Source organism: Medicago sativa, chromosome 4 (assembly GCF_051527215.1).
Source record: "Medicago sativa cultivar Bolivia chromosome 4, Bolivia_mono, whole genome shotgun sequence".
Taxonomy (NCBI): domain Eukaryota; kingdom Viridiplantae; phylum Streptophyta; class Magnoliopsida; order Fabales; family Fabaceae; genus Medicago; species Medicago sativa.
This window is the reverse complement of record NC_140752.1, coordinates 34,487,045-34,545,110: the sequence shown is the minus strand read 5'-3', so window position 1 is coordinate 34,545,110 and position 58,066 is coordinate 34,487,045. Positions and strand designations below refer to the sequence as shown.

Genomic DNA, 58,066 nt, shown 5'->3' with positions numbered 1-58,066 from the left:
TCTGTCAATCTATTATCAAGATATAGTTCTTCATCTACACGAAGACATTGGAACAGAGTCAAGCATGTACTTCGTTACCTTCGAGGTACAATGGATATGGGTTTGTTTTATCCTAAAGTACTCAAACTAGAATTAATTGGTTACGCAGATGCAGGTTATTTGTCAGATTCTCATCATTGTAGATCACAAATAGGTTACTTGTTCACAAGTGGAGAAACAACCATTTCATAGAGATCTGTGAAACATACCATAACAGCAACATCATCAAATCATGCAAAACTTTTTGCACTACATGAGGAAAGTAGAGAATGTGTTTGGTTAAGGTCCTTGATTCAACTCATACAAAAGAATTGTGGTTTATCCTCCGGAAGAATGGATGCAACAATCATTTATGAAGATAATATGACATGCATTGCTCAGTTGAAAGAAGGATACATCAAAGGAGACCGAACAAAACAAATTTCTCCAAAATTCTATTTTACTCATGATCTTCAGAAGAGTTGTGATATAAGCATTCAACAAATTCGTTCGTGTGATAATCTTGCAGACATTTTTACAAAGTCACTCCCAAGTATAGTTTTTGAGAAACTTGTACGAAGGATTGGTCTTCGTCGTCTGAGAGATATTCGTCTTCATGAGGGGGAGAAATAAATGTGTTATGCCCTCTTTTTCTCTTCACCATGGTTTTATCCCATTGGGTTTTCTTGTTAAGGTTTTTAATGAGGCAATTTACACTCAAAAGAATATTGCACTCTTTTTCTTTCACTAGAATTGTTTTCCATTGGATTAAGTTCAAAAGAATGTATTGGAATGCATTCCTTTACGTTCATACTCATCTTATATGAGGGAATTCGATGTGAGAATTTATATAGTTGATTTTTATAATACATATGTTGTTCTCTTCAATCTTTTGACTTTTCAAAGGGCGTTGCAAATCACTACGCTAAGTATAAGACACTTCAATACCAACATTTTGAGTAAACTTTCAATAATTTAATTTTAACCCAACATCATTATGATACCACATATATTTAAGGAGAATGTAATATAATGTAGATGAAATTAAAACTAAATAAAATTGTGTATTTTTTAATTGATTTTGTGTACTTGTGTCACTTTATTCAAATTTATTTATTCGATACGCAATTTTTATTCGAATTCACGCTGGGTTTAATTAGTCTTTATTCAGATTTATTTATTCACTTTAATCAAATTTATTTATTCAATATGCAATTTTTATTCGAATTCACGCTGGGTTTAATTAGTCTTTATTCGATTTATTTATTCAATACACAATTTTTATTCGAATTCACGCTAGGTTTAATTAGTATTTATTCCAATTTATTTATTCACTTTATTTGAATTTATTTATTCAATACACAATTTTTATTCATTTATTTATTTAATACGCAACTTTTATTCAAATTGACTTTATTCAAATTTATTTATTCAATACGCAATAATAAAATAAATTCAAATATAAAAAAAAATAAAGGAACAAAAATAATAGACATAAAATCTTATTTTATTAATATAATTGATACATTTACAATGGAGTAAAACTAAATCTGGGGTAAAAAGAAAACCACAAGAAAACCAACCTTCTTGGGGTAAAACTAAATATGCAGATTTAGTTGGGGACATATATTGCCAGTTCCTTATTGTACTATAATCAATTTCAATGTGTTTTGTCCTCTCATGAAAACAAGGTTAGCTGCAATATGTATTGCGCTTTGATTGTCATAATATAAAACTGGAAACTGAACACAATGGATATTAAGATCTCTGAGAAGATAGAGGAGCCATTGAAGTTCATAAGTGGCAGAGGCCATAGCTCTGTATTCAGCTTCAGAGGAAGATCTGGACACAGTGTGTTGTTTCTTAGTTCTCCATGAAATGAGTGATTTCCCCAAAAAGAAACAATGACCTGAAATAGAGCGTTTGGTGTCTTTACACCCTGCCCAGTCAGCATCTGTGTAGCCTTGCAGATGTAAACCTGAGCCTCTAGGAAAGAAAATGCCACAACCTGGTGAACCTTAAAGATACTTGAGCACTCTTATTGCAGCATTGTAATGAGTTTGTGTAGGCTTGCTCAAGAATTGACTGAGCTGTTGTGTGACGAAAGTGATGTCTGGTTTGGTGGTATTCAAGTAAATCAGTCTTCCTATCAACCTTCTATAAGTAGAAACATCAGTGAAAGCAGCTGAACTATCACTATGTAACTTAATGGATGGATCAGAAGGAGTGGAAACTGGTTTGGAACCAAGAAGACCTGAATCATTCAACAAATCCAGGCAATATTTTCTTTGGCATAAAGAAATTCCACTTTGAGAATGAGCAACTTCAAGACCTAAGAAGTATTTGAGAGTGCCAAGATCTTTGATTTTAAAAGCCTGATGCAGCACATTTTTGATGAAAGATATCTCAGAGAGTGAATCACCAGTGAGGATGATGTCATCAGCATAAACTAGCAACACAGTAAAACTGTCAGAAGCTTGCTTAGTGAACATGCAAGCATCTGAAGCTGCATGTTGATAGCCATTTGTGATGAGGAGGCCAGTGAGCTTATCATACCATTTCCTACTGGTCTGCTTGAGCCCATAGAGAGACTTAGATAGCTTGCAAACTTGGTTTGGTTTGGAAGTAGAAACTCCTGGAGGAATTGTCATGTAAACATCTTCATGAAGATCTCCATGAAGAAAATCATTGTTTACATCCAATTGATGTATAAACCAATGATGTATAGATGCAAGAGCTATGACTAATCTGACTGTGGTGACCTTGGCAACTGGTGAAAATGTGTCAAAGTAATCCAAACCTTCAATTTGGTTGTAACATTTTGCAACCAAACGAGCTTTGTACCTCTCAATTGGGCCATCAGCATTATGCTTAACCTTATAAACCCATCTGCACCCTATAGGTTTGATTGATGGCGGGAGATCCACTATTTTCCAAGTGCCAGTTTGATCAAGAGCAATAAGTTCATTTTGCATCGCTTGTTTCCAGCAGTCATGTTTGATAGCCTCAGCATATGATTTTGGTGCAGTGTAGGACAGCAGAGACATAGCAAAAATGGAATGAGGGTTAGACAAATGTGTATGAGAAAGAAAATTAGAAATAGGATATTGAACATGACTTTTATTAACATGTGAATTGGCGGAAATATTGCAAATATAATCTTGCAAATAAGGAGGAGGAACTTTATTTCTAGTAGAAACTCTGAGAGCTGGTGAAGGGTCAGTAGGTGGAGATGTAGGTGGAGATGATAAAGGTTATGCAGATGATGGAGATGGTGGTGATGATGGGGGGGTATGAGTGGGTTGAATGACTGATGTTGGTGAAGATAGTGAAAAAGGTTCTAGGTTGTCAAAAACAGATGAATGAAGAGTGGGAGAAGATGGAAAATATTCCCAGTTTGGAGTGGATGAAGTAGAAGGTGAAGAATAGGGAAGAATTAATTCATGGAAAACAACATTTCTGGAGACAAATATTTCTCTAGAATCAAGGTCAAATAGAACTGAACCTTTGAATCCTAAGAAAATGCACTTTCTGGCTCTAGGTTGTAATTTGGCTCTATGTGCCAAAAGTGTGGAAGCATAACACAGACAACCAAACACCTTAAAAAGAGTGATATTAGGTAAAAAGTCATAGAGGACTTGATATGGAGATTTGTGTTTGAGAAGTGGAGTTGATACTCTATTGATAAGGAATACAGAATGTAAAACAGCAAAAGACCAAAAAATGGAAGGAAATTTAGATTGAAATAGTAAAGCCCTAGCAACATTAAGAATATGTTGATGCTTTCTTTCCACTCTACCATTTTGTTCAGGGGTTTCAACACAAGTCCTTTGATGAATGATACCTTTTGAAGCATAAAAATCAGGTAGTATAAACTCAGGGCCATTATCAGATCTGATGAATTTAGGTGTTATATGATGGTGATTTTCAATCAAATGGATGAAGTTTTTGACATGAGAAGCAACTTCAGACTTGGTTTTGAGTAAAATAACCCACAAAAATCTACTAAAATCATCAACAATAGTGAGAAAGTATTTATGGCCATGAATAGAGGTTTTGGCTATTGGACCCCAAATATCAAAATGCAGTAATTCAAATTTTGAACTGGCAACAGAATGACTAGAAGTAAAGGGTAATTTTCTTTGTCTAGCTAGCAAAATGACAAACATCACATGTAGCTTTATTATCAACAGAAATTTGAGAGTACAATTAATGTATTTTGGACAATCTTTGATTAGACAAATGTCTTAATCTAAAGTGCCAAATTGCAGTTGAAGGAATAAAAGAAATGGCTATATTGGAACAAACTGAATTACAAGAATTCAAAGAAACATTGGAATGAAAACTGCCACCATGACTTCTGGGAGAAGGGACAGAAGACAACTGGGAACATGAATCAGGATCCAGTCTATAAACACTACCCAAACCAATCATCTTCTTGGATTTCATATCATGTATGACATATTTACCAGGAAGAAAATTAACTTGATAAGACATAACATCAATGAGTTTAGAAACTGAAATGAGATTAACTCTAAAATGAGGTGAATAAAGAACATTTATGATGTGAAAAGATGGTGAGAAAACTGCAGTATCAGCATGTTGAACAATAACAGAAGTTCCATTAGGCAATATAACATTCATGGGTTTAATTCTATGAAAAGAATGAAGCAAAGACAGAGAGGAACAAATGTGTTCATTAGCTCCTGAATCAATAAGCCAATGGTCAATTTGAGCATTCAAAGAATAGGAAATAACAGTGTTTATACCTGAAAAGGAAGCAGAAGTTTGAGAAGAGACAATGTGATTGGTACTAGCAGGATTAGGGTTGTTGGATGCTGAAGGTACCAAAGATGAATGCTGAAGCTATGAAGCCCCGATACGGATACGGGTGCGGGTACGATACGGGTACGCGGATACGCGAATTTTTTAAAATTTAGGATACGATACAGTTAGGATACGTTAACAAAAATTTATAATAAAACTTATATGTATGTAAAATACTTGAAGAAAATTAACATTGATTACTCTTCATTATTGTATTATTATAAAAATTACAATTTTTTAAAAATAATACATGTGATCAAAATAATTTTTTTTGAAAGTTTTCTTATAAACCATATTACATTTTCATATGTTGGGATATTGAGAGAAACATCATTAAAAGAACTCAGCATAAATTTTATCTAATGTTGATTAACTGAATCACATCTCTCGCTACGTTCATCCACAAGAAGTATAATTTTAAGTGTTTCATTGAGAAACAATTTTATTGATGCATATCTAAAATTGAGTCATATACATCTATAATGAATTTTTACAACATTGTCTCACTTTTTTACTCTTCATCTTTTTCTAGGATACGTGTATGTGAAGTATCTTAGAAGTATCCTTGTGTATATGTGGAGTATCACATAAGTATCCGATAAAATATTTATTAAAAATTAAAATAATTAATTCCGATACTTCGTGGATACGTATCCGCAAGTATCCGTGGAGTATCGGTATCTGATACGTATCCGGTACGGGTACGTCTCTGTTTTGGAGTATCCAGGCTTCATAGCTCTTGAGTCAAACCAGTCTGAGAAACAGCAGAATTCCCTTCACCAATAGGTTGAGAATCAGAGGAACCCTCAGAAACAACAGCATTTGAAGCAGCATGAGACTTATTTGCATTGGGATAACCATGTTTCTGGTAACAAAAATCCACAGTATGATTATTCCTGTGGCAAAAGGTGCAATATCTGGAAGTGCCTTTGGATTGTGCAGATCCAGAAGGTGATTTACCACGTCCATAAGGTTTACGTGCATCTGAAGCATTCACAAGGATGCTGGTATCTTCCATAGGAACAGATGGAAGTGGAGTGTTATTACTTTCCTCTTGAACAACCATTGAATAGACTTTGTTAATGGAAGGAAGTGGATCCATAAGCAACACTTGAGTCTTAACAACAAAGAAAGTATCATTCAAACCAGTAAGAAATTGAATCACTTGATCCTCCATACGAAAATAACAGCACGAATGGATTCACAACGACATGGAAACGGACAAGTGCACATAGGCATGGGGTGATGTGAATTGAGCTCCTCCCAAAGAGATTTCATCTCTGTGAAATAATCAAGAACCGTCTTTGATCCTTGTTTGAGATTGTTAATAGAAGTGCGAAGAGAAGCAACACATGCTCTATCAACTTTGGAGAAGCGTTCCTGAAGCTCAATCCAAACATCAATGGCGTACTCATGAAATACAATAGTCTGAGCAATTTGTGGAGAAACAGAGTTCAGAATCCAAGAATGTATAAGATGATTACAACGCTCCCATGCGTTTCGATTCAAATCATCAAACGGAGGAATTGGAACAGATCCATCAATGAAAGCGAACTTGTTCTTAGCACCAAGAGCGTGTTTCATGGAACGACTCCATGCAAGATAATTGGAGCCGGTGAGAAGAGGTGTAACAACAACCGAATTAGGTCCTTCACTAGGATGAACGTAGTAAATCGAATCAGTATTGGCTTGTTGAATAATAATCGGATCTTGACGAGGAGGCATCGTGCAGAAAGAAGCACAAAAAAAAGGTAGAAAACTAAGAACAGGGGTACGAAGAAGATGAAGAAAGAAAATCACAGAAACGTGATTTGCAAGAAAAATTGAAATCTCAAAATGCAATTGAGATGAATAGAAGATGAAACGACGAAGAATCACAAAGGATTCAAAAAGAACCAAGGAGAAAAATCAGAAAACAGAAAGCTTGGAGAAGAAGCAACAATGGCGGAAGCATGAATGTGGATCGTAACAAACTCTCTCAAGAAGAGAGAGAAAAACCGATACCATATTAAGAATCTAATGGAAAAGAGAAAATGATTCATTAATTGTGAAAGAGTGTACAAGAGAGTATATATACTATCCCTTATTGTTACTTAGAAGGGTAGTACAATTCTCAAACTGAAGTACAATTACTTGAAGTACAAGAAAGCTTCTAGTTTTGTTTATTGCACTCTGAACTATCACTATGTAATAAAAAGCAAGAGATAGTGTATTATCTAGCAAGACTCTTGTTCTCTTTGTTTAAGCTTTAAAACCAACAATTAGCAATAGTCCCACATCGAGCGGATATAAGAAAGTGAGAGGAAGCTCTGGCTATAAAAGAAAAGGGCTGAGTGAACTTACGGGTAGTTACAGATTGCATTTGACATCCAATTGTCATAAGAATATTAGTGCAAATTTTTGTTTTATATTTTAAGTTCAGGTGGTTGCACACTAGATCGGGAATTAGATTTAAGTAGAATTTAACTTAAACTAACGTAACCTAACGAGCCGAGTTGAGTTACTTGTAAACTTTAAATGAATCGAACTCGAGTTAAAAAAGGTTCGTTTCGAACTCGAGTTTCGAGCTGAATCAATTCTAATCGAGTCGAGTTCAGATAAGTTCGATTCGACTCAACTCATTTTCAGACCTAATTATACAACCTTATATGATAGAAAGAATTACCATAGTGTCTATCAATTTAGAAATGTCTCTTAAATATGGCTAAGATGTATGAAAATTGCTCATCTCACATCATACATTGTTCTTTAACACCCAAAAATTACCTTAATGCTCCCAACAACTGTTAACTATCGTTCGCTTCCAACGGCAATTAACTGCAGCTCGCTAACAACAATTAACTCATTTTTTCAAAACAAAAGTGTTCATGAGCTTTTGCATTGAATTTTTATGTTTTGGTTTAGTAGATTGTTGAGAAATATATAAAACACGCTCAAATTCTTGTTGAGAAATATATCAAATACACTGGGATCCTCATTGCGACACAATATCCTAGTGAGTTTGTTACGACTCTGAGTCTTCTAGACGCAGCTCCTGCAATCTATCCATGCTTGAGAAGGTTTGAAGATGTAACGAATATGCTTGAGGATGATATACCATGTATGAAAACGGTAAATTATGATTCAGGATCTGATTCTTCACAACATCTTCCAAGAGAAGGCGTGAATATACTTTCTTCTCCAGATTCCAAATCAGTATTTCTTCAGTGCTTCTCTGACTTGGAAAAGATAGTTGTTATAGGAATAGAGTCATCACTTTGTTCAACTGCTTCTCTGATTTGAGCAAGAATAGGTGCCCACAAATTGTGTCATTTCCTTGTGCACCGCAAATATTTGTAATAGTACTCCAATTCCTCTTTGCAGTTTACAACTTCCAATTACTATTTTGAATGTAATGAAAGTTTCCACGTTGATGCCTTATTTAAAATAAAAATTACCAATCATCTTTTTTATTTTTATTTTTCCTTTAATAAGATTTATTGGTTTCTTTCTCAAACAATTTCACCACTTTTCTTCATATCACTACAAATTTTGCCACATATATTTTTGTTTCCTTAATGTGCTGGACTTGTATCTCAATAGTGAAAGGGTTTCTGCTTTAGATTTTGATCCAAAATTTTAAATCTAGCTATTTGTTTACTGCAACAAAGATGGACCCAAGAAAAGAACCTCCAAAATTGAAAAGTTTCAATGCAATAATCCTTCAGAGTCACACTATTACTATATCACAGGATTCAGAATCATTTAGTATTTATGCATTTTAAGGAATAAGTTAAACCAACAAATCCTACTGCCAAACCAAAACCAAAAATGAGCTAGACTTCAAGCACAAGCTATATTGTTGACAAACTCAGGTCATTTTGGAAAACAATGTATGTTTGGATGTGAATTTGGAAAAGGAAATTATAGTGATTTCACTTTGCTTGGATGGAAGTCCTGATGTCACATGATAAGCTCCTTCAATAGATACAACATTAGGACTCCTAACGAAGTCATGCATTATCCGAATCTGCATCGTCACACCCTCTAAATCATTTTCTCCCACCAATCCAACCTTGGGAATGGAATTGCATGCATACTTTTTCCCTTGTTACTTGTAACAATCACAAGTGAAATGACTCCATATTTTATTTTCCAAGTTCATCTCAGTCTTTCCTAAAATTACTTGAGCTTGAAGTCCATGACATTTTGGCTTTGCAAAAGGAGAAAATCTTGTGTGGTCCTGGTCCACACAAGTGGTCTTTGGTCACACAGAAAAAAAAGAGAAGAGAGAGAAGAGAGAAGAGAGAGAAAATGGAGAAGAGAGAAGAGAAGAGAGCGAAGGAAAAAACTTGTGTGTGTGACCAAACCAAAATTCTTGGTCCTGGTCCACACAAGTGTTTCTCTTGCAAAAGGCTTTGTTGGTTTATTATGATCCGTAAAATACATAATAATAACTGATTCTTAATCTTGTTATATAGTAATAACTTTTTCCTCTGAATGTTCTATTGGATTGAAAATTTTCATCTTTAAAAGTTCTTCTGGTTCTAACTACTCCATCCGTCTCAGTTTAACTGAGCCAATTGACCATTTTACACAGATTAAAAAAAATGTATAAATGAAAGAGAAAGAAAAATGGTTTTGTGTGTCTTTGTCAAGTATTGGTGCATTCTTCTTTATCATAAATGTAAAGTAGAATATATTGAATTGGGAGTGATGAAAGTAGTATTAATTAGAGTTATAATTGAAAAAAGTAATTTTTTTCGAGTTTTAGATCCGTCAAACAAAGAACCGTATTCTGAAATTATGCGGCAGAAAACCTTTTCACTGTATATAATGAAAAAAAGAAAAAGGGTTTTGACTAAAAAGGTCATTAATGAGACAACTGATAATCAACAAGATGGTGTGATGAGTAAAGATGGAAAGAAAAATTGTTTGAGGAAAAAAACACACCCAACCCATTATTGAAACAAAATAAATATAAAAAGGGCGATCGTTGATTTTGATTTTGAAGAAGACTTCAAGATAGAACTGACACTACTTACTACCCTACTATTTCAAAAAATTTCAATGCACACGAAGATCTAAAGAGATATATTTGCTTGGTCACAAGCCCAAATAAATACTCTCTCCGTCCATATATCTAAGCACCATTTTATTAGATGTAAAAGATGCTTACATACAGACGGATGAAGTATTATTTGGGGGCATACACAAAACTAAAAGAAAAATAAAAGAGAATACAATTGAATAATGTCAATCGATGTGACTAAATAATTTTTCTTTATTTTTTTTCATTTCATGTGTGAGTGCCTGAGTAATATTAATTTGTGGTTGTGTTCATGAAAGATTTTCTCAAATCAATATAGTCTTGGGTAGGCACAAACAAAAGAATATAGAGAAATTCTTTCTTGGTCACAAACATAAGAAAAAGGTGTTTTGGCACACACATAATTGAATAAAATTAAAGAAAAAAACAATTGAATGATATGATTACATTCTTTTTCATTTATTTTTCTCTACTTGTGTGAGTGTGCCCAAACCTTTTTTTATTTGTATTTGTGTTCAAGCAAGTCTTCCTCAAGAATATACCATTACTTCCATATTGTATAAAAACTACCCTAATAAAGTATTACAAATTTGCTTAAGTATATTGGAAGGAGAAAAAATCATCCTAAAACGGTCTAATTTCTTTATATATAGCATAGATAAACTTCCATATTTGTATTCATAATTGACAGTACTTAAAAATTTCAATGTACTTTGTTTGCATGTAGCAGTTAGGTTGTCCACTTTATGTCCATGGTGGGTTTTATACGCACATTTTTTTTGCAATTGTAGAGATTTAACATGTTTGCAATGGTTGGAAAAACTCTCCTCAAGAGATTTAACAACGGTTTTTTGTGCGTGAACCATTGTTAAATCTCCTAAGGAATGCAAAAATGTCAAATCTTTTGAGGACCATAATGGTTGGTAAAGCTCTCCTAAACATATTTAACATTTTTGCATTCCTACGGTTGAAATTTAACCCAATAACCCATCATTTTTGGTTAAGCTTGAAAAGAATCAAAAGATCCATTGTACTCTTGATTGACAACTCTATTCTTTTTTTTACTACTTTATTATCATTATTATTAGGGATAATTAAGTAAATGTTCCATATAAATAGTCATAATTTCATTTTTAGGCCTTACAAAATAAAATCACACTTTTTTAGTCTATATACAATTTTACGTCAACATTTTTAGTCCCTGTAAGAAAATTTATCATCATTTTTTTGTCTTTGTACAAAAATTTCGTCAACATTTTTGGTATCTAAAATATTGAAGGAATATGTCACAAGAACTAAAAAATATAATTTTATTTTGTAGGGACTATAAACAAAATTATGAATATTTATAGGAACCATTTACTTAATTAACCCTTATTATTATTAGTATTAATATTATTAATATTTTTTTAAGGAATATTATTAATATTATTATTAAAATTGATTATATACATACAAATATTATGTTAATAGTCAACAAAAGTTTGCTTAGTTAGTAAGGAATTGACTGACGCGTAATATTATTTTAATTTTAATTATTTATTTGTTTCTCAGTTTTATCCTTCATTAAACTCAGCATAGCTTTAATCAAATTTAATAGATAATAGTCAACAAAAGTTTGCTTAGTTGGTAAGGAATTGAACGCGTAAGATTGTGTGTGTTCAATTGCCACGATTGATTTGAAGACATAAGTCCTATGTTTGGAAGAATCGAGATTGAACAAATAATATTTAAACCCCAAGTTATCGTTGCTTTTTAGCTCCCCTCGCGGCCAACCCTAATTTCACAATTTCACTATCATTCTTCAGATTCAGTGACAGAGCCATCACTTCGATCATCTATCATTATTTCGTGGTGGGTTTGATGAATGAATTATGCTTTGTTTTCATCATTCGATTTGAGCTGTGATCGAAATTTCTAATGTTTTTGTTTTGAAATTTGCAGACTTTTTTTGCCGTTCCAATTTAATCATGTCCATGCCTTCCTACAAGACTCAATATCCTTTCGGTAAATGTTTTATATATAATATACAAATTCAATTTCTTGGTTTGGTGTTTATTGGGCATTGGAAGTTTTTGATTGTTTGAATTCGAAGTTTGTTCTTTTCTATTAAACAATTTTATTTTTGAAAGAAAAGATTATAATTTTATTTTATGACCGATTGAATGTAACCAGACACTACCTGATTGAATGTAACCACATTGGTCGGTGTTGTGTCCGACTCTAACATGTACTAACTTGTTTCGGACACTACACACCTCTTCAATTTGGTGTTGATGCTATTTAGGTGTTTTTTAACATGTGTACTATCTTATGAGTTTCAAAAACTTTTTGTTCTTTGGACTTGAATAACAGTTTGATATTTTGTACATGTCAGAAAGAAGGCAGGCTGAGTCTACTCGCATCAGAGAGACGTATTCAGATAGAGTACCTGTAAGATTATATATAGTATCTCTGTTTATTCTTTCTTAATGCACTCTTGCTGATATATGACATTTGTGTGCAGGTGATTGTGGAGAAAGCTGGAAGTAGCGACATTGCTGACATTGATAAGAAGAAGTAAGTGATTAGCTTATGTCATTATGTCTATTTTACTTAGTCCTAATGCCAGAGAATGTTATTTTGCTTCCTAATTTCTTTTTGGGTATTGAAAGCTTTTGTCAAGATTTTTGGAAGGTTCCAATTTTCTTTTGTTAGTAACATAAATAGAGTTGCTGGTGAAGGTAATTAAGTATGAAATAGAACCCATTTGTTGTTGGCCTAGTGGTTGACTTGAGATCTTGGAGTGTACTCCGCTCAAGGTCTCAGGTTCAATTCCCCCCTGCTACCAATTTCGGTGGGCAAGTCCATACAGAGCTATGCTATGGCTTTAAATGGGGCCCCCGCAAGTGGACGGTGGGATCCGTCCCCTTGGATTAGTCGGTTCTTGGATCGGATACCAAGTTTTTTTTTAAAAAAAAGTATTAAATAGAACATCTTGATACTTGGTGTTCATATAAAATGCTGGTATGAATGGAGATTATGTTCTTTGTAATGTTGGAAATACAATGTTGAAATGAAGTTTCTATATGCCACTCCATAACTTTATTAGGAATGGTATTTCTAAAAGATTAACAATCAAGACAAGAATGCAAAAATTATATTCTTGTTGCATATTCTATTTGACCAAAGTGTGGCGCAAGTGTATTAGGCAGAGTCTTAAATTTTTGGTCACTATATTGGCACATTTGGCCTCTGGCAGCACATCTCTGCTGCCATGTCTTATTCATGTGGCAATAGATTACTAATATAAAGCCAGGTATCTGGTTAGGATATTTCTGGTAATTTGGTTTGTGAAGTGCATGTTGCATATGCATGTGTAATGGCTTGAGTATGATTTGAATTTCTGGAATTTTTCATATTTGTCCATCTTGAGAGTAAAATGACTTCCAAATGATACTCTAGTTTAATATTATTCTGAGTATCTCTTGAACATTGAAGCATATGAGCTATAGAGATGTATATTGGAAATCAGAGGATCAAATTTGGTTTTTTTTAGTTTTTTTTCCATCTTTGAACTATAAAAAAATTTGTTATCTTGATCACCGCAAATTGTCACGCTTTGAAGGATTCTGAATTGGCCTATTCTTGTTGTGATGTTGTAGGTATCTCGTCCCAGCTGACCTGCCTGTTGCCAAATTTCTTTATCTTGTCCGCAAAAGAATTAGGCTCAGTGAAGAGAAGGATATTTTTGGTTTCGTCCATAACAATCAATCTCCTGTTCTTGCATCTGCTCTGATGTCTTCTCTTTATGAAGAACATAAAGATGAGGATGGCTTTCTTTACATGACATACAGTGAAGAGAAACCTTTGCATCACTAGGCATAATTTGCGATAACCTTAAAGGAAATAGCTCCCTTCTCAGCAGTCCATTGTCAAATACATGTGAAATTGCGTGTTCTGATTCTGCACTTTTGATTATTCCTGTAATCTTCAAGTTATGAATATCGTATTTCCAATTCTTGAATTTAGATTTGGTAACGAAAAAATTGTGTTTTCAAGAATTCCGCACATCGAATCAGTCTAAAACTCGGCGAAATGGACTTCCTCTCTTGGATTTAAGTATTTAATCCTTTTGGTATTAGAGTCCAGGCGGATCTATGCATATAGAAATGGGGGCAGTTGATCCCACATGGTTAATATATTTTGAGACCAATAATGAGTAATTTCATTCTTGTAGTGATTAATAATGCGTAATTTTCATACATTGACCCCTCATGAAATATTTGAATGTCCCCAAAGAGTATATATAAACCTTGACAAAGTATGCTACTGACATATACAAACTAATGGATCTTTCAAACAAAAAAAAAAAAAACATGCAGTATATTAGGCTTTGTTCGAAAGAAAAAAATACTATTAATGCACTATCTTAAAATAATATATTGTCCCTACTTAATGAAAATTTATACCATAAAAAGAACTTTAATTTTTTAGATTTTTTTTTTGAAGAATAATTTTTTAGATTTTAAAGAGTCTTTAATTTTTCTAATAACAACAACAACAACAACAACAACAACAACAATAATAATAATATAGTGTTTATTTATAAGTTCAAGTATTTTGCTCAATGATAATGATGTGATTATTGACTATTTCTTTTTCCACCCAACTCTCTTCTCGTGCACCCTACTGATTTCAAATTTTATCATCTCAAAAGCTTAAAGGTCCTTCCAAACCCTCCAAAATATGTTAAAACACCCTTAGAAACCCTCAATTTTTTTAGGATTTTATAATCAGAATAGGGTACGCGGAATGAGAGTGTGGTGAAAAAAGAAATAACTGTTATTTAAATAGGGTTAAATAGTCGTTATTATTTTATCACTTTTGCATTGCTACAAATTTTGTATTAATATTTATAATATAAAAATTTTGCCCCCTCAAAACGAAATTTCTGGATCCGTCACTGTTAAAGTCAATACTTAGAAAAAAGAGGTGTAATTATTACTTGATCAAAAGTAACATTTTATATTTTCAAGACAAAATTTCAATTTATGCATTCTTTAACCAATGCCTCGGATCGGTTAGCAAGACCCTAATGACATGGATGATTCTTGCTCTGGATTGATGCAAGACTGATAAAATGTAGAGTGGAAGGTAATGACATTATGACAGTAATACTCATAATTGGTAATGTTATGAGTAATACTCATAAGTGGAAGGTAATTTATGCATTCACAAACAATTACAAAATCATGACATTAGTGATTAGCATTAGAATGAGTATTCTTCTGAAAAGACAGGTAAATAAATGTGTTAATGGGGAAACTGGAGCAGTGGAATCATCAATTGGGTGTCAAAATCTAGTCCCAGCTTAAATAATGTTCACATCAGACTTAGTATATGCTTGGTTGTTCTCAAATCTCGAGTATAATTTATTTTGCCTCTAAAATTGATTCTAACATTTTTTTATTGACAAAGTTTGATTTTACCATGAAGTTCGAATTTTCAGCTTTTGAATTTAAATGTGATTTTTATATTGAAATTTATTGTTCAAATCTCTTTTATGTAAATTTATCTAAACATAAACCACTTTAGCACTATATAATCACCAAGTAACCCAAAAAAAAAAAAAACATAAACCACTTTTCATATAACTCACTTTTAATTAAAATTAATTTTACAAAATCAATTCCATTTGATAAGTGATTTTTGTTAGTTTATAACCAAATTTGCACTTAAGGTGTGTTTCAATTATGTATTTACTAAAATTGATTTTTAACAAATTGATTTTTTAAAATTAATTCAGATTAAAAGTGAATTAAATGTAAAGTTATTTATATTGCGACTAAAAATCAAATGTAGATGCGAAAATTTCAAATTCTAACTTCATGTTCTAATCAATTTTGGGGGAAAAATCAATTATACTTAATAACTCTCAAACATGTCAAAATCAATTTTGGATCTCTAAAATCAATTTTGTCACCTCAATAAATGAAACTAAACACACACCTAGATCAATAAAAAAAAAAAAGTATTGCTTCCTAGGGGTGTTCAAAGCCGAACAAATCCAATAGAAAAACTGCAATCCGAATCAACCCAAACCGAAACCACAAAAAATTGTATTTGATTTGGTTTACGGTTTTTGTTTCACCAACCAAACCAAACCTGTAAGACCGTAATTTTAAAAATAAATAAGTATTAATAATTTAATACTATGTTCCTAAGTCTATTTTAATTTAAGATCAAATAAAAATAAATAATACGTTCAAAGATGAATTTTTATTGCTACTCGAATATTTTAGTGTTTTTGTCACGTCAGTGACTCATGGTAAAAGTTTTAGAAAAATTTACTCGAACATGATTTTCAGTCTCTGCAACAGTCAACAATTTTACCGCGTTAAATATTTTAAGACGAACCCAGATTACTACGAGATTATTTACAATAGATTCATACTGTAAGATTAATTCCATGTTGGAAATTTTGTCATAAGAACACTTCGTGTAGAATACTAGGATAAAAAGTAATTTTATCGGCGAAAATAATTTCGGACATTTTTATCGGTATCACATATCTTTGTCAACGGCGTCCATTCGTAATGAAAAACTTGGTGACCAAGTAAGAATGAATGCCTAAGATTTAGAGCACATGTAATTGCTATTTCAATCCAATGGCCTACAATTAATCCTATTTTATTTAGTTAGAAATCTTGGTGACCAAGAATGAGAGAAGGGCCAAGATGTAATGCACATGCTTTCTACTATTATCCAAGGGCTAGAAATTCTTGTGGTTGTTTTATAAGTAAAACAAGCCAGCCAAATTCACATCTCTCATCTTCATTCTTTCATTCTTCTCTCTCACGTCTCTTCCTGCGGTCTTCATTCTTCTCTCTTCTCTCTAGTTGTTCTCTTATCTCTTATTTCTTCTCTCTTCCTACTTCTCTCTCTACAAAACCATAAACCTCCCATCTCTTGTTCCTTCACCTTCTTCTTTTCTCAAAGTATGAGAAACACACAAATTGTTATTTTTAGATAAATCAAGAGAGTTAGCAGTCGATCTTTGAAAAAGAATAGTTCCTTTTAGTTTTGTGGTCATTAAGAGCTCATAAAGAGGAAATTATCTTCATCCCTTATTTTCTTTTATATTTGGACAAAACACTATCTGGAATTAGGAGAATGTTATACTTTTATCTATGATGGTGAGTTTTAATAATAATAAGTGATTAAAAAAATTCATGACTAAAGAATTATTGGTATGGAGAGTTAATAACCGTAAAAAAATTGATGTAAAATGAAGGAGCTAGATGTTTCCATTTGAGACTTGCATATCCCTTGTATAGAAGCTTCGAGTCTTGAAACAAAAGAATCACACCATCATATATCCAAACTGATAACAATATTGGGTTTCAATAAGAATAACAATACCTTAAACATTACAAAAGGTTACAAGAGAATATATAATAAATTTAATGAACTCTAACTTACTAATATAAAGGCCCAATAACTTAAGCCCAATACTTTACTATCTAACATCTACCCTCAAACTTACAATGAGTCAACAAGAAGCATTGTGAGTTTGTCAAACAAAATACGAAAAACATACTAAATAATATAAAGTTCTAACACTATCCCTCAAGCTAAAACTTACTAAGCTTTAAGCTTGTTACAATTTAACCCAGAAAAATAAACTAAATCAGTTGTTAACAAAACCAATGGAGAGCAACAACCAAAGTAAGTTATCTTCGCAGAGAGAGCAGCAAGAACCATCATTATCAACCAATCAAAGAGAGAACCATCCAAACAAAAGAACCAATAGAGAGAAGCAGTCATACACAAGAACCAATAGAGGAGCAACCAAAGAATCATCAAAAGTGGGAGAAGTGCAATCAGAAGAATCAAAAGAGGGAGAAGTGCAATCAATCAGAAGAACCAAAAGGAGGGAGAAGAAACCAAATTGTGAGCACTCGACTCACCAAACAACCAAATTGAAGAAACCAAAATGTGAGAACTCGACTCACCAAACAACCAAATTGAAGATCAAAAGGGAAGAAGAAACCAAATTATGAGCACACGCTCACCAAGCAACCAAATTGTGAGCACAAACTCACCAAACACCCGTATCAGTTGACCCACCAAACAAACAAACCAATTATGAGCACTATTTTGACTCACCCAATAACCAAACAAATTGAACCAAACTAAACCGAACAAAACTAAATCAAGACAACTTGAAGAACCAAAACAAACCGAACCAAACAAATTAAGACAATCTGAACCAAAGCAACCACAGACAGACATAGACACAACCAATTAACCAAACACAAACACAATGAAACACACAAGACTCAAAATACCCACAGAGAATTACACACCCAAAAGCCAATTACTTTCTCTTTATTTTGCTTGCTGCCATTAGGAATTATATGCCAAACAATAACACACGAACAATTTGATTGGTACTCCATGGTATTAAATCACATATGTGTCGTAACTTTAATTGTTATAATTCCTAAATGCAACAAGATTCAAAACAATGGAACTAATTAAAATACCTAATGGCTGGACTCTTTTTTTTTTTTTTTTTTCAAAACAACCAAGACACACAATTGGCCAAGCAATCAAACATTCCCACGACGTCCAACATACAAAAGAACCGACCAAAAGAAAAAAAACACAACCTACAAGGGAAATCACAACCAACAAAAATTTAAAAGACCAACACTAATTCGACGAGAAACCAAAATCCAAAATTGAACGAGAAAATTAGAACAAACAAAAGAGAGAGAAGAACAAACCCAAACTGAATTGAATCAATCATCAAAGACCAAACCAAACACATCCCCATACTTTTGGGACGGCAATAGCGGAAGCACAAGCAATCTAAGGCGGATCAAAACAAGCTCTAGATACCATGATAACAATATTGGGTTCAACAAGAATAACAATACCTTAAACATTACAAAAGGTTACAAGAAAATATATAATAAACTTAATGGACTCTAACTTACTAATATAAAGGTCCAATAACTTAAGGCCAATACTTTATTATCTAACACAAACCATAAAGTTCAAGGTGTGTATACTATCTTTTTTAATATTTTATTTCTTTTATCCCTAACATCTTATTCCGTTCGATATCTTAGATATTTCCTTGTATACCATTACTTCTTATTGATATCCATTTCCTCTTTAATTTTCGATTCCTTTTGGTTCTAGTCCTTCCTCTATTTTTCCTATTCTTTCCTCTTTAAAGCTAATTCCCTACTACTCCCTCCGGTCCTTAATATAAGAAGAAAAACCAAAAAACGCAAAAACCAATACAATCATTAATTGTTGCAACTTTTTAAATAATTTTACAAATATACCCCTATAGAAAGTTGTGAACCATTAAGTACATTCACCAATATTAAAAAGACAAACATTAAATGAAGGATATAAAAGTCTTTTATGCAATAACTACACCTTAAAACTTGTGACATTTTCTTATAAATAGGACCAAAAAATTTTTTGTAAATTTTCTTATAATAAGGACCGGAGGGAGTATTTCCAATCCTAAAGTTCTTTCTCACATCTAGCGATTTTGATGCTAGAAGAGAGTATTGTACCTATTTTATTTCATTTTCTGTTGAGGATCCAATCTAGTACCATCACAATCACAAGAACTATTTATGGAAAAGAAAACAAATATATTCTTGTTTTTTTTTTATGTATCAAATATATTCTTGTTTAGTAAAAGAAAATTGATTAATACGGTTTTCTTGTAATAAAAATAAAGTAGAATGATTTGTTAAACTTGTTCCACCTCTTTTTCTATCAAATACCCAGACTCTTTTATTTAGTTAATTTTCAAGTGATTGTTTTGTATAAAACAAAAATGCTAAATTAATTTAGTAGGGTCATTAGTTGTAGTCATGAACTTTAGAAAAGAAACTTATTTTTAGATGTGAAAATATATTAGGAAGTATGATTAAACTTTACTTCTTTTTGTCTAAAATCAATGATTTAGTTACTAACCCAATTAGATACTAAAAATACTATTTTTCGGAATAAAGAGTGTGGAGTATATAAATATGTATGGGATGTATGTTCTTTCTCAAACTAAACAAAGTTTTTAGAACAAGTTATCGTACCATGTCTTTTAGTCCTTTAGAAGAAAAATGGTTGAGTTATGATCTCAATTGCTTTAAAAATAATGTAAAATAATGTTCATGTTGTTGTTGTTAAATTTAGACATCGCGCGTAAAGTTTTAATGGACTTAAAAAGTTCGTGAAACGACATAAAAACATATGAGACTCCGTTGAACTTTTCGTAGGAATTTAGAGACAAAAACGTTAAGAATTATTATAACTCAAGGTTGGTTTAGAATAAGGTAATCTTGAATAAAGTTAGAAAAGTGTTCTTGATTAAGAGTAATTTTTAAGTGTTAGTTAATTTTAGGAAAAGAAAACTTCTAATAGTGTTAACTTTTATCTAAAGAAATAAAATAAATAATAATAGTAATAAATCTTGACCATATTCTTAATCTTTAAATCTATAGTCTCTTGGGTAGAAAATTGTCAATCGTATTTTTTTGCTCTCTCTCAAGTCCGAGTCGTATTTTCCTGCTCTCTATTAGACCTGATCATCTCTCTCCATTTGCTTTGGTTTCTTTTCCCTTATCTTAATTTTCGGTGTCATGAACTTTGAAAGAAGTGAGGTTTGAGTAAGAGTAAAGTGAGATTGTGAGAGTTTGGAGAAGTGAGTAAGAAGAGACATAAAAGTATTTAATGGGAGAGGGTATTGGATTCTTGGGGGACTTTGATGACTAAAAGAAGTAAAAGAGAGAAAGACATGTTGTTTTGATGAAAAGCTATTCGAGGTAAGGGCATCTACCCATTTTTAGATATATTTATATATGATAAATTGTTATGTATAATTGCTCCGTATTTTCATACGTGATTGATGATGCTTAATTTCCAAGGTGAATAAATGATTATATATGTGCAGTCTTTAATGCATGAGATAAATTGTTTACATATGCTGATGATATATTTGAGATATTGCATATGTTTTGAAATGCTTAGCATATAAGGGGAATGGTGTGCTCATGCATTTCATAGTAATGTGGCCACCAGAGAGGAGTCGCGAGGTGCACACCGGAGAGGTGGCACGGGGTGCGTTTTAAAACCACCTTATCCCGTAGTGGATCATCGAGTCTTATAGATGAGTAGATACTCATCTCCTTAGTGGCGCTGCCACAACCCTCTGCGGAGTGGTATTAAATCCGGAATCATTTGCATCGACATATAGGCATTGCATTAGGAATCGAGTCTTAATAATTTTTAATAATCTTATTTTTACTTGTTATCACACGTGGGTTAGAATGAGATCTTTAATCCACGTATAATGTTTGCTCTATTTATGTTTCCTGTATATTTGTTGTTTTGGATTGGTGACCCTTTCAGTGGATATGTGGGCTATACACCATTAGATTATGATGATTCCGATGGAAGCCGATATACGACGGCAAAAGATGATGATTCCACCTCCCCAGATGAGTGGACTATTTCGTCTTAGGGATTCGACCCAGCCGCATGATAGATCATGTTCACCGGGTAACGTACTCGAGACCAGCCACATAATCAGTAGGGAGAAAGCTTCTAGGATGGTGTCATATGTAGGTCCAATACCCAACTTTCTTTATTTTTATAGTAGGATCAGCTTAGTAGTCCTGTCAATTTTAGATAAAACTTTGGATAGGAAACTTTCCCTCTGCGTAGGGGTGTACTTATGTCTTGTAAATTATTCAATTTTCATACAAAGCTCTATATAACTCTGGCGTTCATTTTGAAAAGGAACCTTTATTTTATTTTGTTAATAAAATTCTATAACTTGTGATTAAAAAGGTTTAATGTTATTCTTTTGTTCTTCGTTAAAAAAAAACAGACATAATTTTTGGTGTTCCAAAAAACGGGGCGTTACAAAACCGCAACATAAGTAAAACACTAATTAAATATATGTCACCTATACCAATGCTCATATTAAATAAATGGAAACTTATATAAAATAATGTATTTTTCTCTTATTATGTTTCTTCTTTGCTTTTTATTTTAAAAATATCTTTATGTGCTACTTAAACTTTTAGAGAATGATAAAATCTTAGTCTTTTACATTTCTTACGTAATAGAATTACTTTTTTTTTCCACGTTTTTAATTTGCTCTATGTTGTTTGGTGAAAATGAAATCGTAATGATGGATGAATTTAAAAGCATTGTCGGAAACATGGTTGAAAATATGTTGTGTTTTAACTTTTTAGTTCAATTTTAATGTTGGAAACAAAAAATTGTATTGTCTGGAAAAAAACCGCACCAACCGATCCAACCCAAACCACATTGGCGTGGTTTGGTTTGGTTCGGATTTTATGTTAAAAGTCAACTGAATCAAACCAAATCACATGTTTTTTTATCTTGCGGTTCGGATAACTTTTCATCTCAAAATCGAACCAAACCGCACAGCGAACACCTCTATTGCTTCCCATGACTCATCAAAATTAATGGATGGAGCTTACTTAGTACTTAAGCCTTCAACGTCCTCCATCTTCAATGGTTATCGAAGTAATTGAGTTCAAGTGGGTAATAAATCATTTCTTTAACCAATCGTTTGGGACAAGATAGTAACTTAACTACTAACATGCTAACATTAACCATAAAAAATTAATAATAAACAAACTAATAAATTATAATGGTCAAGAGGTGCGAGTTAATCAATGTACATCAATTTACATACACTTGAGAAATTGAAGTGTTACAGAGTTGCACATTATGTTAACTTTTGTAATAGTTTCTAGTAGGTTGCTTTTCCTCCTTAATACAACGTGAAATCCACTTCATTGTAACCAAAACAAACAAATCTAAACTTGGGTGAAAATGCTAATATCAAACATATCAATCAATAGTTTACAGAATAAATTTCCTTCCATCACTCTCGTGCGCTATATAGTAAGAAATAAATGACATCCTTATCCTTAATATCTAATCCTAAGCTACATTGCAAACCCACACTACAAAACCCTAAACCTAATTATGTTGGTGGCAAATACCTTCCACCAATTCCCTTGCACTTGATCCCCCCCCAACCCTTCCACTATTCCAAGACATACAAACCCTTTCGCCTCCCACCTACATTAAATATACATGCGTGATTCCAATGGAAGGTACAACTCGTTATCTGTCATGAGAAACCCATAGTATATATATTGTTGTACTGAACGTCCTTCCACATGCACTCAAGAAATGGTTCACAACAATATGCAAGCTCTGCTCGCATACCATTGTTTAACAGGTAACAAGCAACCCTCCATGTCAAATCTATAATCTTATATTTTGGTGTTTTATTATGATGATGATTTTTCCTTTTGCTTGCGTCGCAACACCTTTGGTTTAGAATCCAGTCGGCGAGATGGAGAAGATTGTCAATGAGCTGCGTGTGAAGTACCATACATATTTGGTGGAGTTTTACATTGCATATGTAAGTTAGATTCCAGTCTATATTATTGTGTGTGTTATATCCTTATTGACATGTCTAATGTCATTATTTTTTAAATCTCAGGGTGCTGTTATGCTGCCTAGCTATGATGTTTGCGCATTGCTTTGGTAATGAGATTGATCGTTATGCCAAACTGGTAGATCCTAAATCCTAATGGCAACGAGTTTGAGATGATGGTTCAAAGAAACAACCATGGCATTTACCTCACTAAGGGATGGCATGCTATGCACGATTTTTATAAGTTATCACTTGGTACTTGGATAACTTTGGTCTTTGAGGGTTTTGGAAAGTTTAACATTCGTTTGAGGAATAGGTTTGGTACAAGAATTCGGTATCCTAAGTTTTGTCCTCCTGTGAAGTTTTTATTGACAAAGATGGTGCCCATGAGCATATGTTCAATGTTATCCCCATGCCGTTTCAGCATAATGAGTTTAATTTCCAACTAACATATGAGAAGAGGCTTGCTACAAATGAATTGGATTCTGGCTTTTTGGTATGTGGTGGTATATTGCAAACGACGAATGTTTATTTTTAAGTACCTTTGATTTATAATGACATATTTTTTTTTTCTGATTATGTAGGTGCTTGCTTATGTTTGGTTCTCTCAGCTTGTATTGGAAAGCTCTGAAGTTGGTGGATGAGTGTGGCAATATTTGGAATTGCACACTACAATTTGGCGATGTTTTAATTTGTCTTTTATCATTTTGGACGTACTGATTGTTATGCTTAAGTTTTCCTTATTCAGTTATTTTCACCTGTTATCCTTCTATTTTATTTGCATTACTTAACACGAAAATAGCTCTATACTGTTATACCCTAATTTTGGACCTAAAAATACTTGTTTCTTCTTTTCTTGCATTACAAGCTATTTGAACTGTCTCTGATCAACTGCATCTTTCTCTGCATTCTATTTCAATGTTATTTGCAAAATTTACCTGCAAGGGTATTTTAGTCATTTCCCATGTCAAAATTTCTTCCAGTCTTTTAAAGTGTTGTTTGAGTCCTTTCAAGTAGTTTGAATAAGTCTTCATTTCATTCTATGTCAAAACCCATTTTAAAAATTGCCTTTGAAGTCATTTTGAGTCAGTTTTGCCCCTAGGGGCATTTTAGTCTTTTCAAGTGTTAAAGCCCTGTTTAAATTCTAAAAATTGTCTCTGAGTCTTGTATAAGTTCTTGCTTTAATTTCCTGTTAAAAAATCATTTTAAAATTGCATTTGAGTCGTTTCGAGTCATTTTAGTCCCTAGGGACGTTTTGGTCATTTCACATAAAATCTCTGATTCATTTCAATCTGCTTTGTTGCTTTTAATTGTCTCGCTTTACGTTAATTTTCAATTTACTTTTTCAATTCAATTTTAGTTTTAATTTTCATTTTAATCCTCACACTTTTATTATTTGCATTTTAATCCCTTTTGAGTTTGTTACAAGTCTAGTGCCACATGTCCCACTCCAATTGGTCCAAGGCTTACCACATCACCTATATAAGTCAAACCTATGGTCAATTTTCAACAACTAATCATTTTTTACACTAATTTTTTTCACAAATACACAAAAAATCACAAAATCATTTTTCTTTTTTTCTCTTTCTCTCTCCTCTAACTAACTTTCTCCACCCCCAAAACCACCCTAACTAACTCCTCTAACCTCCATAACCACCATAAACCACCACATTCATCACTTCAACCACCATAAACCACCACATTCATCATTTCAACCACCATAAACAACCACAAAACCATTAGAACTTCATCTTCACCATTTCAATTTCTTTTTTTTTGGTACAAACACCATTTCAATTTCTTCCCTAATTCAGATATCACCATTTCCATAATCATTCATCTAATCCATTAATTAATTCATCTCTCTTTCACTTCATTCCTTCTACATAATCATCATTATAACATTTTCATGTTCTGGACCAAACCGAGTCAATTGCTGACTCACCGAGTCACCACTTCGTTGAACCACCATGTCGACACCGAACCATTCCTCCTCAGGCATCATCGATTCGACTCCCTTTCTCACTGATCCTGGCAGCGGTTTCTCCTCCGATGGCCTCAACAACTCTGGTCGCCGTCATCGCCAACATCTCCTCCGATTCATATGCTTCCTTCGTCAAGCAAGCGGCCGCCGAACGATGCGGGAGCCTTCCGTCGTTGTTCGCGAAACCGCCGCAGAGCAATTAGAAGAACGACAAAGCGATTGGGTGTATTCGAAGCCGATTGTGATTCTCGATATCGTTTGGAACTTCGCCTTCGTCATTGTGGCGGGAACGACGTTGTTTTTGAGCCAGAACGAAGCTCCCGAAACGCCGTTGAGGCTGTGGATTGCGGGATATGTGTTGCAATGTGTTCCTCATATGGTTCGTGTTTGTTTGGAGCATAGGAGAAGGAGAAGGTTTCAACATTCTTCGTCTTCGAATGCAGTAGCAGGTTCTGATAGGATTGGTAATGGAAATTTCAGTTCAAGGAAAAGGTTCTCGTTCTGCTGTTTCTGGTTCCAATTAAGCTCCATTGGCGCAATTTGATGAAGGGAGTACTGGGTTTTAAGAAGATGCTGCGTGGGCCTGGGCTTTGTTCTTGCCCATTGCTACTTCTTTGCTATCTGCACACCACTTCTTGCCAGGTAGAACTCTGTTTGCCTTCAATTACTTGATAAAATTTCTAATTTTTTTTAGTTGTTTTTTCTTGATGTTTTTGTTAATTCTTGATGTGTTTTACATGTTAGAATTGCTAAGAAAAATATATGTAAAACGTAGTTGATATTGCTTTTTTTTAGTTCTTGATAAATGTTTGGTTAAAATGTAGATAAAAAAATTCTATATGATTTGTTCCTTTTGATTGTCCCTTGATCGTTGTGAGGATCGAATCTTGTTCTTGAAAATGTAAAAATGTGTATACTGTTTTTTTGTTAGTTTCAATTTTCTTTGCGAATTGTTAATAATGGTTCTTTTTTTTTTACTTGCACTTTGCTTGATTTTCTTGCCCATGAAAAATGCTCCAAAAAATAGGTGCCATGCCTTGTAAACTTGTTCTATCTTTTACTTGTGATTTGATTAATTTTTCTTGCACTTGAGAATGATCCTAAATGTGTGTTATGATGGATTTTTCTACCCTATGTTTTGGTACTTTTCTCGCCTTCAAAAATACTCCAAATATGTGTTTGATGCAATTTTTCTTCTCCTATATTTCTATGAGAATTTGCCTCTTGTATGTTCCATGTTTCTATGCTTTTTACCCTTTCAAGTGCTTATAAAAAACTCTCCAAAAAAAAACTCTATGTGATTGTATATACTTCTAGTGCATTTTGTTAGTTTTTTTTCCCTACCATTTCTTTTATGCCACATTTCCATCATTTCATGCATTTTTGTTCACTAACCCCTTTATTTCCATCTTGAGTCTTTAGCTTTACTTTCCTTGCCATTTAGGTTTTCTTGCAAAAGACTTAGCATGTATAACCTAGGGTTTTTTTGTAATATTTTTCTTCATACAATTTTAAATTCCTTGCAAGATCATAGAATGTATCTAGGTCAATGATGTAATAAGGACAATGGACTCTAATAATGTACACCGACACAAGCACCGACACATGCACACACTTCACTTTAGATAAATAGCTAGAATGTGCATGTTTAGATGTATGTTTAGGATTGTATGTTTAGATGAATGTTTAGGCTCTATACTTAGAAAAATCATTTTCAAAAAAAATATGAACAAACTTCACTCAAACATTTTTCATAATAAACCTTGGGGTCAAAACCCCATTGAATTTTCCTTTTATTTTCTTAATCAAACTTCAATGAAAAATAATCAAACTTTGACTTCTTTTGCAAAATGACTAATCAAACCTCACAATTTCCTATTCTCATGCCTTTAAGGCCTCTCTCTTATTCTTCAAATTCCATTTTCAAACTTAAAATCAACCAACAAAAACAAAAACATTTTTGGAAGAGAACTACGGTGGATTTGATCCCTTAAACGGGTACGTAGGCAAGGAACAAAATTCCTTCAATTCAAATAAAATAAAAATCCAAACACATTCTTCTCCCTCCAATTCTTCACTTAGAATATTCTTAGGTTTAATAAACATTTTCAAAATAGCATTTAAAAATAAAGCGCGCGCGTAGAAAATAAAGACGGTTCCTATAGGATACTATAGTCGTTATGGGTGCCTAACACCTTCCCGTAGCGAAAACAACTCCCGGACCTCGATTCTCAAGGGTTTTGCTTACTTTTTCCCTTCCCAAGAAAAATAAGATATCACCGATTTAAAAGGTTCAAACGTAATCAATGTTTGACACCCGAAAACCAAGATAAAACAGCTGGCGACTTCACTGGGGATATTCGAGAGTTACGCCTAGTCTTTATTTCCACGCTTGCGCTCTTTTTACTTGTTTCCTTTACTTGCTTTCTTATGTGAATAAATGTTTAATTTCTTGCAAACGTGTGGGGTGAGAATATCAAAAGTCCTGCACCCGGGCTGAGTGAACTTAGGATTTAGGAGGGATATAATCGACAATTCATTCCGGGGGTTGCCTCGTGTTTTGGATTATGCGATCAATCCCACATAGCTGAGGCATTTTGGGGGTGATGTTGTCGGCGCGTGTTGTCGCGTTTAGGCACTTTACTTCTAATTGTTCTATGACGCTATGAACCGTAGATAACCAAACCCATCCATGGCCATTTTCTAGGATGTAGTGCGGAGGCTAAACCGAGTGTTATCTCGAGTTTTAGTCGTCACGCGATACTACCCTCAAGTTAGACCTTCCACGGATAATCATGGAGCGAGTGTTGTCTCGTGACACCATGATATACGACGGAGAGGTTGCAACTTGGGAACCTTTTTAGAACCCGGTTACTATTTCCTAAAGCCCTAGATTCACCGGACACCGTGTCCACCCATGACTCCTTGACTTTGAACTTCAACCCACCATGTTTTCTCCGAACTTGAACATAATCATGCATTCATGCATACATGCATACATGCATAAACTTTTTCCCATGCATTTATCAGAGGACTTAGACAAGTCATCTTTTGAACATCACGGATGTGAACACCAAGTGATACCATCTCAACTAAACTTCTGATTTTGCTCAAGATCTTCAAATAAAACCGTGTTTCTCCGTGATGTTCACAACCACTTTGACAAGTCTTCTGACAAAAAAAAGAGAGTCTTTTTGCATTTGCATATCATGCATCATATGCATCATTCATCGGTCACAAATGGCTTCCCGTGCTCATTGTCTCCTGGTTCTTCTGCCGCAGTCTGAAAAGTGGTTCGTGCTCGCAAGATTCACCAACCAGATAGAGTTCATCAGACAAGATTTTACAAGAGAAGAAACATGGCTAACCTTGAGGAAGAGAATGCCAGCCCCTCGGGCCAGCCCATCGAAGAGTCTAATCTGGACGAAATTCTGAGACTTATTAAAAGGAGCGATTATAAGATTGTTGACCAGCTGCTGCAAACTCCATCAAAGATATCCATCTTGTCTCTGCTCATGAGCTCAGAAGCTCACAGGAAGGTGTTGATGAAGATACTTGAGCAAGCTTACGTTGATCACGAAGTCTCTGTGGAGCAATTCAATGGAATAGTGGGTAATATCACTGCTTGCAACAATTTGGGATTCGGTGATGATGGACTCCCCGAAGCAGGGAAACATCACAACTTGGCTCTGCATATCTCGGTGCACTGTGGGTTTGATATGATATCCAACGTTTTGGTGGACACTGGATCATCGTTGAATGTAATGCCTGAGTCCACACTAAGGCAATTAAGTCATCATGGAATTTCCCTGAGGGGTAGCAGCTATCTGGTTAAGGCTTTCGATGGATCCCGTAAAGATGTTCTTGGGGAAGTAGACTTGCCAATTACCATTGGTCCTGAGACATTCCAAATTACTTTCCAAGTCATGAACATCAATGCTTCCTACAGTTGTCTCCTCGGAAGACCATGGATTCATGACGCTGGAGCAGTCACTTCCACTTTGCATCAAAAGCTCAAGTTTGTGAAGAACGGTAAGATTGTCACTGTGCATGGGGAAGAAGCATATCTGGTTAGCCAAGTGTCATCTTTCTCTTGTGTTGAAGCAGGGTCCGCTGAAGGGACGTCATTTCAAGGCTTGACTGTTGAAGGTGCAGAGCCCCGGAGGGCTGGTACTGCTATGGCTTCACTGAAAGACGCCCAGAAGGCTGTTCAACAAGGGCAAACTGCTGGCTGGGGCAAGGTGATTCAGATCTTGGAAAACAAGCGTAAAGAGGGCCTTGGATTCTCCCCAACCTCTGGTGTTTCAAAGGGAACTTTCTACAGTGCTGGGTTCATCAATGCTATCGCTGAAGATGCTGCTGGAAGTAGTTACGTGCCTACATTTGTTATACCAGGAGGCACTGTGAGGAATTGGGAGGCCATTGATGTTCCTTTAGTCATGCATGCTTCCATGTAATGTGTCTTGTTGCTCATGTTTTTCTTTGTTTTCAAAATAACAATCCTTTCGCTCTGCCCAAGGCGAAAGTGATATCATTGTAAGGGCGTGTTTGTTTCGGCATTGCTGTTATCAATAAAAGTTGTCGTCTTTCTCACGACTCTTTGTTTTTTTTACTTTTTAGTGCCTTTTTCTTGGAAATAATGGTAATGCCAGAAAAAACCAAAACATCTGTATTTTCTTATTAATTTCAAAAATCTGCATGAAAAACTTTTTTCTAAAATCATCCCAATCATATTATGCAGATTGAACCATAATAAACCCGTTGAACACAGTGACCCTATGGTTCCTCCAAATTTTGAATTCCCCGTATATGAAGCTGAAGATGAGGAAGATGATGAAGAGATACCGTATGAGATCACTCGACTGCTTGAACAAGAAAGAAGAGCCATTCAGCCTCACCAGGAAGAGATTGAGCTTATCAACCTGGGTACCGAAGAAAACAAGCGAGAGATCAAGATTGGTGCTGCACTTGATCCAGAAGTGAAAAAGAAGATTATTCAGCTTCTCCATGATTATCCAGATGTCTTTGCATGGTCCTATGAAGATATGCCGGGTCTAGATCCTAAGATTGTGGAACATCGGATACCGACTAAACCTGAATGTCCTCCTGTCAAGCAGAAATTGAGAAGGTCTCGTCCAGACATGGCTCTTAAGATCAAGACTGAGGTGCAAAAGCAAATTGATGCGGGTTTCCTCATGACAGCTGAATATCCTGATTGGATTGCCAACATCGTACCAGTACCAAAGAAAGATGGGAAAGTTCGAATGTGTGTTGATTAAAGAGATTTGAACAAAGCCAGTCCGAAAGATAACTTCCCATTGCCTCATATTGATGTGCTTGTTGACAGTACTGCTCAATCCAAAGTGTTCTCTTTCATGGATGGTTTCTCTGGTTATAATCAGATACGAATGTCTCCTGAAGATAGAGAAAAGACGTCCTTCATCACTCCGTGGGGAACGTTCTGTTATAAAGTGATGCCGTTTGGCTTGATAAATGCTGGTGCTACCTATCAAAGGGGTATGACAACTATATTTCATGATATGATTCACAAAGAGATAGAAGTATATGTTGATGATATGATTGTGAAGTCAAGTGATGAAGAGCAGCATGTGGTGTACTTGAAAAAGATGTTTGAAAGATTGAGAAAGTACAAGCTGCGGTTGAATCCTAATAAATGCACATTTGGTGTAAGATCTGGAAAGTTGCTAGGCTTCATTGTCAGCCAGAGAGGCATTGAAGTTGATCCTGACAAAGTCCGAGCCATCAGAGAGATGCCGGCCCCTCAAACTGAGAAGCAAGTCCGAGGTTTCCTCGGACGTCTAAATTACATTTCAAGATTCATATCTCACATGACTACTACCTGTGGACCAATTTTCAAATTGCTCAGAAAGAATCAGCCTGTTGTATGGAATGATGAATGCCAGGAAGCTTTTGATAGCATTAAAGAATACCTGTTGGAACCACCTATCCTTGTCCCGCCAGTAGAAGGAAGGCCTTTGATTATGTATCTGTCAGTGTTGGATGATTCAGTGGGCTGTGTTCTCGGTCAGCAAGATGAGACTGGTAAGAAAGAGCATGCTATCTACTATCTGAGCAAGAAGTTCACCGACTGCGAGACTCGGTATACAATGCTCGAAAAGACCTGTTGTGCTTTAGCTTGGGCTGCCAAACGCCTGCGTCATTATATGGTGAATCATACAACTTGGTTGATATCCCGAATGGACCCAATCAAGTACATCTTTGGAAAGCCTGATGTTACTGGAAAGATTGCACGTTGGCAAATGTTGTTGTCTGAATATGATATTGTGTACAAAGCTCAGAAAGCAATCAAAGGAAGTATTCTTGCTGAGCATCTTGCTTGTCAGCCTCTTGATGATTACCAGCCGATTAAGTTTGATTTCCCTGATGAAGAGATCATGTGTCTGAAAGCAAAAGACTGTGAAGAGCCACTGATCAATGAAGGGCCAGATCCCAATAGCAAGTGGGGATTGGTGTTTGATGGTGCTGTTAATGCTTATGGTAAAGGAATTGGGGCCATCATTGTAACACCGCAGGGGCACCACATTCCTTTCACCGCTCGAATAACTTTTGAGTGCACAAACAATATAGCTGAATATGAAGCATGTATCTTGGGCATTGAAGAAGCCCTTGACCTGAGAATTAAGCACCTTGACATCTATGGAGATTCTGCACTTGTTATTAATCAGGTAAAGGGTGAATGGGATACTCATCATGAGAAGCTGATTCCTTACCGTGACTATGCAAGACGTCTGTTGACATACTTTACCAAGGTCGAGCTGCACCATATCCCCCGGGATGAAAATCAGATGGCTGATGCTCTTGCCACTTTGTCTTCTATGTTTCGTGTCAATCACTGGAATGATGTGCCCGTAATCAAAGTGCAGCGTCTTGATAGACCCGCTCATGTGTTTACTATTGAAAATATGCCGGATCAAGCCAAAGAAGATGGGAATGATAAAAAGCCTTGGTATTACAACATCAAACAATTCTTGCAGAATCGTGAATATCCACCTGGTGCTTCCAACAGAGATAAAAAGACCTTGAGACGATGGGCTAGCAGATTCCTTCTGGACGGAGAAATCCTATACAAGAGGAACTATGACATGGTCTTGTTGAGATGTGTTGATAAGCAAGAAGCTGAGAAATTGATGCATGATGTACATGATGGTACTTTTGGGACCCATGCTTCGGGTCACACCATGTCAAGAAAACTGTTAAGAGCCGGCTATTACTGGATAACCATGGAGCGGGACTGCCACAAACATGCTAAGAGATGTCACAAATGTCAAATTTATGCTGACAAGATTCATGTGCCTCCACACGCTCTCAATGTTATCTCTTCCCCATGGCCTTTCTCTATGTGGGGTATTGATATGATCGGAAGAATTGAACCAAAGGCTTCCAATGGACATCGTTTCATTCTAGTGGCAATTGATTATTTCACCAAGTGGGTTGAAGCTGCCTCATATGCCAATGTGACCAAGCAAGTGGTTGTCAAGTTTATCAAGAATAACATCATCTGTCGATATGGTGTTCCCAACAAGATCATCACTGACAATGGTTCCAATCTGAACAATAGTATGATGCAAGCTTTATGTGAAGAATTCAAAATTGAACATCACAACTCTTCTCCTTATAGACCTCAGATGAATGGTGCAGTCGAGGCCGCTAACAAGAACATCAAGAAGATTGTTCAGAAGATGGTCACTACTTACAAAGACTCGCATGAAATGCTACCATTTGCCTTGCATGGTTACCGTACCACGGTGCGCAGTTCAACCGGGGCAACCCCTTTCTCTCTTGTGTATGGCATGGAAGCAGTTCTCCCTCTGGAAGTGGAGATTCCATCTCTTCGAGTAATCATGGAAGCAAAATTAACCGAGGCTGAATGGTGTCAAAGTCGGTGTGATCAATTGAATCTGATTGAGGAGAAACGTATGGATGCTATGGCTCATGGACAGTTGTATCAAGTGCGAATGAAGAATGCTTTTGACAAGAAAGTCCGACCTCGAGAATTCAAGGAAGGCGAACTTGTATTGAAAAGAAGGATAAGTCAGCAACCCGACCCAAGGGGCAAGTGGACACCTAACTATGAAGGTCCTTATGTTGTCAAGAAGGCTTTCTCTGGTGGTGCTTTGATTCTTACACACATGGATGGTGTTGAGCTTCCAAATCCTGTTAATGCCGATATAGTCAAGAAAAACTTTGTCTAGAAAGAAAAGAACAGCGTGGTAGGTCGAAAACCCGAAAGGGCGGCCTAGGCAAAAATGCGCTTCCCGGTGGGTCGAAAACCCGAAAGGGCGATCCAGGCAAAAGTTAGGGACAAAAATGAATATGAAAAAAGCTCGCTGAGATTGTACGCAACTCAGGCAAGAATGAGCGCCTCGATGAGCCGAAAACCCGAAAGGGCGGTTCATGCAAAAATGAGGTTGACAATAAAAGACAAGTAACTATATCTGGCAAATCACCCTCACCCCTTGGGGCATCTACAACTGTCAATGGTCTTCATCAGGGGCTTCTGTACCTGTGAATTCAAAATTTCTATGAAATGTAGCGGTCATCGTGTTCAATGTATAACCAACCAATAAAATTACCATTTTCCAAGCTTTGTAAATCCGTGAAGTCATGCCTTTGGCTGACTCTCACTCTTCTACATCAATTTGAGCCTGTGCTATTTGTTTGAAACTCTATCTTTTTTTCTTTCTACTTTCAATGCTATATATACAAAATATTTCTTTCTATTTGATAATGTTAATGTCTGAAACAAACATCTTTTGAAAATTGAAAAATCTTCTTCTGCCTATTTTGAAAGCAAACCTGAGCAACAGGGTACATTTCAATGAAACATGCATGAATAAATGAGTGTCAATGTCTATTTCAATACATGTTACAAGCAGGTTACTCCCTGGGACGATCTGTGGTCAATGGCAAGAATGAAAAAACAGAATGAAAATGAAAAAATTGAAAAATGAAAAGGAAAAGCTCGCTAAGTTGAAAACCCGAAAGGGCGGCTTAGGCAAAAATGAGCACCCCGCTGATTGACGACCTATGAAGGCAATTCAGGCAAAAATGGGGCAATAAAAAGAATCTATTCCCCGGTGAATCGAAAACCCGAAAGGGCGGTTCAGGCAAAAATGGGGTTTGAGAATGAAAAATGAAAAATGAAATATTGAAAAGCATTGACCACAGATGCGAACGTCCGAAGTTTACCCAGCACTGACACGCCTAGCAACGGCGACCTGTATCCAAGGATCTTCCAAATGGTTTCCTCCTCTACAAGTTTTTATTGCCCTCAGCCATGGTTTTGATACGTCTCTCAAACGACGGTCTCTCCAAAGAGGTTTTCCCCTGTGAATATGTTGCAGCACGAGCCACTACGTGCCCAATCTTCCAATGTCTCATCTGCCTTTGTGAAACTTCTCTGTCAAGTTGCAAACCAATCATGCATTTCAAGCATTCATACATGCATAATCATGCATCTTCTGTGCTCATACATCCAATAATCTTGCTATACCATACGTACATGCTGCATTTCCAACTTCAAATTTCAATCCAACTCAAAACCCAATTTCAATTCAATCCAAATTGCAACTGTCAAGCTCAATTTCAATCTCTATTTCAATTCCAACTGTCAAATTCAATTCAATTTCAACTGTCAAATTCGATGCAATCTCAACTTTCCAATCTCAATTCCAATCATTTCAACTGTCAAATTCGAAGCAATCCCAATTTCAATTTCAATTCAATGTCAAATTCGAAGCAATCCCAATTTCAATTTCAATTCAATGTCAAATTCGAAGCAATCTCAATTCCAATGTCAATATCCGATGTCAATGTCAATGTCAATGTCAATATCCAATGTCAATGTCAATGTCAATGTCAATGTCAATGTCAATGTCAATATCCAATGCCAATGTTAATTTTCAATCCAATTTCAATGTCAATTGCAACTCTCCAATCCAATGTCAATGTCTATGTCTCAATTCAATTCCAACTTTCAATGTCTCTTTCAATTTCAACTCTCCAATCCAATGTCTATGTCTATGTCTCTGCTCAATCTCAATTCTCAACCCCTCTTTCAATGTCAACTTTCAATTCAAATCAATGTCAATTTACTCTTAATTTACTCTTGGGCCGACAAAAATGGTCATGTCTATTTGCAAATCAGGTCAATGACAATTTACCTTCAATTGGTATCTTGTTAAACCAGACTCTCAATTTGTATCTTGTAATGGTCAAGTGCCAGGTTCGATCCAAAAAAAGAACCACTTGTACCTGCTTATATGCCTATGCTTCCGGACAAACGACAAGTTCGATCTAAAAAGAACAGTTTGTACCCAGCTTATGCTTTGTTATCGGTCAAACGGCAAGTTCGATCTAAAAGAACAGTTTGCACCTTCCCACATGACGTGGTGATAATCCCACAAGCAAGTTCGATCCAAAGAAACAGCTTGTATCAACCCTTTTGTCTATGTCTCCAGCCAAACGGCCAGTTCAATCCAAAGAACAGTTTGTGTCTGCCTATCTGTTTGTATCTTCAACCAAGTGTCAAGTTCGATCCAAAGAACAGCTTGTATCTGCCTATATGTCTATGTTTCCGGTCAAGCGCCAAGTTCGATCCCAAGAATAGCTTGAACCTATCTCTTGTTTTGTATTCCTCGGTCAAGTGGCTGGTTCGACCCAAAGAACAACTTGTACCTTATCTTCTGTCCCTGGTTTGTCTACCCTGTCAGTGTCTATCTGAATCCCCAGTGACATGACAGGTTCCATAGACTCCAGTTGTTTGTCTTGCATTCATAATCAAAGTATTGCATGGCATTCATATTTGTGAAACTCTGAAAGTGTATTTTTATGTCCAAAAGCAGTGCAGATGTTAATATTTAAGTGTCTTCGTCCCGTCACCTCAAAGACTCTGTCTCTTGACTCTCCGGACAAAGAAACTTAAATAGGGGCAGCTGTTATACCCTAATTTTGGACCTAAAAATACTTGTTTCTTCTTTTCTTGCATTACAAGCTATTTGAACTGTCTCTGATCAACTGCATCTTTCTCTGCATTCTATTTCAATGTTATTTGCAAAATTTACCTGCAAGGGTATTTTAGTCATTTCCCATGTCAAAATTTCTTCCAGTCTTTTAAAGTGTTGTTTGAGTCCTTTCAAGTAGTTTGAATAAGTCTTCATTTCATTCTATGTCAAAACCCATTTTAAAAATTGCCTTTGAAGTCATTTTGAGTCAGTTTTGCCCCTAGGGGCATTTTAGTCTTTTCAAGTGTTAAAGCCCTGTTTAAATTCTAAAAATTGTCTCTGAGTCTTGTATAAGTTCTTGCTTTAATTTCCTGTTAAAAAATCATTTTAAAATTGCATTTGAGTCGTTTCGAGTCATTTTAGTCCCTAGGGGCGTTTTGGTCATTTCACATAAAATCTCTGATTCATTTCAATCTGCTTTGTTGCTTTTAATTGTCTCGCTTTACGTTAATTTTCAATTTACTTTTTCAATTCAATTTTAGTTTTAATTTTCATTTTAATCCTCACACTTTTATTATTTGCATTTTAATCCCTTTTGAGTTTGTTACAAGTCTAGTGCCACATGTCCCACTCCAATTGGTCCAAGGCTTACCACATCACCTATATAAGTCAAACCTATGGTCAATTTTCAACAACTAATCATTTTTTACACTAATTTTTTTCACAAATACACAAAAAATCACAAAATCATTTTTCTTTTTTTCTCTTTCTCTCTCCTCTAACTAACTTTCTCCACCCCCAAAACCACCCTAACTAACTCCTCTAACCTCCATAACCACCATAAACCACCACATTCATCACTTCAACCACCATAAACCACCACATTCATCATTTCAACCACCATAAACAACCACAAAACCATTACAACTTCATCTTCACCATTTCAATTTCTTTTTTTTGGTACAAACACCATTTCAATTTCTTCCCTAATTCAGATATCACCATTTCCATAATCATTCATCTAATCCATTAATTAATTCATCTCTCTTTCACTTCATTCCTTCTACATAATCATCATTATAACATTTTCATGTTCTGGACCAAACCGAGTCAATTGCTGACTCACCGAGTCACCACTTCGTTGAACCACCATGTCGACACCGAACCATTCCTCCTCAGGCATCATCGATTCGACTCCCTTTCTCACTGATCCTGGCAGCGGTTTCTCCTCCGATGGCCTCAACAACTCTGGTCGCCGTCATCGCCAACATCTCCTCCGATTCATATGCTTCCTTCGTCAAGCAAGCGGCCGCCGAACGATGCGGGAGCCTTCCGTCGTTGTTCGCGAAACCGCCGCAGAGCAATTAGAAGAACGACAAAGCGATTGGGTGTATTCGAAGCCGATTGTGATTCTCGATATCGTTTGGAACTTCGCCTTCGTCATTGTGGCGGGAACGACGTTGTTTTTGAGCCAGAACGAAGCTCCCGAAACGCCGTTGAGGCTGTGGATTGCGGGATATGTGTTGCAATGTGTTCCTCATATGGTTCGTGTTTGTTTGGAGCATAGGAGAAGGAGAAGGTTTCAACATTCTTCGTCTTCGAATGCAGTAGCAGGTTCTGATAGGATTGGTAGTGGAAATTTCAGTTCAAGGAAAAGGTTCTCGTTCTGCTGTTTCTGGTTCCAATTAAGCTCCATTGGCGCAATTTGATGAAGGGAGTACTGGGTTTTAAGAAGATGCTGCGTGGGCCTGGGCTTTGTTCTTGCCCATTGCTACTTCTTTGCTATCTGCACACCACTTCTTGCCAGGTAGAACTCTGTTTGCCTTCAATTACTTGATAAAATTTCTAATTTTTTTTAGTTGTTTTTTCTTGATGTTTTTGTTAATTCTTGATGTGTTTTACATGTTAGAATTGCTAAGAAAAATATATGTAAAACGTAGTTGATATTGCTTTTTTTTAGTTCTTGATAAATGTTTGGTTAAAATGTAGATAAAAAAATTCTATATGATTTGTTCCTTTTGATTGTCCCTTGATCGTTGTGAGGATCGAATCTTGTTCTTGAAAATGTAAAAATGTGTATACTGTTTTTTTGTTAGTTTCAATTTTCTTTGCGAATTGTTAATAATGGTTCTTTTTTTTTTACTTGCACTTTGCTTGATTTTCTTGCCCATGAAAAATGCTCCAAAAAATAGGTGCCATGCCTTGTAAACTTGTTCTATCTTTTACTTGTGATTTGATTAATTTTTCTTGCACTTGAGAATGATCCTAAATGTGTGTTATGATGGATTTTTCTACCCTATGTTTTGGTACTTTTCTCGCCTTCAAAAATACTCCAAATATGTGTTTGATGCAATTTTTCTTCTCCTATATTTCTATGAGAATTTGCCTCTTGTATGTTCCATGTTTCTATGCTTTTTACCCTTTCAAGTGCTTATAAAAAACTCTCCAAAAAAAAACTCTATGTGATTGTATATACTTCTAGTGCATTTTGTTAGTTTTTTTTCCCTACCATTTCTTTTATGCCACATTTCCATCATTTCATGCATTTTTGTTCACTAACCCCTTTATTTCCATCTTGAGTCTTTAGCTTTACTTTCCTTGCCATTTAGGTTTTCTTGCAAAAGACTTAGCATGTATAACCTAGGGTTTTTTTGTAATATTTTTCTTCATGCAATTTTAAATTCCTTGCAAGACCATAGAATGTATCTAGGTCAATGATGTAATAAGGACAATGGACTCTAATAATGTACACCGACACAAGCACCGACACATGCACACACTTCACTTTAGATAAATAGCTAGAATGTGCATGTTTAGATGTATGTTTAGGATTGTATGTTTAGATGAATGTTTAGGCTCTATACTTAGAAAAATCATTTTCAAAAAAAATATGAACAAACTTCACTCAAACATTTTTCATAATAAACCTTGGGGTCAAAACCCCATTGAATTTTCCTTTTATTTTCTTAATCAAACTTCAATGAAAAATAATCAAACTTTGACTTCTTTTGCAAAATGACTAATCAAACCTCACAATTTCCTATTCTCATGCCTTTAAGGCCTCTCTCTTATTCTTCAAATTCCATTTTCAAACTTTAAATCAACCAACAAAAACAAAAACATTTTTGGAAGAGAACTACGGTGGATTTGATCCCTTAAACGGGTACGTAGGCAAGGAACAAAATTCCTTCAATTCAAATAAAATAAAAATACAAACACATTCTTCTCCCTCCAATTCTTCACTTAGAATATTCTTAGGTTTAATAAACATTTTCAAAATAGCATTTAAAAATAAAGCGCGCGCGTAGAAAATAAAGACGGTTCCTATAGGATACTATAGTCGTTATGGGTGCCTAACACCTTCCCGTAGCGAAAAAAACTCCCGGACCTCGATTCTCAAGGGTTTTGCTTACTTTTTCCCTTCCCAAGAAAAATAAGATATCACCGGTTTAAAAGGTTCAAACGTAATCAATGTTTGACACCCGAAAACCAAGATAAAACATATACTAAGTGGACCGTCATCACATTCCTAAGGGCATGGGAGCCCTCCAAAGAAGGCTCTAAGCCCTCCAGAAAGGCATGGGCGCCCTCTGGAAGGGACTGGGCGCCCTCCAGAAGGATTCCTGAGCCCTGGCGCGCCCCCTAAAGGGCGCCGCCTCATTAAACTTCTAGAAGCCTCTAGAAACCGCCCAAAAGCCCCAAAATACACAAATACCCCTGTTGCTTGGGAACCAAGAAACCAAAGCCCAAGCCCATAGCAGGCTATAAATACCACTCTTGAGAGCATTCTCAAGGCATCTAATCATCAGTCCCAAAACCCTAGTATACGATTCTTAGCCCTAGAGTCCTTACCGTACTTTTGCGAGTACAGTTGGCGCCGTCTGTGGGAAAAGGTAAAACTAACCTTGACCACATTCCTGGATCGCAAATCGTGATTCAGAAATCCTTAAACGAGACCTCTAAATCGTAAAACTCCTTTGCGATTTAGAAACCCTAACCCCTTTCGACCAACCTAAGTCGCACCTCACGTACGATTTAGAGAAAAGCCTCTCATCATGGCAACAGCCGAAGAATTAGAATCCATGCGAGCCCAACTCGCTCAGCTGAAGGATCACAACGATGCCCTTCAGGCCTCAATGGAGACCATGCAACAAAAGCAACTGGAGGAAAGAGAAGAATCACACCAGGGCGAGCTAGATGACCCTGAACCACAACCATTATCCGCTGAAATTTGGGACGCGCCAGTTCCAGAGGACTTCAAGCCGCCCCACCTATCCACCTTCGACGGAAAGAACGACCCCATGGAGCACGTCACGGCCTTCAATACACGCATGGCGGTTTTCGGGGCTCCCGATTCTCTGAAGTGCAAATTACTAGCAGGTACTATCACTGACGCCGCCTTACGCTGGTACATGAATCTCCCACGGTTCTCCATCCTCAGCTACCAGGACATGACCAGAAAACTCACACAACAGTTCTCCGCCAGTCGACATCGCAAGGTCCCAGCAACTAGCCTTTTCAATGTACGACAAGGGCATAATGAATCCCTCAGAGACTACCTGGCCAGGTTCAACGATACAACCATCAAGGTAATCAACCCCAACCAGGAGGTGTTCGTAGGAGCTTTCCAAAACGGACTAAGGGCAGGGCAGTTCAACGAGTCTCTAGCCCAGAAACCTGCGGATTCCATGGAAGAGGTTATAGCCAGGGCAGAATCCTACATCAAGGGCGAGGAGAGCAACGCAGAAAAGAAGGCCAGAGACGCCAAGGAGCGCGCAAACAATCCAGAACGGCGACCTTATCAACCAGCAGCTGGCAGAGATCGCGCCCCCTACAGAAGGCCGGAGAGGCGACCGTTCAATCCGTATTCTCAAAGGGACTTCACGCCCTTGAATACTAGACCAGAGCGCATCATGAAGGAGGTCTTGGAAGCAAGACTGATCCCAGAGCCCTTGCCAGCCAGAAGCCCCGTCATGGGAAGGGATGAAGACAAATGGTGCAAATATCATAAGGTACGAGGACACGACACAGACTCATGCATTCATCGTCGCCAAGAAATCGAGCGACTAATACAAAGTGGGAAGCTAAGAGGGTATGTCAGGGACAGAAGGGGCGAAAATAAACAAAAAACAGATCATAAGAAGGAGGAAGTGAACGACGAAAAAAGACACGCCATAAACACTATCTCAGGTGGCTTCGCCGGAGGGGGGGAGTCAAGTTCGTCGCGAAAGAAATATGTGAGGCAGGTAATGCTATGCCAGGAATATGAAGAAACGGATCAGAAGCACGAACCAGAGGTATCATTCGCGCCCAAGGATTTTCGAGATGTGATACCCCACGACGACGACCCCATGGTCGTCACTTTACAAATCTTCAAGTGGGACGTGAAGCGGGTGTTGATAGACCCAGGGAGCTCTGCGGATATTCTTTACTACGACACATTTGATCGAATGGGACTAGACCCGGAGCAGCTGCAACCTTTCAGGGGAACTCTGGCGGGCTTCACGGGCGAGCAGGTTCATGTGAGAGGATACATCACCCTAAAGACAACTTTCGAAAGCGGATCTCACGCCAAGACCATTCGAGTCAGGTATCTCGTCGTAAACTCGCCTAGCTCTTACAACATCATCATTGGTCGCCCTGCCTTCAACCTGTTGGGCGGATTCTTATCCACAAAGTATCTAGTAATGAAGTACCCTCTTGACTCTGGAAAAATTGGAACCATTCGAGGCGATCAAAAACTCGCCAGGGAGTGCTATCATAACAGTTTGCGTTTGCAAAAGACCAGAAAGAAGTCAAGTAACGAAGTAATGCACGAAGTCAACATGATCGATCTAGACCCCAGAGAAGGCTTCCAGCAAGAACGCCTAGAACCCACTGAAGAGTTAAAAGAAGTCTCCATCGGACCAGAAGCCCACCATACGACAAAGATTGGCACGTCACTACCCCCTGAAGAGGAGGTCGCCCTGGTCAAGCTACTAAAGAAGAATCTGGATCTTTTCGCCTGGCATCCATCAGAAATGCCAGGGATGGGCCCCGACATTGCTTGCCACCACCTATCTATCAAGGCGGGCGTGAAACCGGTAGTACAGCGGAAAAGGAAGATGGGCGAGGAAAGAAGAAAGGCAGTTGATGAGGAAGTGAAAAAGTTAGTTGAAGCCCACTTTATCAGCGAAATAAAGTATCCCACGTGGTTAGCCAACACCGTACTTGTTAAGAAAGCAAATGGGAAGTGGCGAATGTGCGTGGACTACACTGATTTGAACATGGCGTGCCCCAAAGATCCTTATCCTCTCCCTAACATCGACCACCTGATCGACAACGCCTCAGGTTACAAAACTCTAAGCTTTATGGATGCCTATTCAGGTTACAATCAAATACGTATGGACCCTCTGGACGCTCCAAAAACGGCCTTTATGACCAGCACAAAGAATTATCACTATGAAGTCATGTCTTTTGGTCTAAAGAACGCAGGCGCCACCTTCCAGCGATCTATGGACACCGCGTTCTCCGCACAGATAGGACGGAATCTGGAGGTATATATTGACGACCTAGTTGCAAAGACGAAAGAGGGATACAGTCACTCTAAAGATCTGGAGGAGATATTGAGCCAGGTTCGAAGATATAGAATTCGTCTAAACCCATCAAAATGTTCTTTCGGGGTACAGGCGGGAAAATTCTTAGGTTTCCTCTTAACAAGACGAGGCATCGAGGCAAACCCTGACAAATGCCAGGCGATCATCAACATGAGAAGCCCCACCAACATCAAGGAAGTGCAACAACTCACAGGCAGGCTCGCCGCTCTTTCTCGTTTCTTGTCCTGCGCCGGCGACAAAGCCTTCTCTTTCTTCGCCTCCATTAAGAAAAAGGAGAGATTCGAGTGGACTCCAGAATGTGAGGACGCTTTCCAGCAAATAAAGAAGTTCTTATCCAGTCCGCCCATCCTTCAGCGACCAACCCAGAACGCCATTCTTTTCCTGTACCTGGCGATATCTGACAACGCCATGAGCACGGTTTTGGTCGAAGATTCAGCAACAGGAGAGAAGCCAATTTATTTTGTCAGCAGGGTGTTCAGAGGAGCAGAGCTGCGATATCAGAAGATAGAACGTCTCGCCCTTGCTGTCGTCATAACGGCCAGGAAGCTTCGCCCCTACTTCCAAAGTCACAAAGTCGTCGTCAAATCAGATTACCCAATCAGGCAAGTGCTGGGAAAACCTGACTTGGCCGGGAGAATGGTGGCCTGGTCCATAGAGCTTTCAGAGTATGACGTCCAGTTCGTACCGAGAGGGAGTATTAAATCCCAAGTGTTGGCAGACTTTGTGGTAGAACTCGCCTCCCCAGCAGAGGAACAACCTCCTTTCGTATGGCTCTTATCTGTAGATGGTTCATCCAACCTAAAAGGCAGCGGCGCAGGTGTTATCTTGGAGGGTCCGGACGGCGTCCTCATCGAGCAATCCCTCAGATTCGAATTTAAGGCAAGCAACAATCAGGCCGAGTATGAAGCTTTAATAGCCGGCATGACCCTCGCCCTAGAAATGGGCGCCGAGAATTTAAGAGCCAAGAGTGACTCCCAACTCGTAACAAGCCAGATCACAGGCGAATACCAGACCAAGGACACACAGCTAGCCAAATACCTGACCAAGGTGCAGAGTCTCGCCAAGAAATTTCACTTCTTCGAAGCCATTTATGTACCACGGGAGCAGAATTCCAGAGCAGATTTGTTGGCAAAACTCGCCAGCACCAAACGACCAGGCAACAACAGGACGGTTATCCAGGAAGTAGTCGCAACACCTAGTACGAAGGTGGACGAAGTGCTTCAGGTCAATGAGAACACAGGAGGATGGATGGAGCCATTGCTTAGATATTTGACGGGGTCATTCACACCAACCGATGACGAGGAAGAACAGGCAATCAGAAGACGAGCGTCCAAATTTACTTTGGTTTCTGGGAAACTCTACAAAAGAGGCCGCACGACTCCCTTGCTGCGTTGCTTAGGAGAAGGCGAGACGCACTTGGTCCTTTTGGAAGTACACGAGGGCGTTTGCGGCAGTCATATAGGCGGGCGGGCCCTAGCCGCCAAACTCCTCCGCGCCGGATACTATTGGCCCACCATGCTTCAGGATAGCTCGAATTTCGTAAAGAAATGTGACAAATGCCAAAGATTTTCTGACAAGAAGCATGTCCCAGCTCAGGAGTTGACCTCTGTATACTCACCATGGCCATTTCACAAATGGGTGGTCGATATCGTTGGACCTTTTCCTCTCGCCCCAGGGCAGCTGAAATTTCTCATAGTCGGAGTGGATTACTTCACCAAATGGATCGAGGCAGAGGCAGTCGCTAAGATAACTGCGGATAGAGTAAAGAAGTTCTACTGGAAGAAGATCATCTGTCGTTTCGGCTTACCTAAGTGCATAGTATCAGATAATGGAACTCAGTTCGCAAGCTCAACAGTTTTGGACTTCTGCAAGAACCTAGGGATACAGACAAAATTCGTCTCGGTAATTCATCCGCAAGCCAATGGACAAGCTGAGTCGGCCAACAAAGTTATTCTTAGCGGGATCAAAAAGAAGTTAGAGGCCGCCAAAGGTTTGTGGGCAGAACAACTCCATGAGGTATGAATAATTTTCAAAATCAATTTTCTCTCACCTCAACTTTCCAAAATTTTCAATCTCTTTCAAGCTACTACTATACTGTGTATAAACAATGCATCGACCAAAATAAGTACAGGTACTATGGTCCTACCACACTACCCCTCATTGTACAACCAAGGAGACACCGTTCACTATGGTCTACGGCACCGACGCCATGATACCTGTCGAAATCGACACCCCCACATGGAGGCGAGATACGTTTTCAGAAGAAGGTATCTATCTTATTTCGCCAGGCGACTAACATTTTTTGGTGCAGGGAAATATTGCTATTGTAAATTTACGCGTTATTTTCTTTAAAAAAGCTAATGAAGTAGGTATGGCGGTAAGCATGGACGTCATTGATGAGGTCAGGGAGCAAGCGCACATCAGGGAATTCGCAGCCAAGCAGAGAGCAGCTAGACGATATAACTCCAGAGTGACGCCCAGGGAGATGAAAGAGGGCGACCTAGTCCTCAAGCAGGTCGTCGCCCCAACCAGAATAGGCAAACTATTTCCAAACTGGGAAGGACCTTACAGAATCAGGGAAAAATACGCTCACGGGGCATATAAGTTGGAAGAATTGAATGGAGACGCCGTACCTCGCACTTGGAATGTGGCCAATCTGCGTCACTATTATAGCTAGATTCCTTTTCTTTTGCATTTTAATTTCATTATGTATTAAATAAGGATGATGTAAAGATCACCACTATCTTTTGACTTTATCAATAATACAGGGTTAGGGTGGCACTCTTTTCCCCTGCAAGGGCAGGGGTTTTTAACGAGGCGCCCTTTCCTTTTTCATAACTATGATTCTATCCACATTTTTTCTATCATGCAAACAGAATTCGTACACTGAAAGTACAAAGATCCGCAACGCCAACCACGATAAGGGCTCTGGCGGCGTCGACGCAATAACTCGCCTAACCTTCCATCAGAGTTGGAAGAGAAAAGTCTTCCCCCAGAGCGGGAAGCCCAAAGTCCTCCTTCAGAGTAGGAGGCGCCTTCCATCAGAGTTGGAAGTGAAAGTCTTCCCCCAGAGCGGGAAACCAAAAGTCCTCCTTCAGAGTAGGAGGCGCCTTCCATCAGAGTTGGAAGTGAAAGTCTTCCCCCAGAGCGGGAAGCCAAAAGTCCTCCTTCAGAGTAGGAGGCGCCTTCCATCAGAGTTGGAAGTATAAATATCTTCCCTCAGAGTGGGAAGCAAAATATCCCTTCAGAGTAAGAGATGAAGAGTATAACGACATTCTAGGGCGACGAAATTTAAAAAGAAACACAAATCGCCGAAAGCTCTCGCTTTTTTAAGAAACAACTCATGAAGACACATTCAACATATAGAATGAAGCCGAACGCAACGTAGAAAAATCATAAAAATATTTAAACATTTGCGGAATATCAAGCCACAGCAAGAAAGAGGTACCGCATCTGACATAAACATATATAAACATTCAAAGGTCACAAATCGTCGAGCAACCAAAAGTGTTTAAAAGGGCGTTCTAAGAAGCTGCCAATATCAAGTTACAGACCAAGAAACATGGTTTAAATAAAAAACAAATAAAAAAGCACAAAAACTATTCATCGTCCACCAACTCGCCGTTCGCAATAATTTTGAAGGGATCAAGCTCGTCAACTTTGGCCTCTGGGTTAAACAAAAGCACCTGATCCTTAGCGCGCATAAAGCCGTCCTCAAAGTACATCGCTAGAGCCCGCCGCCCTTCGTCTACCGCCAACTGTGATTTTTCTAACGCCGCTTTTGTCGCGTCCCTCTCCGCCTCCGCATCCTCCTTAGCCTGCTTCATTTCCTCCAGGGCGGATTCAGCAGCTGCTTTGTCCTTCAACGCCTCCTGAAGGCGGCTTTCAAGCCCAGTAGACTTATGCTTCCATTTCTCCACGTCTTCACTAGCATCATTGTGCTTCTTCTCCACTAAGTCATACTTCGTCTCCAAGCAGTGGCTCAATAGCATAGTCCTCAAAGCTGCAGTATGGATGTCCGCCACCAGGTCGCTGCACTTAGCTTTCACTCCGGCTTCCACGTCCACCTTAGTAAAGGGTACCTGTTCCTTCATATACCTGCAAGATCATCAAACAATAAAGTCACTAAAATTCAAAGACCTAACGGCCCAAAGTAGTCAACGCCTAAGGAAACAAGGAAAGTATTATACCGGCGAATATCAAATCCGGAATGCCAGAAAGAGTCCATCACATCATCATTCAGAGAAGTCCCTCCAGTCTCTTTTCCTGAAGGAGGGCGACTGCTGCTGGGCTTGGACCCCCGACCCGTCCTCGCCTTCTTAGACGAAGGAGAGGCCGCCTGAGCAGAAGCATTCCCTCCACCAGCATTTTCTAAGTCCTCCACCTCGATCACACCAGAATCTCCCTTGACGGACTCTTTCCTCTTCAACCTCCTCAAGGAAACGCCCCCTGGACTGCTAGACACGTAGCCATCGGGGTTCTTGCTTCTCTCCAACTCAGCCAAATACTTCCTCATCTCTGCGCCAGTGAGGGGCAACATTTCGCCTGCGCAAAGTAAAACAAACTCAGGTAAATAAATCAAATAAAGTGACAAAGCCAAAACAAATGCGAAACTTTTGAAAGACACTCACGCAAATAGGCTGCCATGCGGACAGCGTCGCCCTCCCTATTTAACAGGTCATGAATATTCGTCAGTGGAACCTTCTCCAAGAACTGCGTTAGCTCATGCTCATAGGGCGACATCGCATCCACGTCATACCCTTTCACCGCTAGAGGGGCACTAGTCCACCGAAGGGGAAACTTTGGTCTGCCATTCACCAGAACTGAGGACGTTGAGCACCCAGGCGACCCCTGCACTCTAACAAAAGTATCCCGCCACTCCTTCTTAAAGTTACAAGCGTAAGTGGGAAAGAGTCTCTTTCCAGAGTGAGCAGAGATGGCTATCCAAGTTCCTTTGTTAACGTCCTTGGTACCGTAAAATCGGAAAAAGGCGGCGACAGAAGGCTCTAGACCCAGCGACTTACATAGGATTTCAAAGCCACGAATGAACGCCCAGCTATTAGGAAAAATATGTGTGGGCGCCACGTTCAGAAACTTCAATACGTCCATCTCAAAAGGCGTAAAAGGAATTTTTACGCCGAATTCCTCTAAGACGGCGGTATAGACGAAGTAAGATTCGTCTCCCTCGCCCGCCATCTCTTGATCGCACACGCGCTCGTCTGGATCACACGACAACAGCACCACATCCTCTTCCCGTCCGGTGGCCGAAATGTCGAACTTACTTCGAAAAGAATCCATAGCAGAAACATCAACATAAAGGGACTCTTCTAACAACACCTCCTCCGCGAATAAAGACATCCCTATTGACCTAGAAGGTATCCTTTTCTCCTCCACTGCGCGCGAAGCTCCCTGAAACGGACGAATTTCCCAACACTCGTCCTCCTTAGCTGCCCCTGAAGTGGCAGACAGAAACACACAATCACTATCATGGCTCGAATTAGCGCTCGACTCGCTCGAAAGGTCACTAAACAATTCTTCCCCGAATAACCCATCGTAATAAGCATCCCAATTAATAATCCCATCAGCACCAGTAGCGTGCCTCAGACACGCTTTCCTCAAGTTTTCCTTTTCAATCGGATCAATGGGTTGGACCAGTTTCCCCTCACCATCGCACTCCCTAATTAGAACCATCTCCTAAACTAACGTTTTCGCTCTAAACATAAAAATACAAAAAGAGGGGGGAAAAAGAAAGGATGAGAAGTCGATAAGTACCTGCGAGGGAGTTGAAGACGGATCTGTAGATGCTATAAAACCGGCAAACAAAACGTAGAGAGAACCAACGAGGAGAGCAGCAAGGAAAGTTGGACAAGTGAAAAATGAAATGAAAAACCTAAAAATCCGTTTTTAAGGGAGACCAAAAGCCGCCTCGGGAAGCGTGTCAGGCAGAATTGAGATCAAGACACGTGGCGCACATCAAGGGTTAAAGGCATATCAAAGGTCCGTGAACACCCCAGGAGCGCCCTGGGGTGCTCGCCATACGAAGGAACATACGAGATCGCCTAATGGCGACCGCCTTCGGACAAAGCATACACGAAGCAAACCCGGATCACCAATCATCTCGCCTTGACCCAAGACTCATGCTTGGGGGGCATGTAGAATACGGGCACACAGAACATACACCCTCGGGTTCCGTCAAAGCATTCCATGACAAGACTCAGTACGACGCTCCAAGGTCAGGGCATATATCCACCCTCAGGGCCTCCGTGACATTCGTAAACCGCCCTGAAGAAATCCTTCGAAATAGTCCGGCTGCATGACAGGATTTCATGAAACCATCATCACCTCGCCTTGACCCAAGACTCGTGCTTGGGGGGCTGTGGACCGTCATCTTCCTAAAAGGGATCAAATGATCCCAGAAAGACTCTTCGCACGTCATCATCACTTCGTCTTGACCCAAGACTCGTGCTTGGGGGGCTGTGGACCGTCATCACATTCCTAAGGGCATGGGAGCCCTCCAAAGAAGGCTCTAAGCCCTCCAGAAAGGCCTGGGCGCCCTCTGGAAGGGCCTGGGCGCCCTCCAGAAGGATTCCTGAGCCCTGGCGCGCCCCCTAAAGGGCGCCGCCTCATTAAACTTCTAGAAGCCTCTAGAAACCGCCCAAAAGCCCCAAAATACACAAATACCCCTGTTGCTTGGGAACCAAGCAACCAAAGCCCAAGCCCATAGCAGGCTATAAATACCACTCTTGAGAGCATTCTCAAGGCATCTAATCATCAGTCCCAAAACCCTAGTATACGATTCTTAGCCCTAGAGTCCTTACCGTACTTTTGCGAGTACACTAAGCTAATACATGCTTTAAAAATAATTAGTTGTTGAATAAAGTTTCCCATAAATCAACCATGTATTTGATACTCCCTCCGTTTTAAAATATTTGTTCATTTTGGAGAATAATTTTGTTTCACTTTACTTGTCACTTCCAAGTTTGAATGCAATATTAATTGTTGGTTTATCAACTTTCCTATTTATTGTAGAGAGAAATAATAGAATGAAATAATAAATGAGTAAGGGTATTATAGAAAAAATACAAATAATTTCATTAAAAATGACAACATTTATTTGATTCCTTGATATGTGTAATTTTCTTCAAAATTGATAAGTATCGTGAAACGGAGGGAGTAGATACAATTCATGTTTCCAATGCATCCTATGTAACTAATTAAATACCATGACAGCTGATGTCACAATATGGTTTACGTGCAGCCTTACTCCCTTTATATTTCCCACGCATCCTTAATCATCAACACCCACTTACTCCTTTCGTTCGTATATCTAAGCACCTATTTAACTTTATTTTTGTTCTTCAATGTAAACTTCTTTTCAAATTATTAGATGTACTCCCTCCGTCCCGAATTATAAGAAAAAAAATCACACTTATTAATAAAACTAAAATATTGTAGTTTGTAGTGTAGTTTTTTGTGTTATCCTTGGAATAAGTTTCATAGAAAGATGTAAAAACAGTTTGTATTGGTTATTAGTTATAGAGAAAATGAAAGAGAGAGTATAATGAATGCAAATTGCATTTAATTTCTCCTTGGAAAATATGATTTTTTGAAAAAACATAATTTCGGTGGGCCGGTTACTTTTGCTTTGAGATCGAGAGTCGGGGTCTAGCTACAATCTTTGTTTGACTTGATATGGTTTTTCTCTAGTGTACCGGGGCGAGGAGTGCCCTGCTAATTTGGAACTAACATCTGGTGGGTCGATCACTTTTGATTCGAGATCGGGAGTCAGTTCTTTGATTCAAGTTGGTTTTTAGGCTTTTGTTTTGTGCTCTTTCGGTAGATCGGGTGTAATATCCCGCCTGTCAGTATCAGAATATTACCGGTCGATCGTGCCAGAGGATTAAATTTAAGGAAAGTAAGTATGGATAATATTTATTATATGATGTCAGCTCATTACGTAATAAGTATCAGAGTCGAATATAGCACGCTTGAGGCAAGGGCAATTTGGTAATTTCGCATCCAAAGGATATTTATTTATGTATGGACCAAAATATCTCATTCTTCATTTTTCTTTCTCTCTCTAAGCTTGGCAAAACTTTTCTCCTTCTTCTCTCTTCTACCTCACACCCCCATCTCTCTTACTCAACACCAAATCTTCCAAATCTTCTTCTTACCATGGCAAGTGAATCTATATTGCTTCCTCTTGATTCTTAAACTACTAAAAGCTTGGATTTTTGTTAGATTCCTTTATTTTTCTTCTCATGGATGGATCCAACAAGTTAGGGTTTGGTTTGATTAAGAGGCTAAAGCTCTTGGTTGATGATTGGGAGCTTATGTTGATTATTGTTGCATGGAATTGAAGATTGATGAACAAGCTAGGATCATGGTGTCTTGGAGTTCAAGGGAATATCAAGATTGAGTGGCATAAGCTAAGTTTGCAAGAGAAGCAAGTTGGGGTTTTGTTTCTTGAGCTTGGAAGCTTGGGAATCAAGTTTATGTCTTGATTAGGTGAGTTCCCTAGCTAGTTTTCCTACCCTTGGGATCATGTGATTTATGCTTGCAAGTAAATATATATATTTTTAGGGTTTATGTATAGGAATTGATATCCCTTTTATTGTCATGCTCTCAATACATGTAAATATTTGTTCTAAGACTGTTTTGCAAGTTCTAAATGATCCATAGAGTCATGATATGCCTTAGGATACTTTGATTTGAGGTTTTTGGGTCAAAAACTCCATTTTTGCAGGTCTGGACTGTCATAACTCGCCCCGGCGAGCAAACAGCTTGCCTAGGCGAGCAAAACACTCGTCCTGGAGTGCTCACTCGCCACCAACTCGTAGTTGCGAGTAAGGCAAATCGCCTTTGCGAGTAGACAACTCGCCATTGCGAGTGACATCATGGCATCATGCTGTTTGCTCGCTTCAGGCCCGTTTTGGCACCTTTCGCTCCAGTTTCTCTTCGTGCAGTCTTTTACAGTAATAAACCTCTTAAGTCATGACTCCAAGGCATAGCTTTCTACATGTTTTTCTCTAAAAGTAAGGCAAGTATTTATTTTGTATAGAGAAGCATGACATATGAGAGAATTATTCGTTTCACGATCGGGTAGCAAGTTATACATCAAGTAATGGAAGGAATTAGAGCCTCGAAATAGTTATCGAGAACTAGCAAGTTTAGTAAGAAATCCTAGGATGTTAAGACGCGAAGTATATTATATTCGCACATGATAAAGAATGATAGAACAAGTATTTAAGTTGTGGATAGGATAGTTTATCTCTCCACCATGATTAGGTATGTATACGAACAAGTAAGAGTTTACCACTAATCGGTTCGATTTAGGTTCCGAGGTAAACGATCAAGTATGTACATGTTTAATTTATGTATACGACAAGACCATGACTAATAAGTGTAGGTGGCATGTCTCTTGTTATCCACATCAGGGGGATACAAGGGGTTCTCGTGATGAGAACGATTCAAGCCGTAAGGGACCCGCATGTCACCGAGTAAACAAGACGTAGGTGTTCGTGTCTCTTGTTATCCACGCCAGGGGGATACGGGAGATTCTCGACCTAAGGGGAACGGTTTAAGCCGCAAGGGACCCGCACGACACCGAGGGAGTCCGATGTACGTACATCGGTCATGTATGGGATTGATCTCGGGGTTACTCCACCCGGGACTATCCGTAAAATGAATCAAGATAATAATTGTTGTTCAACGCTAACCAATATGAATGAACTTAGATACGTTTATGCATGATATGAATACGATTATGTTTCTTATGTTTATGTTATGACATGTAGAATGATCCATGCAAGACCATGTTAAGGACAAGAGCATTAGATGCTATATGACAAGTATAAGACATGATATAGAGCAAGATAAGAATGATACACCGATGACGATCTTAGGTTTCCCCTAATCGCCCAGTTTAGAATCATGTTATGATATGTTAAGCTTAGGCCTTGATACGTAAATCGTATACTTGGCAATGCGGTTTTAGATACCCCTTGACCGCCATGACATGTATAGGAAGTGGAACCTATAACAAGTAAGATATGACTATGACGGCTCTAGTATGCACTACCGTCTAAGTATGCCAGTCCCCACACACGTATAATCAACCTGCAGGTTGTAATGTAGACACGTGGTGACCGTAGGTTTCCCTTGAGGTTGCCTATAGCCTAGGATTAGGTGGAACTCACTGAGACATTATGTCTCATCCCAATCCTTATTTGTTTCAGATAAGCAAGATATTTATGCATGTTCGGAGCCGGATGGATATTACTTCAAGGGTTCGTTCGTAAGCTGCAGGACGTTATGGACATTAAGGATGTATTTTTATGTATGGATGACTGTATTGTATTAAGTTTTATACGAACGTGACTTAATGTAAATATTATTCATTCGGAAAAATTTTAAGTTGTATATTTTAATGCATCCAGTACTAATATTAACATACGTGCCAGACTTTCTAGATACGTCTGGTATGGGTGTTACAATTGGTATCAGAGCAGGTCGATTCAGACCGTGCCTTGGGTCATTAAATTACAACTAAGGTAGTGGGACCATTGGGTTCCGGGTAAAAGTTCTAATTGTTGCTGTTAGTTGAGCCTGATCAACTCAATTTAGCATTCGACGATTGGAATGGATGCCTGAGAGCTGAATAGGACCCAGGAGGAACGAAGTATGAAATGGAGATGCACTGGAAAGTGTGAACTCATAATTAAGAACTCAGATAAGTATTAGTAAGAGTTTAATCGTGCCAAAAGGTGGCCGGTGAACTAACCAAGCACAAGTGTGAATCCTCCGGGAATGTAAGGCATGTTAAGACAGGATGTTCCGACAACGTTGGGTGAGATGTTAGTAATACTTCGTATAACCGTAAGTAAAGAGTTGGAATATCTAATTAATACCGGAAGCTTCGGTAGAAGTAGTTGTTGGAATGGGTTTATTGTATGCAAAGAAAATATATTCTGGAACGTAAGTACAAGATTACAAGTTAAGGATAAGTCGATATGTGTTGATGGAATTAGTAAGCTCTCAGGGATTGAGATATGAGAACGGAAGATAAAGATTTATATGTTCAGTAAGAATAAGGTTCTAATAATGAATGAGTTGGCAGAGAAATAAGTTAAGCCGTTCTTAGCGGACGAAGTGGAAGTTTATGTTAAGTGCTACGATAACAAGATATCAGTTTCTAATGTGCCGTGAATTGAATGGATTAATGTTAATGCTTGTCATGCAAAGGTTATAGAATTGTTTTTAAGACGATCGAAAGGAATGATATGCATTGGGATACTTGAGGAAATAAGATTTTATGAAAAAATATGATTTTCTGGAAAACTAATTTTTAGAAAATACGCCAATAGCGAAAATTGCGCTAATAGCGAAATTACTCCAGAGGATTTCGCTAATAGCGAACCTGGGGCGAAATTTTCAGTTTTTCTGAAACCTGTCATTTCGTCTCTAGGGTCAGTAATAGCTATTGGGGGTTGTTTTCACAATCTTTTATGTAACAAACACTCGCTATAACATCAAGTATCGAATGCACGTCACACCCTATGATTTCTAAGGAATAAAATGCATGGACAAGTATTAACGGAATCAATCCGGTTTAAGGCAACATTAGAAGTTAATGCGGCAAGAGTTGACGAAGAGCTTGGGTCAAAAAGTTTTAAGGTTCCGGCATATGAATGGATAAAGTGGATACGCGTGCATGAGATGGAAGGTAAGTGGTAAAGAATTATGTAAAGTCGCGAGATTTTCAGATTTAAGAAAGTTATGAGTACCCCCGGATCTATGTTTTGCTTAATTGAATTGCTAAAGCCCGTTAAGATATTGAATTCAAAATTTTACAAGATTTTAGAAAGGTAGACACATATGGGTGATTGGAGTTGATGTTTATAGATTTTAAAATGGAATTTTTTTGTAGGTACCGGTTGTTACGACTCACGTAGAGTGGGCTAAACTCACGGGAACTAAGGTTGGATAACACAGTTGTGTTGTCAACTTATTCCGTGATTTTAGAGTAACGACTGGGGTCAAATTTATTACGTTTTTATATAAAGAGAAACCGTCAACGCCAATGACCCGTGTGTTAAATTATGATGTTTTCTTAAAGAAAGAAATTAACGAGCAAGCATTAATTTGATTACGCAAAACATAGTATGCGAGAATACAAGGATGCAATGAAGTATGATCAAGAAAAGTATGTATGAATTATGATAAGTCTACTATGGGAATTCAAGAATTCTCAGAAACAAGTTTATGTATGATAAGTGTATGTCATGAGGTGAACTCAACCAGTGAGAATATATGGTCTATTCCCAAGTAAAGTATTATGGTAATGTGACAAGTCTACTATGAGATTCAATCTTGCAAGGTATTGTGAGGTGCATGTTTATGGCAATGGTTGCCATATGAAAAGTTCAAGAAGATGATGCTAATAGGGGAAAATTAGTGTGAAGTTTCAGTCGTCTCAAGGGATTAGGATATTGGTTAAAGCCAACTGGTGGGAATCAGAGTGGCGCAACGAAAGTTAATAAATAAAGTTCAGACAGTAATCATGGAATATGGAATGTGATAGTAAGAGCCTTCGTTAGAAGCACTATGGGACAAGCGAGAAGTTCTCAAAATGTTAAGTAAGAAAGGAGACTTATGTAATCAGTCATGAAAAGGGATAAGGTATGTGGATGTGACTTCAACTAAGTATGACAAGGAAGGCTAGAGACACAACAAATAAAGAATATGTACTATGATAAGGAAGATGCATGTAAGAGTATGTGCTATGACAAGAGAAATACATATAAGAGCGGAAGGATTCCTTTTTGTGACTCAAAGTGGGGATTGAATTATTAAAGTGTGGAACCGGTATTAAAGAAGAAATGTTATGCAGAATAAGGTAGTAATATGTGATCGCAACTGGATTTGATGTTTTGAAACTTCAAGTTTATTGTTCTTAGAATGAGATAATGATATGAGGATCAAGGATCCTATAAGATATATGTTATGCATTTATGTGAGTCTCCAAGATATGTATGTAAGACAAGAAAGAATAAGAAAGAAGTTACTTTTGAAGTTCAAGAATTTCATTATGAATGGAGATATAAACCATGAGTTATGCACGAGGAAGTGCATACTCTCCTATGTCGAACTTGTTAAATGATCACGATACTTGCTACGAAGATTTCGAATTATGATTTATAACTTTTAAAGTTAAAATGGGTAGTAAGGGACTTTGGAACGATGATTATTTTAAAAATATGATTTCGTAATGTTTTCTTTTAGGTTATACAATTATTCGTTCCAAGGACCCAAATACCAAAGTTTAGAAAATTTTCTTAATCAAGATGTAAGAATAAGTATCGTTATTATCTCACAAGATGCGACACATGAGAGTATGTAGGGTACCATGTGAGGTAAGATTTGATGAATGTTATATGTATAGGTGTAATTAATTTCACCTCTCTACGACAAGTTATACTAGTCATCCATGAATTTGGGTGCAATAAGAATGGTAATTAAGATCAAGAAGGCTATGTTTAGTTATATGTGGATTAAGGAACAAGATGAGGACATGAAGCGATAAACCCTTCGGATATGTATGAATGGAAAAATGCTTGACTCAGACCATAGATGATAAGTTTTGTCATGATGATTGGTAGTCGATCTCTAAATTTCGAGGACGAAATTTTTTTAAGGGGGGTAGAATGTAATATCCCGCCTGTCAGTATCAGAATATTACCGGTCGATCGTGCCAGAGGATTAAATTTAAGGAAATTAAGTATGGATAATATTTATTATATGATGTCAGCTCATTACGTAATAAGTATCAGAGTCGGATATAGCACGCTTGAAGCAGGGGCAATTTGGTAATTTCACATCCAAAGGATATTTATTTATGTATGGACCAAAATATCTCATTCTTCATTTTTCTTTCTCTCTCTAAGCTTGGCAAAACTTTTCTCCTTCTTCTCTCTTCTACCTCACGCCCCCATCTCTCTTTCTCAACACCAAATCTTCCAAATCTTCTTCTTACCATGGCAAGTAAATCTATATTGCTTCCTCTTGATTCTTAAACTACTAAAAGCTTGGATTTTTGTTAGATTCCTTTATTTTTCTTCTCATGGATGGATCCAACAAGTTAGGGTTTGGTTTGATTAAGAGGCTAAAGCTCTTGGTTGATGATTGGGAGCTTATGTTGATTATTGTTACATGGAATTGAAGATTGATGAACAAGCTAGGATCATGGTGTCTTGGAGTTCAAGGGAATATCAAGATTGAGTGGCATAAGCTAAGTTTGCAAGAGAAGCAAGTTGGGGTTTTGTTTCTTGAGCTTGGAAGCTTGGGAATCAAGTTTATGTCTTGATTAGGTGAGTTCCCTAGCTAGTTTTCCTACCCTTGGGATCATGTGATTTATGCTTGCAAGTAAATATATATATTTTTAGGGTTTATGTATAGGAATTGATATCCCTTTTATTGTCATGCTCTCAATACATGTAAATATTTGTTCTAAGACTGTTTTGCAAGTTCTAAATGATCCATAGAGTCATGATATGCCTTAGGATACTTTGATTTGAGGTTTTTGGGTCAAAAACTCCATTTTTGCAGGTCTGGACTGTCATAACTCGCCCTGGCGAGCAAACAGCTTGCCTAGGCGAGCAAAACACTCGTCCTGGAGTGCTCACTCGCCACCAACTCGCAGTTGCGAGTAAGGCAACTCGCCTTTGCGAGTAGACAACACGCCATTGCGAGTGACATCATGGCATCATGCTGTTTGCTCGCTTCAGGCCCGTTTTGGCACCTTTCGCTCCAGTTTCTCTTCGTGCAGTCTTTTACAGTAATAAACCCCTCAAGTCATGACTCCAAGGCATAGCTTTCTACATGTTTTTCTCTAAAAGTAAGGCAAGTATTTATTTTGTATAGAGAAGCATGACATATGAGAGAATTATTCGTTTCACGATCGGGTAGCAAGTTATACATCAAGTAAGGGAAGGAATTAGAGCCTCGAAATAGTTATCGAGAACTAGCAAGTTTAGTAAGAAATCCTAGGATGTTAAGACGCGAAGTATATTATATTCGCACATGATTAAGAATGATAGAACAAGTATGTTAAGTTGTGGATAGGAT

The 58,066-nt window shown here is 37.7% G+C and overlaps 2 protein-coding genes and 2 pseudogenes across 2 annotated transcripts; all 4 read left to right on the top strand.

Annotated features, from left to right (window-relative positions):
- Window positions 1-11,503: 11,503 nt before the first annotated feature.
- LOC146928977 (autophagy-related protein 8C-like) lies at window positions 11,504-13,952 on the top strand. Its single transcript, XM_085701108.1, has 5 exons — window positions 11,504-11,728; window positions 11,819-11,881; window positions 12,252-12,307; window positions 12,381-12,433; window positions 13,519-13,952. Exons 2-5 carry the CDS (start codon window positions 11,845-11,847, stop codon window positions 13,733-13,735), a joined length of 363 nt encoding a protein of 120 aa, XP_085557234.1. The 5' UTR covers window positions 11,504-11,728; window positions 11,819-11,844; the 3' UTR covers window positions 13,736-13,952.
- Window positions 13,953-23,291: 9,339 nt separating this feature from the next.
- LOC146928976 (uncharacterized) lies at window positions 23,292-24,019 on the top strand. The gene is made up of 4 exons (XM_085707181.1): window positions 23,292-23,360; window positions 23,519-23,630; window positions 23,738-23,871; window positions 23,960-24,019. The coding sequence occupies exons 1-4, from the start codon at window positions 23,292-23,294 to the stop codon at window positions 24,017-24,019; spliced, it is 375 nt and encodes a 124-aa protein (XP_085563307.1).
- Window positions 24,020-25,345: 1,326 nt separating this feature from the next.
- LOC146928975 (E3 ubiquitin-protein ligase At4g11680 pseudogene) lies at window positions 25,346-25,903 on the top strand (annotated as a pseudogene).
- An 11,592-nt stretch (window positions 25,904-37,495) lies between these two features.
- On the top strand, window positions 37,496-38,053 carry LOC146928974 (E3 ubiquitin-protein ligase At4g11680 pseudogene; annotated as a pseudogene).
- The last annotated feature ends 20,013 nt before the right edge of the window (window positions 38,054-58,066 follow it).

What these genes read in the sequence shown, in the direction of transcription:
- LOC146928977 (XM_085701108.1), top strand. Translation starts at nt 11,845, where the DNA reads ATGTCCATGCCTTCCTACAAGACTCAATATCCTTTCG. An exon ending in CAAGACTCAATATCCTTTCG is followed by an intron (nt 11,882 to 12,251) that starts GTAAATGTTTTA and finishes TGTACATGTCAG; the next exon opens with AAAGAAGGCAGGCTGAGTCT. An exon ending in GCTGACATTGATAAGAAGAA is followed by an intron (nt 12,434 to 13,518) that starts GTAAGTGATTAG and finishes GTGATGTTGTAG; the next exon opens with GTATCTCGTCCCAGCTGACC.
- LOC146928976 (XM_085707181.1), top strand. Translation starts at nt 23,292, where the DNA reads ATGGAGAAGATTGTCAATGAGCTGCGTGTGAAGTACCATACATATTTG. An exon ending in TGGAGTTTTACATTGCATAT is followed by an intron (nt 23,361 to 23,518) that starts GTAAGTTAGATT and finishes CCAAACTGGTAG; the next exon opens with ATCCTAAATCCTAATGGCAA. An exon ending in AATTGGATTCTGGCTTTTTG is followed by an intron (nt 23,872 to 23,959) that starts GTATGTGGTGGT and finishes CTGATTATGTAG; the next exon opens with GTGCTTGCTTATGTTTGGTT.